We start from the raw sequence: 68,414 nt of genomic DNA, 5'->3' as shown, positions 1-68,414 counted from the left end.
ACTGGAGATGGAAAAGTAGGAGTAGAGTAGGCTGAATGTGAGCGAGGGAGTGAGCATGGACAGTCCTGTGCCCAGATAATGAACAAACTGTCCATGGGAAGCATGACTTCACTATAAGAGTTCCCAGGCATGCCATGGAGATACTTTTATACATCATTAGACCATGAAAGTACATATGGATAGAGATTCCTCTAACTCTCCAATTATTGGATCTCAGTGTAAGACCATGCGTAGTGAGTGCATCTTCATATTAGACATTCTATGCTTTTCGGTAGTTTATTGAGTGGAAAAGTCAGTCCTGTATTTATGCAATAAAAGCCAATATCATGTCCAGTATGGAACAGGCAACCACAGCATGATGTCAAAGGGCATAGTAGATGACATACGATGGGCTACATGTTCAAAGCACAACAAAGCCGTCAGGCACCTCTTGGCTTAGAACAGCTTCATATATATATTGACTTATGTGTTTTAAATCCTGCCAAAAATGACATTCTTTTCATTCCGCTGTGACACTGACAAAGATCTGACAGTTCTTCAAGCAGCTGCTCTGAATGGAACTACCCTTGAACCCAAGTATTGATTTTCCGAATTGTTATAATTTATTTATAAAGCTCTAACAAATTCTATAGTAATGCTAAACATAGTAAATGGTGGCAAAAATAAAAAAAATCCCGAGCACAGAAAGGGTCAGACTGCAGCTATTTGCGGCTGCGATATTCACACTCGGTTTTCAGGAAAACATTTAGAATGTCGGTTATTTAATAACACGTTAAGGAAAATCTGTTGATTAGTGTGCTTGAGGACTAGGTTTGATATTACTGTGGAATAGTAAATGTTTATTTGGGTAATAATTCTGGGTAGCACACAGATTGATAGTGCTGCACTATAGATGTCTGTAGAGGGACAGATCTCGTTGCACTCCTCCGTTTTAGAACCCAACTGACCCAACCTAGTTGGCCAAAACCCACTGTGCTTCCACTATGGAGAGGAGAGCATGGCTGTTAGCCTTCATAGTACAGTGGCCAAGCTGCAGGTATACTCCATTAGCCAGTTTTCCACCCATAAGCAGACCAGTTGACCTAAACATAGAGCACTGGGTGGAGCAGTTGACAACTTGGGTAAACTTTTAATGACTTATGTGTATAGCAATCTTCTACTAAATGGACAAATGACTAAGGGCACACTATTTATAAAGAAAATCACCATGTTTGAAGACCTAATAACTCATTTAGAGAAGACCGCTTGGATTTTCCTATTATTCCTTCAATCATGGAATTATTCTCCAGCAGAGGTGGTAACTTGGTCAGGCTGTTGTGTAATACAATAGACTCTGCCAGTCTTTGGGAATTTCCACGCTAGTAATTTAGCCTTCCGCAACCTTGTATCCGGATCACCTAGTTTAAAACCTGTCGTACACCAGAAGCCCTATCATCCTTAACCAAGGCCTAACTAAGCATTATGGGATTTGTAGTCCACAGCAGCTGGAGTGCTGAAGGTTGCCTCTCCCTAAACAGATCCCTTTGATGTCTGTGGATGTCCCGCATTTCAGAGAAGGAAGGGCACTAGACTTGTAATCCCCTTTACAGATCAATGAGTCATTCAGCTGCCATCCAATATAGTATATGTGCACCTCTTTCAGAAGACAAAAGTATTCTTTCACTTCAAGGGACTCCTGGTTGTTGGTCGCGTTCTCAGTGCTCCCTATGGTTTACAAGCTGTCACCATAAAGACAAAAGGTAAACGAATTTAACTTAATACGTAATTTAGATTTTCACTGTTTAGCAATAAGGGTGATGATGTTAAAAGAGATTATAAAAGAGATGTGAAAGTGCAAGAGTAGTAACTAGATTTAATAATGAATACGATAATCACTGTAAGAATCCAGGGAATGCCAGTACATACACATATATTATTATCATTATTATTATTATTATTATTATTATTTTGTTTCCGTGATATTCATGTTAAAAAGTATCGGGGCGATTCTGCCAACAACACACAAATCTCTGTGCAGTTCTGCAACCGATGTCGATTGTTTTACAAGATGAATGTATCCAGGGTTTTTATTGATAAGGATTCCATGGAAGTCACCTTCACTGCGGTGAACCGGCCAGGAGCCTACAGAAACCCAATCATACGTTTGAAGAGAGAACTGCGTGGTTCAGATGAACCTGATAGACAACTTTCCTTCTGAGTTCCAACCAAGGTCTAAACAAAAACTCAAGTCTCCATGAACTTAACCAAGGAAATCATTTTAGGTTTACTCAACTGACTTCAAACGCTTTATAAGTGTGTATTTGAACATACAGTATATTAAAACATGGATTTTTTTTTAATCAACAGATTTTTTTTATAATCTGAAGGCTACACAAGAGGGTACAGCATAGCTGTGGGAATGAGGACAATCCTGAAGTCTTTCTTGATTCTGATGATACTTACAGAAGCCATGTGCCAAAGCAAACGTGACAAAAAAATGAAAAAAAGGGTGCCTGGTCGTAACAGAAAAAGCCAGCATCCTATTAAAGACGGCTATGTCGTGATTGGACAAGTGCCCTCTTTTCCCCTATCCTCTGTTGGACATCCATTGTTTCAGACAGGAGATCCAACATCAGTACCACAGCATAACCAAAGATCTCCTGAAGACATGAAGCTTCATTTTGTGAAGAATACGTTGGTGACTTGTAATGATGGAACAACAGCAGGGTAACGTGTCATTTCTATCAAATACGTACTGGATAGCGACGCCATGCATGTACAACCACTGTGTTTTCCATTTGTAGGTATTATTTGAGAGAAGCCAAAGGGAGCAAACGATGGATCATCTTTTTGGAAGGTATTACAACTCATCTTAGAGAAACAGTAACGTCTAAATATATAACGTAAATATAAAGTGGCATATACTTGAATAAGATCAAGTGTATCCTGTCATACAAAAATACATAAAAATACATTAAAAAAAATAAAACAATATTAGAAACTTACAATTTTAAACTAACCAGTGCATATGCATTGACTAGCCATTGTCTATAATCACTTATAGAGCGCAAACAGATTATGGAGCTCTGTTCTTTTTATATTAACGTTAGCCAATTTATTTGTTTGTGTGTACCTAAGCCAACATTTGGAATGAAGTCCCGTTGGTGTCCCCTTGTGTAATGAAAAACATGAGATTTGGTTAACTGTATGGTGCTTTTATTAATTCCTATTGTATCTGATTGTTACCAGGAGGGTGGTGCTGCTACAGCAAAGAAACCTGTGATTTTAGATATAAGAATGCCAGACGTTTAATGAGTTCCTCTGAATGGCCACCGACCAGGAAAGGTAGGTTGTCTACCTGTAAAGTGGTGGTGGGGAGTGGACACTCTTACGTCAATTGTAGAACTACAGCATCGGTGTAAAATTACTGACATCGTCATCAAAACATAGATCATCTTTTATGATTATTATTTATTGATTTATAGAACCAGAGCGCGGTGAACAAGTAGAGCATGATATAATATTAATATTAGCGGTATGGAGGGCCCTGCTCAAACGAGTCTGTAATCTTCAACATGCAATTAAGAGCCATATTTATCAAATTATCAGCAATGACAATAATGGCCAGATGAGGACACTTTTGTTTTAGGGATGTGATAAGGGGCAGAGCTATACCCTGACTATATATTTGTCATATTAATAGCTGTATAAGGCATTTAACCCCTTAATGAAAAAATGCATTGTTTTCAATGGGTTTAGGGACCGCCCATTGTCCTCAAGGGGTTAAAATAAAAAGGTGTCCACAATTGAATTTAGAAACATATTGCTTGTTGTTCAAATTACTTTACTGCCTGTAGAACCCTGTGATACACTCATACTCAGCAAACATTCAGTAGATATACAATACCATCAGGTATCTTATTGAGTGTTAGGTAATAATATAAAAGCTTGTAAAGGGCATTTATTGTGTCTGAGCTTAACGGAAAAAGTCGGACTTTTTTCACAATCATGCTAAACCTTATAGGACTGGATCATCTAGTCCGTGATGCATATGATAAATTATACATCTGGCGCGCACATGAGCTGCGAAATTCTCTGTAGCAGATTATGGGTCGCGGAGGGCAGTCCTGGTTCTGATTAAAAGACATCTGCTTCCTGCATCTCGTTACTGGAAAACCATTTAGAAGGACAGTAACCGTGTAGGACGCTTAGCGATGCGAGAGTAACCAGAATCTCTCAAATTCATACAGCTAAGCTGCGTTGAAATGATGGCTGTGTGCGTTTTTTATGTGTCTAGTTCAAATCGTATGATATTAGGTAAAAATAACTCATGCTTTATAAATCTACCTGACTCACTGATACAGATAGCACAGTAACCCCTAAGCATACTTCCCAAATGTCCTGGGTTCTACAGAGCAGTCCCGCTGAGCTGCCACACTGTCCCTTAATTCAAGGTTGTAGTCATTTTCCATAAACTGAGAACACTGATGGTTGTTGCCATATGAGTAGAAGAGGTTCCTTAACAGTGTTTGTGGAAATAAATAGATGAGAGATGTAAAGCAGAATATTTTAACTAAGCCTGATGAATTTCTGACCTCCAGCAGTATCGCCTTCATCAGGAAAAACCGAGTAGAAATGATGATTAGGACTAGGATTCAGTAATTACCGGAGTGTTTAGCTGTTCCGAGGTCTCCAAGTATGTTGTGCTGCAACCGTTCAATACGCAGTTTAAGATAACATTTTATTTTCATTTTATAATATTTTCTTTTTTTTTTTGTAGGTTCAGGAGTTTTGTCCCCAAAGCAGCATGAAAATCCTCATTGGTGGAATCTGAATGCCGTGTAAGTGTCCAAATGACCTTTAAGCCCTGTAAATGAAAGCATTTATTAAATGTTTTAGAAAATATTTATAAAATGGCAGAATAGTTTCTTCTTCTAATATACATATATCACCATCCACGATTAAGTGTGTTGTCTTAAAATCTTCTATTCAAGGAAATATGATGTATGCACAAATAAACAGCGATTAAATAGTGAAGTATTCTAGAATCTCACAGCAAAATTAAATAACAGTTTTTTTTCTAGGTTTGTGCCATATTGTTCCAGTGATGTATGGAGTGGAAATGTGTCCAAATCTCACAATGGTATGTATATTTTTTGGGGGGGAATAAATTAATTAATATATATCTATATATCTTTATATCTATCTATATATGGATAGATATATATAATTATGTATATATGATTGCAAATTAATTTTAAATGATTGTTATTACAGATTATGCATTCATGGGATCAATAATCATTCAGGAGGTGATTCGGGATTTGGTGCCAAAGGGCATTAAACATGCAAAAGTCATCATTCTGGCTGGATCCAGGTATTTTTTCAGTACTCAAAAAATGTTTTTTTCCTGATCATTGGGTACAGTAGCAAATGCTATGGGGCTTGTGTACTAAACGCAGCTACACTCAATCTAAAGCAGATCTGTCGCTTTCTCAAACACATGTAATAGAACAGTTGAAACTAGGAAATACATGTACAGAATATGATTATTCCAACTTATCGGTATATTAAGGGACGATTATTCCTTACTCCATTAAATGCTCGACACCAAAAAGTGAATATTCTCTTGTGGAAGGTACTTTAAAGATAGCCTCAAGTCTCTCATATATACGAGGGACAGTCCCTCTTGGTGACTCAAATCTATCTCTTCTTCTTTCCTCCTTCTTTCCTCCACTGATGATGTTCTTTTCCAGGAGCTCAGAATGCGTGGAAGGTATGAGTGTCTCGTAAACCTCTGCAGCCCTAAACGTCTCAGTAATGTTTATAGAAACAACAGAGACTGTGCTTATTAATCAGAAAGTCTCAATAAAACGCAGAATTCTTCATCTAAAGCCTTACTCAATTCAATAAATAGGTCACATGAAAAAAAGTCTTGTAAAGCCCCACCAATTAAAATAATTGACCTTCTTATATATAATAAAAAATAAAGAAATATAAGGCAAAAAAAACCCTTTCCTATTCATATCCTATTAAATGAGTGGTCACCAGAAGCATAACATATTCTATATGATGAATAATGTAGATACTATTATTTCGTTAAGAGCATTCCCTATTCTCCATTGTGTACAATAGGTGATTTAAACGGGAAATGCAATAATCTTCCTAATCCCGTACGCCTTTCTCCTTGTTTCGATTTATCCTCTGCTACGATGGAGAGAGATATTGGTCACCAAGGGCTGAAATATAATATAATAAATAGTTCTAATGACACGACTCACCATCTAGTATTTTCCGTTAATACCTAGTGCTGGAGGTACCGGCGTCCTGGTGAACGTCGACAGAGTGGCGACTCTGATGGAGGAGCTGACCGCAGACACTGTCCAAGTTCGAGGTCTTGTTGATTCTGGATGGTTCATAGAGCCGAAGAAAAGACAGCAATCTGATTGCTTGGATGGCACAGCTTGTGCGGTTACTGACGCCATCAAGAATGGATTGAGGTCAATCATCACTTTGATGAAGAATGATGTCATTTTACAATGTTTGGGAGAATAATTAATATATGCATCTACTCTATGTGCAGGTTTACTCTGAATATACAGTTTATTTATTGATTTGAAATGTGTGTGTTCCCAGTTGTTGTTCATTGTGTTTTTAATAATGAGTCAGTTCTATTCTAGTTTTATTCTTGCTTGAATCTTTGGTGTTCTCCCTTGCAGGCTGTGGAATGGGATTCTTCCTGAGAAGTGCAAACAGCAATATACGAGTGAGGATGAGTGGCAGTGTTTTTATGGTCCCAAGCTATATACTTCCATGAAATGTAAGTTAAACTAGTACTCATCACGTTGTGTTTAACGCTTCAGACATGGATCAGTATCCTACAATACCCCAGTTCCAGTGGACATCAACTCTTATGGTTACTCCCTCCATTACTACAATGCCGGGTAGTCTCGGTAAAATAAATAAAAAAAGATGAGGCCGGCTTAGCCAAGAATGGATGTTCGAATAGCCGTCCAATGGTGAATCCCCGCTTGGGAGAGTCCTAAGTTTTAGCTCACTTGTCCCATAAAAAAGAAACATTTCTACATATGCATCTGATTTTGAGACAATGGCAGCCATGAAATGTCAACCAGAATTTCCAAAGGGAAACAACAACCCCAGACAGATGTTTTATTCTTCATGGGCCTCATCAGTAAACTGGGATTAATATCCCTCCATGCACTGCGAGCAAGGAGGTTCATACCTGGACTCGCATTTTGGGCTTTTCTTGTGCAAATGCTTCACTCACACATATCTGTCATTTTAATTCATTTTGCTACATACCTTGGCAAGGCTTTATCTGGCTGCGTTGTGGACTTTTGCTTCCAGCTTCCATCACACTAATGGTCAATAGTTACGGTCAATGTGGAACTGAAGAGCTTCTATGAGGACTTCTAAAGACCAGTAGCCAAAATCTGATTTATTACTTAGATCATATCAAGAGATATGCCAATGTCAAAAGTGTAGTGCTGTCTGTTTCCACACGCGTTTTAATATTATAATAACAAGTTACTTTATTGAAGACTTTGGCCTTTAGTTAACGGGATCCATGTAGAATAAATCTCTAGGTGGACTGCAGGGAAAGCCCATGGCCAGCTATTCACAATCGAGTATCAGGCAGACCTTGCGTGGTTGTTCACACTGACCGTGGAATGATTTATAGCCGTGCTTCTTAAGATAGATTTTACAGCTATCTGTGCGGTTTCTAGATAATACAGAATGATGCTAAGCATTGCGTTTATCTCTCCCCTCACTATGTGCTGGGATCTTGACATTATGTCCTAATCTGCTGATGTTATGCTTGGTTCTGCCTAGTTTGGCATGTTTATTGACGGTTTCTGGGGGAGAAAGGACATTTTAGGGTAAAGGTGAATTACATTTAACAGATCTTACTGACCTACATCACCATTGCCCTGGAGCCCCTTGCATTAAACAACGGAGGGGTGAAGAGTTCCTGAGCCACCTTGGGACACTGGATTCTTCTGGTCTGGTTTTGTAAGCCCCACCAATTTATTATCAGGGTTGGAATGCTTTATGTGTCCTTTATATTGTAGCTAATTATGTTATCGTTGTGAAGAGGATTATGCTTTTTATGCCGAAGCCCAAAGCTTTGGCTGCATTTTCAGTAGTGATGTTTTGCAACTCCTTTCTTTGTGGTCCGGCTCCCCGTTGACATGTCAATCTCTAATAATGGGAAACATTTCTTCTCAATTGTTTTGCCATATTTCAATTAAAGTTCAGTTTAAGTTTTGTTGCATCCTCTATCTATATGTAACAGCTTCTAATCCCAAGCTTTGTAATTGGGCCCTGATCTTTGATTGTTGTCTACTTGCTTTGTCTTGCAGCTCCTATCTTTGTGGTTCAGTGGCTTTATGATGAAGAGCAGCTAAGAATAGAAAACATTCAGCCTGAATTCCAATCCATGAATGTGAATCAGTGGAACAACATACAGAACATCGGACAAGAGCTTAAGAAATCACTACATAATATCCCGTAAGAGATAAGCCTATTTTTAGATCAAAGCTTTAAGTATTTCATTGTCTGGCATTTAGCACAACTGTCCCAAGTCTCGTGTCTTCTGTGTGCTGTGCAAGGACTGACAAAATGAGATGTATATTTATATCAAAAATAACATATTTCCTAAACGTCTTCCTTTTTTTGGTACATCCTGATAATATTTTATAAATCTGTACCAATTTTCCAAAAATATATGAAAATAGTTTGAAGACCATGCTGTTTTTCATATGTATGAATCTATATTTTTAAACAAATACATTTATATTCACAAATTACTGTTATTTTTTAATATATTTTGGTAACCTTTTGTGGTGTGATACATGTGGGTTTTATCGACCTAACTCAGGGTTTGGTGAATAAGGCTCCTTCAAAAAATCCTATTTAATGGTAGGGAAGTTAGGCTGGGCCTGAGAAGAGCCTGGATACGTCTGTCTCAACGAGATGGAGAGCTGCGCCAACTGTAACCAGACATGACTTAAGAGCTTACTGTGCTACGGAGGTCCCGGTATCTCCAATGCTGGGCTAGCTTGGTTCCGCTTGGTCTGTTTCATGATATGGACTGATTGCCCTCCTTTGCACCTATTGAAACTTTCACTGTCTGTAGGAAGTCCACCATTGCGCCATGCAATGCACCTACCCAGATCTCATTGCGGCCCTAAAAAAGTTGTCATTGACTTACTACCCCTAGTGGGAGTGGTGGATCAAAAGCAGTTTGACAACTAGACCTTGCCTCTAGATTATTCCAATTAAACCTACTTTAAAACTATTGATATTTAGGAAAATTTGCAGATAAGCTGATTTATTTTTTTACTTTGAGCATGCTATCCGATATACGGGTTTCTTGTGAAAGTGTTATTGGCCAGACCAGACCCTCAATAATCATTCATTGTTGTTGTGTGTTCCTCAGGGCAGTGTTTGCTCCAGCGTGTTTCTCCCATACACTTATTACCAAAAGGTAAGGGCAAAAAGAACAATGCAACTTTGGTATTTCTACGTGTTGTACATGACATAGATGACATCAGAATATAATCATTTAGGTGAGCGGGGCAATTTTCAGCACTTACCAGACCCCAGCCACTAACTAGTTAGTATAACGAGCCAGAACACATTGGGCTATAAGGTTCATTATGAGTTTCAGTTATATGTGTTTTAATAATCAATTATTTAACTAGATTTCTGTTAATGGTGTCACAAGGTGATGTTCCCAGCTGTCCAAAGTACCCCATTAGGCCAAGGACAGGGCAAGTACTCCCATGGTCTATCCTATTATCCATTGCAGCTGCAGTTTGCGCTAGTAAGCAGCTGTTTATGCTATAGAAAATCTATGTGTGCCGCTATATACATGCACCCGACATCCAGATATTAATAGGTTTCACTGAAGTACTGTGTTTGAAATTGTCCTTGAAGAAGAATAATGTATAGATAATATGTGTTTACCTATACTTGAGATATCTGAAAACATTTATCATCCAAGAAAAGAATGTTTTTCAGTTTTTGTTACACCGTATGACCTAATAGCTTTTGTTATACCGTATGACCTAATAGCTTTTGTTATACCGTATGACCTAATAGCTTTTGTTATACCGTATGACCTAATAGCTTTTGTTATACTGTATGACCTAATAGTGAACAGAAGATCAGTAAGCCCAAGTATGCGTTTGCACCACTTCTTCCTCGTCTATGTCTAAGGACGATTTTGCATTTTGTATTTGCAGTAATTGGCTGGAGTTCCAGGTGCAGAGTGTTTCTCTAGCTAGAGCTTTGCACTGTTGGGAAAAAAGTCTTCAAGAAAAGAAAGGTCAAAAAGCAGGAACACGGGCATGTTCCTTTCATCTGATCGATACATGTGAGTGGCCTCACTGCAACCCAACGTGCCCGGCTATTCACAACCGAGTATCGGGCAAAGAAATCGACATGTTGCAGATGGTGCTCAGACTTGGGATAGACAACCAGGGGAAAGGACAGTCCAAAGGAGAGCTGAGTCGGCTGATGGCAATGTTGAGGAACGGTGGCTAGAGAATGACATGAAAAACACTTTATATTTCCTTAAAAGTGCTCTTCATAAGTAAAGCATCTTGAATTTAATATTGACCCGTGGCAGGTGGTATGGTTTAGGTTATAACTAGTTCATTATTTCTAAATCAGGAGATGGCAAATAGATGTGTTATTCTCACAGCTAATATTATTTGACTAGCATTAAAAAATGACAGTACCATGAGGAGCTAGAGGAACAGCTGCGACTGACACCATCATTGGACGATAAGCACCATCATTTTTGGATCGTTTGTCTAGATAAAGATGATATTAAGTAATAGTAGTTATGTAACGCTGGAGAGCTACACCCCCGATTTAAAGAGAACAGCTTACCAAACACAAAACATTATCCTTGAAATTATATATACATGTGTGCGTGTGTTGATATGAAAACAACATGTGAAATGATGTTCTTCTGTTCTTCAGGATCTTAAACCATGTATTATTTGAAATATCGCACAGAGATTCAGAATGCCAGCATACACGCGAGTCGGTTTATGTCACCTTTGATTCTTAAACACAATGTGTACTCTTTTTCCATTTTGGCAACACGGTGGATATCTTGACAAAAGTCCACACGTATGTCCGTAACACGTGTTATATTAGTATCATAGCTACCCTTTAGATCTTTACAGCGCTGGGAAGCTTTTGCTTGCTAATGTTTGTGAATCTGTTGACATGCTACTGTCGCAAAAAGTTGTGTTGATTGTATATGTTATTCTGAAAGTGTTTTTTTTAAACAAAATATATAATGTAAATGAAGTATCAGTATGGATATAACCCATATGGCTTGTCACATGTTTATTAACCTAATGGAAGGAAAGAATATGTATAATAAGTGTATAATATACAGCTAGACAATGTTTCCACTGAGGATGTTGTGGTTGTCGTGCTTTTCCGCATTATAGGACATTTTAATTTGCAAAGAATAAAATATAATAAAAAAGGTAAACTACATTAGTGTGGCTTAAAATTATAGTACTGACATCATTCCAAAGCAGTTGCCAGCTGGCAGCCTGATAATGCACATGTTCGATATTTACTGTACATACGAGACTTTTTATTTCTCCTGTCTTTCCCTATTTTGGTTGACACTTAAAAATATATATTGTATGGCTGGATTAATATCTTGTCTGATGAGCTGACCACCGCTCTGATTGTTTAAGGAAGCGGAAGAAAGCTCCTTAACAGTAGATACAAAGATGTGGATTTTAAGATCACTGTAGGTTTCCAAAATGGAAAATTACATTTCCATATGATCCAAGATCCTTAGGAATTAAAAGCAAAAACAACAACAAAATGTGTAATGCATTCATTTGAAACACTTTTTGATGGATCCAGGGTGAGTCCGAAGGATTTTTCGTCTCTTTGAGGTGACATTGGTCTCAGTTGTTTTTTTTTCCTTCTTCTGGATCAACTACTATGAGTTTGTGGAATAGTTGAACATATTGGACTATATATATTTTTAACAATGTAACTAAAACTGAGTTAAATAGGACAATTAATTGGACATATGTGACCGAAGAGTAGATGATCAACAGACTAACCAATCAGTCCTGCACTTTGCCTATCACACATCCACAAGGGGTTAACAGCTACAGTATATCTCTACACCAGGCTGGGTAACCAGTTGGACTGGCATTTCCAGATCAGATGTCTTTATTTACCGAGTAACAGATCATTTAGGGTCTAATGATATACACAGCTAATTAACTGTTTAATTCAAAGCATGCAAAATCTTCAAACTCTAGATCAAGAGCATAAGTAGAGTCGCTCGCTGAACATGTTACCGTGTTTTTACAAAGAGATCACAATCTTTTCCCAAATCTTTCCCACCGATTTGCAGCACTATTTAAAATTTTCTCCCCGGGGAAAATGAGTTCGAATTTTTGCTGAACCAAGAAAGACTGGACGTCTGTTCTATTTTAATGTGCAAACATTACGGCTGATTCAGCGCAGCGCAAAAACAAAACTAACATAAATGAAAATGGAAACTCACTTGGTTTGGTGTGGGCATTTACCTGTTTTTGTATAAATGATGTATAAAAGGGTTAAGTTAAGAATATGCTATTTTTCTGTAGTTTTTGGACATGATAGCAAATATATTTTGTACTCATACTCTCTATATTTGGAACATTGGATCATTTCAAGCGTTAACAAGAAAGCTTTGATGTATAGAATGCGGAGTCACGTAACATGGTAGTCACACGGACTGCTGGCATTCCCACAGCCTCTATGACAAACCACATGAGTCCCTGGCATGGCGGTTTTTTTACCATGTTCCACTAAAACATGGTTGGAGCTCTGCTGATGCAGCTGTGATTGGGTCCAAGGTAGGGTGTCCATATCAGCCATGTTTTCTAGGTCACATACATTTCACATGTTGCTGAGCAGCACATGGAAGATGCACCCCTTGCTGTCTCTGGTATGTCGAAACTCACAGAAAGAAATCAGTTATAAAGTTATACATCACAAATGTCAGCAACATGGGAACGATATATGGGGGGGGGAGCTGCCCCGGATGCACAAAGCAGGGGGTGCCAGAGCCAGACTGGCCTACCAGGATTCTGGATTTCCCGGTAGGCCACCTCATCTGGGCCCGTCTTCATGGGTGTATAAGGGCAGTGTATGTGTATATGTGTGTGTGGGCAGGCATGTGTAAGGACAGTGTATGTGTGTGTGCAGGAGTGTGTAAAGGCAGTGTATGTGTGTGAGTAGGCGTGTGTAAGGGTAGTATACTGTATGTCTGCAGGGTGTGTGTATGGGCTGTGTATGTGTATCTGTGTCTGTGTCAGCTTGAGGCTGTAGACTTACAACCAGATCGACAGGCACAGGGTGGATCGGGGGTGGTACATGGGGGGATGAGACGCAAAATTTTATTTTGCCCCGGGGGACCGTAACTCTGGTTATGCCACTCTATATATGCTCATATACATGTGGTCGACCTACTCCCAGGCCATACTCCAGTCTGCACGTGAACGTCTGAGCTTTGCATGAAGGCTGGTGTCTTATCTGACACAGTGGGTCAGATTCTGGCGTGTACATGCCATGTTCTGTAGCACTGTACATGCTAATGTCGGTGCAGGACACAAAGTGAACACATAAGGAAGTAAGGGGAATGAAAAGGGGGTTTGAATGGGTGAAAGTAGAGGGGCCACAAAGAGACAAATAAAAGAAAAAAATCTAAGGGGACAAAGGAAGACAGCAAATCATACTAAAAAACATGTGAAAAACTCAAGGGGCAAACAAACAGCAAAAAACACACGGAGAGGTAATACATACTGCTCAACATAGACAAGAAATCCTACCATAAGGCATATGTTTAACCCACTGAATGCCAGGTAGGTGAGAAAAGTACTGTCTTCCCCACCCCCAAGGTGCATTCAACAGTACTTTTATATATTTTCCATCATTTAACAAGAAAATAATTGACCTGAAGTGCAATGAACTTAAATACGGAACGCAGGCCAAGGTCTTTGGAATCATTAAAAGATTTACAATTGTGAATTTGTTTCTCTTGCTTTTCCCTTGACAATGAAACCGGCACACAGTATGTTATCGCTGAAGGGCAGGGAAGGAGCGTCTGCTTAACACAAGCAAACATCTTGCAAATAAACAGATAAACCTTTTACCTCGTGTGTAATTAACCCCAACTCCCTCTAGATTGTAAGCAGGGCCCTCCTAACCTGTTGTTCTGCAAGTCTATGTTATAAACGACTTGTTATGTCCTGTCTACCCATTGTACAACGCTACAGAATATGACGGCGCTATATAAAACAATAAATAATAAAGAGTTACTAGAGAAGAATGCTGAAAGCTTGAAGGTAACCACGTGTTACTGTACCCTGTGCGTCAGATTGGGATATAAATTTGCACTTTTGTAACACTATATCCAAAATGTATATAACAGAGCCACTAAACATGTAACCGAGAAGGGGCTAACGGCTAAACCGACTTTTAGCCAAAAGTTCAGGATACGTAATGCGCTTGAGTGCTGGGGTTTACAAGTGACGGTTTCCTTACAGGTTCTGGCGGCCTTTCTACTGGTGAGCTGTGAAGAAAGACGAGAACTGTAGGACAGCCAATTATCCATTATGCTAGTTATGCCACGTTTTGCCACAGATTGCCTCCTTATGGTTACATTTCTTACTTTTAAACTAAATATCTCCAAAACAATTAGACAGATTGATAAAAGGGATACACTACAAGTACTATTTATGGTAACAGATGTGCAGAAGACATTCTCTCTTTACAACATGGTCAATTAAAATGACGTGCTCCTGCTTCACTGTCCCTGTCTTTACGCACCCTGCAAGTTACAGAGCCACCAAATCATACTACTACTAAGGATTGTACAGTATGTTCCGGATTGTGTGCGGTTATATATCTGACAGATGAACCAAACTGTACATGCATGCACACACACATACATGCACGCACACACACACATGCACGCGCACACACACACATGCACGCACACATGCACGCACACACACACATGCAGGCACACACACACATGCACGCACACACACACATACTATACATGAATGGATGACACTTAGTGGAGAACAGGAGTATCACTGTAACATGTATGCAGTTCCTCGCATTGAGAATCTCTCCTGGACTATTTCCCTCATGCACAGGAAAGTTTTGGTTCTTGACCGTATGGCTTGGAGGCGCTGAGGGACATTCTTTCCCTGTAAAGGTACAAATAATCTGCAATTCCACACAGCAGATTCACTATAAGGTTCGGCTCTTCATGCCCTGTCGCTTCTCACCTGAGATAGCCTCACCCTTTTTTTGTATGCACTTTTTCTCCCTCTCGTGTAAAACAGGTGGCCACCGCCTTTCCATGAGAGCCGGAGACCAAAGACACTAGGTAGACAGAAGACACTACGGGCCCCCTTCGAATGCGGTGCGGTTCTAGAAGAAGGAGATTGTGGGGCTGGCTTCTCCCTTTGACCCAGAACTCCTACACATATCCATCGTCCTTCTCTATGTGTTATAGTACATATGTGCGTGTGTGTTACAAAAGTCTCTGTTGGTGTAATGGTCAGGCGTCCCAATACTTTTGTCCATATAGTGTACTAGGCTTATAAGTTTAGTTTTCTTTAGTAAATCTGACTATTAGCGACCGTCTAAAATGTTCCACTTCTGAAATATTAATGGAATGTATGATTTTCAAGAGATATACATATTTGTGAGTGGCTGTTATTCATATTATCACTGCATTCACTTAACGTTGACGTTGCAGTGTTTTAGCAGAGAAGAGGTTAAAAGCGCCCGGCAGAACTCTATTCTCTAGCTGATATGAGTAAGAATGGAACTTTCTGGATTAGGACACAAGGCGGCTCTGTGAAATGCTGGCTCATGGAGTGACGCAGGGGTTAATCAGCAACACCATTAAGTAAACACGTTGGCGGAACAGAATTTAAAGGGACGGCACAAGAAATATTGGCACTGTAAGCGTGCAAGCCGTAGAGCAGGGGCGTCCAACCTGCGGCCCTCCAGCTGCTGCAGGACCACATCTACCGTAAAGCTCTTTCAGCTAAGGGGCTGGCTGAGGAGGATGGGAGATGTAGTCCTGCAGCAGCTGGAGGGCCACAGGTTGGACGCCCCTGCCGTAGAGGTTTGTCAGGTCTAGTTTTGTTCACCCTTTGAATGTAAATTGTGAGCATTATATACATAAAAGAGAAATTGAAACAGCTTTTAATACAAATATTCTAAGAGTAGAACTTTTGAACCATATAGATTCCATGCGTAACGAATATATATGTCAGGAGAGGTGCCGGTCCCATGCGTTGGAACCTATTGTCTCGAGAAGTCTCTGGGCAGGGTAGGTCATTCAGTGACAGCGCAGCGTGCAGTTTTCAGGAAGAACCGGACGAGCTGCTCCGTCCGCTGCAATAAAAGAACAGGAAGTTCGCTGCAGTGCGGGGTCAGAGGAGTTAAACAGCTGCCACGGCAACGGAACAGTTAAATATACCGTTCCCACACTGAGCAGCGTGGCAAGCGGAGCTTGGTTTCCATCCCAGGCCCCAGCTGTGCTGATCACAGTCCTGATCACTGCTGCCCGGGTGTAAGGGGCAGATCAGGAAAGGGTGCTGAGATAATCACACAGAGGACCCCGGGCCGCATAGCGCAGATCACAGACCCCCTCATCTGGGATGTGTGCATTCTTACAGCAACATAATCTAGGGGGTTGCAAGGATTGCACAAATCTCTGGGGGTCCCAGGCTGTGCAGCACAGATCACTAGCTTCTGGGGGTCCCAGGCTGTATAGCACAGATCACATGCTCTGGGGGTCCCATTCTGTGCAGCACAGATCACTAGCGCTTGGGGGTCCCAGGCTGTACAGCACAGATCACCAGCTCTTGGGGGTCCCATTCTGTACAGCACAGATCACCAGCTCCTGGGGGTCCCATTCTGTGCAGCACAGATCACTAGCTCCTGGGGGTCCCAGGCTGTACAGCACAGATCACTAGCTCTTGGGGGTCCCATTCTGTGCAGCACAGATCACTAGCTCCTGGGGGTCCCAGGCTGTACAGCACAGATCACTAGCTCCTGGGGGTCCCATTCTGTGCAGCACAGATCACTAGCTCCTGGGGGTCCCATTCTGTGCAGCACAGATCACTAGCTCCTGGGGGTCCCAGGCTGTACAGCACAGATTACTAGCTCCTGGGGGTCCCAGGCTGTACAGCACAGATCACTAGCTCCTGGGGGTCCCAAACTGTACAGCACAGATCCCAAGCCCTTGAGGCTCCAAGCTGTACAGCGCAGATCTCTGACAGGAGGGGGAGGGGCAGGCTGGGGAATACACATCACTGTCTGCTCGGGACTCAGAACTCTCTCTAGAGATCGCTAAGTTTAGAGAGTCTGAGGGTGAGTGAGACAGACCAGAGACTCCAGGACAGCGCCTCACCCCCCCCCGGGATTCCATGCATCTGGAATGCACATGAAGCTGCCGTGAGTGTGCTCCAGCTGTACTCCTCTGCCCTGCACACACTGGCATTTCCTCTGAGCTCACAGAAAATATGACGCAGCCTCCCTCGGAAGAGGAAGTTTCTCTCTAAATAACGGTCATCAGAGAAGAAGCCGGGAAAAGGGACTCCTTCATCCAGCAATGTGGGAGTTTTGAGGCCAGCGAGGGGTGGAAGGGAGCGCAGCCGGTCCCACCTTCTCCTGCCCTGCAGGCTGAGCAGAGCATGGGCCGATCCCTCTGCCCCTGATGCAGGATGACAGTGTACTCGGTGAATCTCAAAGTCTTCTGGCTCCTAGTTACGGTCCTCTTCGCGGGCATCTGGTGCTTGTTCGTGGCTCTGAGGAGAGACGGCAGTGCCGAGGATGGAGGAGGCTGCCAGGGGAACGGACTCAGTCACTTGCAACTCCTGCTGAAGTTGTGCTCGGTGCTGCTCCTCCTTTATGTTGCCTTCAGGTGCTGCGGCTCCTCCTTACACCGACAAAAAGGGAGCCTCAGCCTCAGCTGTCAGCAGCAGCCGCAGCAGCTCCGGAGGAACCTGCTGGAGACTTTCTATGAACATCACATCAAGCTGTCCCCGCACGTCCTGGGTCACAGCAAGGCGCACGTCAGCCAGATCGTGGCCGGGCTCATCAAAGTGGGCAAAGCCAAGCAGCAAGATACCGGCGTCACCTTCCGAGGGGATTACGTGCAGGTTGGCAGCGCCTACGAACAGCACAAAATCAACAGCCCAGACTGTTTTGACATCTTGGTGCCACTTAAGATGCCACAAAGCCTCAAGATGGAGCCACTCTTTGCCTCGGCCGGGAAGGAACCGGTGCCCGTCTTGCAGGGTAGCATGATGTGCCGGGTGGCTGCGCCCAAAAAGTCCGAGTGGGAGAAGACTTACAAACAGTTTAGTGATTGTTTCTGCACGGAGAGCGGCCACAGCCACCGCTTGTCTTCTGCGCTAGTCCTCAAGTGGTTCCACTGGAAGATTCAGAGGTGTCTCAATGTCATTCGGTACCAGTTTGAAGACAGGTGCCATATCACACTAAGCGTGTGCGATGACAAACTCATCCTTAAGATATTGCCCCGGTCGGACTACGTCTGCTGCCACATCTCCATGTCTGTGCGGCTTATCCCAGCCTTTCACTTGGGCGACTCTGTGTTCCTCACGGCCCAACCGTGGGGCAGCATTGTCCACCCAGATGCCGTAAACCTGGATACTTATTGGGGCGTTAATTTTTCCAAACACGAGCAAAAGTTTATGAATTGGTTTAAGGACCAGGCCCCCGCCAACGCATGTCACCTGAAGTGCCTCCAAATCATGAAGGCCTTGAGGGATCTAAATAGTAAGACCTTTCAGGGTTTCTTCTCCTCTCAGTGGAGATCTGTACTTTCATCCTATAACTTGAAGACTGCGCTTTTCTACCTGATGATAAAAGCCCCCATTGAGAAATGGGACGACTCCTTGCTTATGGACCGGATGCTGGATTACTTTATGTTCTTGAAGGAGTGTTTGCAGAATCGGAACCTGATGCATTTTTTCCTGGGAAATAAAAATCCCCCCAATATTATAACTCTGCCCAAAATGTTCAAAGAAGCCCCGCCGGTCAACTTGCTGGAGGGATACCCGTTGGAATTGTTGGACCAAGTGTGTTTCCAGCTGTTCAACATGTGGATCCAAATGCCACGAATTATAAGGATGAGTTCCAATTTAAAAAGCCTGGTCAGCGAGCCCTCCACATGCAAACATGCGCATGTATAGTCGTCGGCCAAAGAAAAGAACAGGGTCGGGGCTTAAAAAGTTTTAGAAGAATTTGTTGGATAAAAAGTTCAGAAGATCAGAAGAAATGTTATGTTGATATCACAAAACGCTACGTCCATCAACCCGAAATGTGGTTAATATATATTTAAACAGGCAGTGGCTATAATAATAATGATTCATTCCATGTATGTGAAATAGTATATGCATATACTGCAATAGCTAATGTGTATATGTATTTATATATAGATTTATATATATACACACATAAGCTATCACAGGACATGCATATATTATATATATATATATTATTATATATATATATATATGTCTTGCGGTGGTTCTAGCAAAGAGACTTGTGTCGAAAGAGCTAGTATGTAATATTACGCAAGGGCTATATGTGCTTCCTTTTCTAAATTACCACCAATGCCTAAAATAAATAAGACTTCCGCATGCATGAAAAGATACATGTATGTGCATGAGGGTTATTGGTATATTGTGGGGTTTCTGTACAGCTTCTTTAAAACCTGCTGACAGGCCATAGTTCTCAGCTCATAGTTTCGCGTTTATCTGTAATGAACCAATTATCACTAAATCTTGGCGATGTGTGCAATAATGAGTGTAAACGATCACAAAGCATGAAGGGATTGTGCTAACGTGGATCAGGTCTAAAATAACTAGGTGTGCCTTAAAGGGGCAGTGGCGTGTCCTGGCCTAGGCCAACTAGACCTAGGGTGATTGGTCCAGGTGCCACATAACAGGGAGCCTATTGGGCAATCGGGCCACCGTTCAATGGGCCAATAAAAACGGAGATCACCGATCTTCCCAATTGGCCGGTTAACGCGGTAGAGGACTGCGTCACATCGGCCATAATTATAAAAAGAGTCCTACTATTGACTTTTAATATATAGATATATATATATATATATATATATAAATGCAGAAAACACATTTCTGCTGGTGTTTTCTTTGAACTAGCAATAAGAACCATCGTTCATTTAACCGATCATACTAGTAATGTGCAATCTATTTTTCTAATAATAATGATGCTATTGAGGCTTTTATTGTTGCATTATTCCATAAGCACTTATCTTCGAACGGGAAAATAATTGCACATTCTCCGCATGCTCTATTTAAGCAGATCAATTCATCGATGGATACGCGGCTCCGTAATAGCGGAGTTTATGATTATAAACGGTGCTAGGTCAGGTCAGCCCAAAATTGGCAAGGCCAAACTGCTTGTCCGACAGCGGGTTTCCCACTTTGATCACAATTGTGCCATTTTCAGAAAGAAAAAAAAAAATCTGATTGCCAGCATATTAGACTAATCCTCATGGGAAGTCTAGGACCAAACTGCAAAGCAAATGTTTATATAAATAAAAAAAAGTATTTTTTTAGTATTTATAATTTACAGAATAACTTTACATGAATTGGTATGGCACGGAAAAAAAAAATCCGCAATATTTAATTATGCTGCCTGATTATTAGGATAATTGTTTTAATAGTATAGATTTTAATTAAATCTATGGGCTTTCTCCTATATGTTAAAATATATTTTTTTAAACATACAGAATATGGAAAAAAAAGTCAGTTTGCATTCTGTGTAGGACAAATGCTAAGCACAATTATGTAATTATTTTTAAGCCGTATTTTAGGTTGTGGTCCATTTTAATTAGTTAATATTTTTATTTCTACATTGTTAGGGTACAAATTTTATTTTTCACAGATTATTTAGAACCTTTATTTAAAATAATATATTTTTTTTATATTTTTAGCATCCTGTGCAATTTGGCTGTTAAATAAAGGCAACATAAGAAATAATTATAAGGAATAAAATAAAGGAGACTGAAAGGATTTTACTTGATATAAAAAAAGCACTTTAAAAAAAGATGTCAACGTAAAGCATAACATTTTTATAACTTTGGATAAAAAGGATATTTTTAATAGAAATCTAGTTGCCGAGCTAATATTTGATATCACATTATATATATTTTTTTTTATTGTGAAAGGAAACACACAACTTGTACAAAACTGTAAAAGATTACCTCATTATTTAACGGAATCTATCATGGAAAAAAATGTATGTTTTAAATGTATAGACGTATTTCAGTATTTTTAGAAAATGGGGGGAAAGAAATCAGGCAGGAGGAGGTTTGTGATTGGACAGTTGGCTTTTACAGGTCATACTGGGTCCAGGAGCTCGCGCTTGCTGCCTGATGAAACATTATGCGTTAAGGGGGTTAATGAGTACATCTTATTTTAGGTGTATTTTCCTTGTCTGATGGGCCTTACAATTTTAGATATACCTTTTTTAACTCTTTAATGCTTCAATGTCCTACGGACTGTAAAAACACAAGACAGAGCTTATAATATAGAAGTTCAGATAAGATGGGGCTTATTCACTAAATGTAGCATCTGCATGAGAGTTGTCATTCAACTCCCTTATTTCTCGATTCATTATGAAGGGCCAGCAGCAGCAGGTGAGGAACACTTGTATACATGATACAGGGCCACAAAGCTCTTCTACAGCAGAAGCTCACTGGGGTTGCCTCTTCTTAATGTATAGTGAAGTCAGGGAGGTGAAGTCTCATTTAAATTCTCTCTTTAATGAATTGGCCCCATGGTTCTACACTGAAACATTTATAAGGATTAAAAAAATGAAAATTCTTCCTTAAATTTCCAATTGGATACAATTTGATTTACAAAATAAAATCTGCAAATTCTGGCTCATGGAAAACTAGATCCAACGTATGAAAAAATATAGATATTTTATTTTGTTATTATTTTTTGGAATATTTGCTTAGAAACAGAATGAGAATTTAATTTGTAACATAAATGTTTATTTTATGATAGATTCCCTTTAAATACCTATATTTTAAATGTAATTGTAAATATACCTGTATATAAAGTTCCTTACACAAGCTTTAATAATTGAGCAGTTTGTACTGATGCTAAATATATAATTTGTAGAATAAGCATGATTAACTCGTTTCAGGACCAAACCGTAGATTGATTGCTATATTGAGACATATCTTAATATAAAAGGACTGGATTATATCATTTGCTGTTATTATACACAGAAGCATTTTCTAATACCTCATATTTTTATCGTTTTATCTCACACTCCTTAATCACTAATATATACTTTATACGAAGTAACAAAAATATATATTTCTGCTATGTATCTTTGTAAAAATACATATTTGTATAATTTTGGTCATCCACAGATATCCAGGTGTAGGATGTAGGGGTTCCAGCCAGAGTATTGCTTTTGCAGAGGTGGAATTATGCATACAGCCACATCTGATAGCCGCGCGGTATCACTATACCCGAAACCCGTATGGGCACAACATGCGCTGCTAGGGTGGTTTTGGAATACAGTATGAGGACCATGTTATAAACACCATGTTGACCTTGAACATCTAAATTGAAAGAAATGAGACCAAAGAGTAACACGGATTTGCTTACATTGTATATATTTTTTTCCTAAATATAAACCTTGTTTTTGTATATTTCATTTCAAATGCATGTTACATTTCTGAGTATGAAACAGGGTCTGTACCTTTTCACACCTAAAATAAACTCCTCATGATGAAGTTTTCTGGCTAGTATCTTCTGTTTATTTAAAAATACTGAAGAGGTCAAGAGAAATCAGTCCACATATACGGCAAATACTATGAATACTATTGGAAAACCCCCTTTTTAACATTGCCCGCTGCTACGTCTAAGAACCAGGGTTTTGGAGAGTCCTAAAAGCGATGACAGCCCTGCTCAAACGAGCATAGAGCATTTCAATGCGTATAAAGACATGTTTGCATACCTGGGAACTTCTGGGCTCCGGCTACCCGGAGCCTTCCCTTGCGGGACGCGGCCAGGACTGCCCACTGATGTCAGGGGGCGGTCCCGTGTTGTCGGTGGGAGGTTCCCACTGACATCAGTGGGAGGTCCCCTGACATCAGTGGGATGTCCTGCTGACATTGGGGGCGTTCCCGCTGACGGCAGTGGGAAACACCCCTATTTAAAGGGAAAATGGGCAGGGAGCGGGAAATGTCAAGACCCCGCGACCCGGAGGATCTGGGTCTTGACCCAGAGAAGCGGTGCTTCACCCAGCAATCTCTGGGTCAAACCCGGAGAGTTCCCAGGTATGCACATTTGTGTAATAGTAAAAAAACAATCCCTGTTTTACGAGCTCATTTCTTATACAGTGCTTCTTGGCTAGGAGAAAAAAACTTGGCCCTCCTAACTAAATGACAACGGTATCAAGTTCCAAAGGGCAGCTTCCCACAGCTTCTGCGATATCATGAAACGCAGCTGCGTGGAACTCCCCCCCCCCCAATCGCTTCATTGCCAGAGGAGAGAGGGAGTCCCAGCACTTAGATGGTTCAGGGAAAAAGAAATCTGCAAGTTTTTTTTACTTTTTTTTTTTAGGTTTAGCATGCGATGGCTGCCCCTGGGCTGGTTCTGCCCTGCCGACTAGCGGATGCAGGAGCCCTATGGGGCCGGGTAACGCGATGTTGTGTGACACTGCTGTAGTTATAATGAAGATCTCAAGTCAGGGTACAGATGTGAGGTGTGATGAGGTGTGATGGAGCGAGTGTGATTGAGTGTAAATGAGTTTTGGAGAGAGTGTATATGTGTACGTGTGCTTTAGACTGATTTTGTGTGTGTTAGTGTGTATATGCGTGTTACAGTCAGTGTGTATGTATGCGCTAGTATGTAAATTTGAGTGTGTGTATGTGTTATAGTGAGTGTGTGTGCTAACGACTATGTTAGGGGGCAAGGGGCTACTCATTTACACTGGCTAACAATGATCCTAACAATGATCTTAGCAACGCCACTTAAGTTTTATTTCTGTACACAATTTTCTTTTTCTTTGTCAAGTTTAAACAAAAGTAAGTCATTTATTCATTTCCGCCTTTCTCTTCCGAGGCTTAAAGAAAAAGGAAGTGATTCTCCGTTAAACGTACACAATGGCGGCAAATCTATACATTTATTTTCTATATATAGAAGAAAACGAGAAAAGGGCATGTTTAAGATTACAGGACAATAATATATATATATATATATTTTAGTGATTTTGCATTTTTATTTAATAAGCTGGCATGGGGATCACTGCTTTCATTAGCTTTTTTTTAAAAATAAAGAAGGTCGGACAGAGAGACACCTTGGCCAACAACTGGATGCGCCGGTACGTTGTTAGAGGGTTTCTCATGAGCGTGCTTCTAACGAGGACACGGCACAAGATACCTCTGGGCTTGCTTGGGCATGTTTAATGACATCGTACGGCTGAGAGATGCAATTAATTCATTAAACTCCCGCCGAGAGTATCATTATTTCAGCATGGCGCTAGAACCCTTGGCATTTCTTCTGGTTTGGACCCAGTCTCGTACGAGGCTGTAATTTACACGGTTTGATATAATACAATCTGCAGGGCTTCTGTTTGGTTGGCGCAGCTTGTTCGCCATGTGCCGGGAGTTTAATATTTGCATACGCAAAGTATTTTTTGTGTTCTGTAATCAGGAAACACATTTCATTGCTGCACTTTTTACTTGTAGCTTCTACGTCTCGTAAACCTGTTTAACCGTGTCTACAAGTAACATTACCTCTCTGGCTTTATATTTGCTCTGGCTGCGTTTTGGATGGGGGGCTGACAAGAGGAGTGGGAAGCTGCAGCTGTGGAGCTACAGTTTTTCCATAAAATAAGTACCACTTTCCTTTTATCGGCTTTGATCAAGGCATATGAACGGACTTTCTATTAAAGGTCATGGACCAGCTGGGAAGAACACAGATTCTTCCTAAATGGCTCACTGAGCTTTAGAAGTGCCTTTGCTGGCAACCTAATAAAGTGGAACCCTGAAGTCAGGTGACATCAGCGTGTATGCAAAAAAGAAATAAATACGAATAACGATATACAGAAAAGCCATGTACATTTTCACTGCATTCATTTTTTATAGCTGGAGTCCCCCAGCTTTCCAACACCCACCAAAGTATTCTCATGTAAAACACCCTTTAGCTGCTAAGAGCCTCCATGGTCCCATCAATTAGGTTGTTTAGCTGGCTTGTGTGCTGAAAAGTAATGAGCTACAGTTAAGTGCAATCCTAAACCCAGCCACTAGGGGGCAGGCTTGCTCAGAATGCATGAAATTGTGCAATTCCAGCAGGCAGCTGCTGGGAGGGGGGGTACAAAAATCCAAGAATAATGAAAAAAAACAGTTTGGTCTGCTAAGCGATTTTCCCTCCAACAGCAATCGCTGATGCAGTGATTAATAAAAATAAATTGATAACCGCACTTTAATAAGGGCATAAAATTGAAATTTATGTTCATTAATTTGAAGGACTCGGCAGCAAGAGAAGAAAAATAGCCAACGGAAGAAAAAAGTAAGGACTTTTATATATAGGGAATTAACTGGATGACCATTGTAGCAGAATGAATAAATATAATTTATACATGTGAATAAGACGGGCAAATAAGAACGACTTGTAAATAGTTGGTTTTCACCGTATGTATCCGTAATAGCCGTAATTTAGAGAGATATACGGAGAGGAGGTGGACAGGCCTGATCATAGTAATCCGCGGGAAGGTGGTCATTCAGTAATGAGATATTTAGAATGAGCAAGCCAAGGCAGCTGCTTTCTGCGCCAACTGGGCAATTATATGAAGCGCCACTACTTAATCAATGAATTCCGCAGGAATAAAGAGTTTAATTTGTGCCTCCATGTGCTGCTCAAGTGCTAAAAACTAAATAAATCGGACTAGTTTTATCTGGATCTACTACTGCTTTCCAAAAATCCTGTCATGGGTTTGTGGGATTATTTCTCCCCATTCAAGGAAAACTGTTCTTTTTTTATTTTTACATAACAAAAATGTACTGCTATAGAAGTTATTTTACACTCCTCTACATTAAAACATTTACTTAATGCTGCCTAGTTAGATAACATTATCCTTCAAGCTGCAGAAAGAATTCTTCAGCCTCCTTTGATTGGGACCCAGCGGAGACGAGAGAATGTGTAGAGATGATGTCAGACATGCGCGATTGGCTGTCACATGCATCCATAGAGGTTAAGGGAATTTAAACATGTATATGACGGGCATGTGGCTATCCATACTGATTAATGTTTGACCTTTTTCATCAGGAAAATCAGGCAGACAAGATGGACCGACTGGTTTATATCTGCCGTCAAATTCTATGTTTCTAAGTTGTCCAGTGTTTTCAATGTGCAAAGCTACATATCCTTTGGAAAAAATTGTCTGGCGAGTGGACACTCCATTTAATTAATAATGCAATATAACCGAAAAGCATGTTTGAGGGGTTTTTTTTTAGACAGGTTGGGGGGTATAGAAAGTGTGGATGATAAGCAGTGTTATTCAGAACACTGTCCACTAGATGTCGCTGTGTATGTCTCGACGCCGTACACCTGTCCCATTTATCGATAATCTCTATTTATCATTTATTTTGACATTTTACTGATCACAGAAAGCTGATGCTTATCATTGGGGATAGTGACTTTATTTATTATGTTGTTGATTCCAGTTAGTCATCCTTTTTGTTTTATAAAACTAAATAAATAAATAAATGTATGTATATATTAATGCATATTTTTTTTAGGGATTTAACAAATTAAGTAGTAGTTCTAGATTAACATGACTGGGTGCTGCGAGGGTATAAAGCTGTAAAGCATTCTTTTTACCGGCACAAAAACCCAACAGTTTGGTTGCGCATGTCCTTAACCTGTCGATTCCGAATTCTAAATCACCTCCATTGCCTGTAATATGATAATAATTTCCAATCATTTCGGAAAAAAGAATATTGTTTCACAATCAGTAGCCGATAACCATACTAATCTTGCTTGTAATTATTATTATTATTTTTTTCTCTTGATCATCTATCCCAACGCTTGATGCATCAGAAAAAAAAAAATACAATGTTGCCGGCTTGTTTTGCGTTCATTTCTGACTTGTATCCGAGAGACTTTGATAAATCCTCTTGGGAGTTTAATAAAGAGAGAAAGAAAAAAAAAATAATGCATGCGGACTGTAAGTGGCGACATTGAGTCTGTAGTGGAGCGATAGGCACATTTCTAAATAGATGAAACACAGCAGGAAAAGAAGGCACTTTAATGAAAGCACCAGGGTGTAGAAGTAACGGGAAGGAGGGGACACATTGGAAGAAGCCGGCTCGTACCGACCCCAAAATATGTACAGTACATCTGATGTAACATGCCACAACCAACAAGTAGGGACAGTCTGTCTGCTGAGAGACGGTGTCACCATGAAAGAGGGGGAGGACTGACAAGCTCAGTGCTGATCATCTAAACAAGTCACGTTCCGTTCCTTGTGGTTTTTTTTTTTTTGTTGAGGGCAAAGAGGGGAGAGAGAGACGCCATGCTCCAGCAAAACTGGGAACAGGTCGCAGTTTGAGTGAAGATGGCGTATATACAGGTAGGTGTCGTCCTCTCTTATCGCATTTCGTTGAGAATTCGAGGAAACGGCTTTTATCTCTTCCTAGAACTCGCACGTCCTCGCTTAGCGATAAAGTCATTGGGAGCAGATTAACGAAGGGTTTAGAACAAGGCGTGAAAAAGAATTGCAGGGAAAAAAAGAGAGCAATAGATTGCCAGGTACAAAGTGATTGCGTTCGGTAAGCGAAACGAGTCGGGCTAGAAATTTCATTTTGATTGATTAAAAATAACTGTTTGTAGAACTTTATGGCGTACGCGCAGCTGAAATGTCACGAAAAAAAGTTCTAGGGGGTGTGAAAAAAAATCAGCAAGACTGAACTGGGGCATCCAACACAACGAATAGATGCTACAAGTCTGATTAGTGCAGAGAATACAGTAACATCCATGTAATGACAAGCCTATTAGATCTATCATTGGCTGTGTCCATTTAAAAAAAAATTAACCCTTCAAGCACAGCCATGGAGAGCTCACGGGGTTAACGCGTGTCACGGGGGATGTGCAAATGATCACGTATAATAATTTTGGGACAAAGTCCTAAGTTTTATTTGGATGTGACATTTGGTATTACTATAGAGGATACACCGAGCTCACGCAGCAGACAGAAGAGATCCTGTTTTGTGTCTGAGTGAAGAGCTTCTGGGTGGAGTTGAGAGTTTAATTGGACGTGATGTATCATGAAAAACACAGCAGATATCAGATCAACAGTTGTTTTCTCAGTTACAGGGTATAGATTTAATTCAACAATAAGTTATAACTATATATATATATATATATGAGCAGTATTTACCCTTTGTGAACCAAGCCACACTCTCTGCCAAGGAAGAATCATTGCAGAATATTATTGATCGCTTGTTTAACATACGAGTAATATTTGATATATGTAATGCATTTGTTTATTCAAAATCCCCACCATGTAACAGGTTTGCAATATTAGCTAGGAATTAATATTGGATATTCATGAATATATTGCATATTGCTGATTAACTAGGAATTAATATTGGATATTCATGAATATATTGCATATCGCTGCTTAACTAGGAATAAATATTGGATATTCAATAATATTTTGGATATCGCTATTTAACTAGGAATAAATATTGCATATTCATTAATATGTTGGGTGTAGCTGATTAACTAGGAATAAATATTGGATATTCATTAATATGTTGGGTATCACTGTTTAACTAGGAATAAATATTGGGTATTCATTCATCTATTGGACATTGCTGCCTATTATTAAAGCGTTTCGCCTGTAAATGTTGCACAGTAAACCTATTAACACAGAAATAGCATTTTTAATGTTTTAATAGCATTGCATTTGATCAATAATGTTTAGTAATACCGAAGCGCTAAAAAAAACCCACACACATATACAACAGCAAAACCTGGATATTTATTCCTTGATGTAATCTCCGAACAAAAACACATAGTTAGCCATTGCCAAGCAACAATCTAACAGTAATCAAATGTAATATAATCTGTTACTTAGCCTCCGATGTCAGAGCTCGGGGAAAGGGGTTTGACTGATTACCAGTGATTATAAGTATTGCTGCATCCATTTAGACCGAGGATGTCTCTGATACCAGCAATATACCCTTATGATTAATGGTGTTCTTTGAAAAGTTACCGGGTACAATGTATCCAGGAATTATTGTGAGAAGCCGATTGATTCGGAATGAGTAAGATATTTGACTTTATGATAGACGTCAAAATGCACAGCCTCGTTTATCAGAGCGGCGGAATGATAATATTTTGACAGGTCGCCACTCAGATCCTGTAACCGATCATCCTATTTGTACAGCGCTCTTTGAAATCTGTCTTTGTAAGGAGAATAAAAAGGGGTGTGGGTGTCGGGTAATAATATACCACTCAAAGCGCATTATAACTGACAGTAAAAATATACATCTGTTATACTGTCTGATCATTCTTCAATCATGCGCACGAGCCTCCATTTATAAAAGGAAGCGCTTGCCTAGATGTTGTGATGAGAGGGGCAGTGCTTGGTTTAATTAAGTATGGAACCAGATAATATAATTACGGCATGGGATTTATTTAGTTTGTTGGGGATGAGGCCGTGCCTTTCATTTTATTCAGAGTTTGTGGTTCTTTCATTTTTAGTCTAATTTTGCTCTTACAAAAAGGGTTGTGGTGGATTAAGGCATAGGTGGTAAAGAGCCACATTTATTATTTTTATCATAAATAATAATAATATTATATGTATTAACATGTTTTCTCATCTCATTAAATATTATTGTTAGCAAAATAGATTTAGAAAATAGTGTATATTATGCATTATTTAGTATAGTATACTAAGTATATACATGTGTGTGTCTAGATAGCGATACAATTGGGTCACAAGTTGGGTCACAGATGCAACCGGAAGCTGAGACATGATCAAAACTTTAAATGCATAGCTATGCGCTATTAAAATGCAATATGCAATTCAATGACTGGATTTGTAGGGTCTGCGACTCGGTGCAGCTGGATCTGCTGTTTTACATAGCAAAAGAGATGGAACGCCGGCTTTAATGTGGTTTGGATTTCCATAAGTACTCTTAGCTTTCTTCGGCATAATGGTGATGGAACCACTAAGAGAATATAAAGTAGCCAATACTATATATCAAGTGTACTCTAAAATAATTACAGATATGTAAGTTACTTATAGCCAATGGTTTAATGTAAGGAGAATGCCCGAATATCGACTTTTCAACTATACTCGCGATATACCCTCCTCTAGGACATTAGGGCATTATTTGTTAACAATGTAATAAATTGTATTGTGTATATACAGATATATATATATATATAATATATGTTTATATAATGCAGGTAGTATCGGTGGTCATGAATGGCTGCCATTCAGCCTGTCCCACCAAACCAAACTAAAGGTTCTAAAACTTCCTATTGAATAATATTACTCAATGATACAGATCCCTCTCTCCCGCAATCCCTCTTTACTACTATTACGCATCTCTGTTTCTAGGCGCTCGGTTGTTAGTTTATAGTTACTGTTGCAGAGTTCCTCAATTAAGAATATTATCAAACTGTAATCATAATAATGGATACACAGGAGCAGCATTAATATTTGTATGCGACTGTTGTCTAAAGTAAGCGTTTTGGTTCCATAGGTCGGGAAGGAAAGGACTTTTAAATAACCTTGTCTATGCAGAGGAGAACCCTCAGGTTTTTTATAAGCAGTGGCTCAATGAGGAGGTTTATCTAATATGATTAGTTTCATAAGCACAAGCTGGAGCCATGATTTATGTGATCAGAGAGAGCGCACGGAGGAGCGGCTCATTTTTACTTGTTGCAAATGCTGAGGGCACACAGGAGACTTCATCTCTGCCGTCTGATTTTCTGTCTCCCAGGAGAGGTGAAAGGGTCTGCATCCGTGCCATTCTGTGCAGATGTTTCTATGGTTACAACTTCAGCTAATTTTGAAGCTAAGATCTGTCCTCTAATGCTCAGGCTGCAGAGTACAAAGATCACCCGGCTCCCTCCCGCATGTATCGGATAGTTTGCTGGAAAGCCTTAGCAGTCAACTGAAGGTCAGGGGCCATATTGGTGATTTCCCAAGGATGCCGTTAACAAGTCTTCTCAGGCACTTTCAATGTATTTGGAGATGCATTTTCCCCTTGTTTTTTGCTTTAATGTCACCGCCTGCACAGTTCAATAAAACAAACCACGTTTTCACTTTACAGAGAATATGAGATGCTTTCCTTACAGCTGATTATCCTTTGCTAGGCATCACTCTCAGCACAGACACCACCCTCTCTCTTTCTCTCTATAAAGAAGAGGAAAGAAGCACTGAGAAACTTCAGAGCTATCCATCTTATGTGATAAAACATTAGCAACCCATCTCCCAGCATCACATGCCTCCCAAGTGTCCTTCTTTGCATGGGCCAGTCCCAATTTTGCAACTGTATCCTGCTATCCCACTGAGCTTTACCTCTGTCCTGCTTTTCGGAACAGAGGTAGACCTCTGCGGGGCAGCACTGGAGCTCTGCGGGACAGCACTGGAGCTCTGCGGGACAGCAGTGCAGCTCTGCGGGACAGCAGTGGAGCTCTGCGGGACAGCAGTGTCCCACGGTCCTAATTTCATTCTCAAGCGTCTGGGACACCAAATAATGCATTCTGCACATGCGCAGAATTGGGTGCAGAATAGCACTGCCAGTTTGAGTGTCACTCTACCTCCAAAGCACTACTGTCCATAAGTCGGGAGTATAAGTAGAGAAGTATGACATAATGAGAAGCCAAACATGCCTCATTTCATATTTGACTCTCAGTTGGTGGTTGGGGTAGCGGGAATAAGAAGAAATAATTGTGGTACGTAAAATGGATCAAAAATACCTGACAGGTAAAAGTCTGTCCATGGCCAGTCAATGACCTTTTCGGTTTATCCAAAGCAAAACGTCTCATTCATAAACAACGGCGTAAAATCTAAAAATAATTTAGGAGACAAACAGAAAATATTAGGAGCTAGCAAGGGATAGATGTATGACTTTTTCTCCCTATATAATATTCATCATTGCAAAGCATGAGTTATTGGGACGTTAAAGAGGCAGAAATATAGATAAAGAACACAAGACTGATCCATACTCGTCCATAATAACTCACTAAACTGGTTATGTTGTTTTTCTTCCTTTTCACTTGCTTCATTGTGCATATCAAAAAGGACAGTTGGAACCAATAAACGAGGTGAGTTAATTTTTATTTTTCGTTGAATTGTACAGATATTTATGTGGACTGTTGAAATAGAACTCTCTTACATTATTTGATTGGTTATAAATCAGATTTGGTTTCTGTAGGATTATTTTATAGAACTCTTTGGGTTGGCACAAGGTCTTTTTTGGACAAAAAGCTAGATCATGCCTATACTTTGTCCAATCCAAGCCTTGACAAATATTCATACACGTCTGCCCTATCAGTGCTCCTTACGTCAACACTGTGTAAGAAATGATGTGTTTAATCACAACCTGTGCTTTTCCAGCTGAACTCAATGATTGCTCTAATTATTCAACAAAACTCTAATATGGTGTCATTTTATCTACGCTAGCAAATTATGCAAACTTGGAAAGGAGGTACTTTGTAGAGCGCAGGGTGGATATCACTGCTACAATATGATGTCATATACCAGTGAGGACTGGGTATGTGGAGAGGGCAGCTGGGGGTGCTATCCTGGGGCAGGCCTAGAGAAGCACCCCAGATAAATATGCCACTGTCTGGAAAGGATTGGGGGCTATCTGAAAATGGTGCCCTATCAACCCCATATTTATTTGACCTGTGGCTGGCTGAGGGTCATTGTAGGTGCTTTTCAGCAGCAACCCCTTAGTAAGAGATTGACATAAACCAAAGACCCGCTACACTACACCAGTAGTGATGGATTACAGTTTCATATTTTGTGATTGTGAGTGTAAGTTACCAGCATGCCTGACATTAAATCGCTGTATCTTGCTACTTCTGGCTTCAGAGTTTCCTGTCCAAAATCTCTGATCTGCTGCTGTGCCGATGGACGTGCAGAAATTGCTGTCAGAAGTGTTACGAATGCAGCTGTTGCCAGTCGAGTGAAGATGAAGTGGAGATCCTGGGGCCTTTCCCTGCTCAGACACCGCCTTGGCTGTTAGTACAGCAGTTTGTTTTCTTAGCAAAAAGAGTAAATATAAAAAGATGATTATTTGTCAAAAAATTTAAGTGGATGAAACAATAATAACAATAATAGTAACAATAACAATATGTTAGAACAGCTGTTCTCGAGGTGTAGTCCGTAATCCATAAGTGGTCACCAGGACCATCCAAGGTCAGAAAAAATATTTACCGATATATGTAATGTGTGTGTTTGTACTCGTGGAAACGACCATGCACTTCCTTAAGTGGCATTGAGGCTAATGTTTTAGGCTTTCTGCCAAATTTTAACTATAATTGTGTCTGTTTTTGGAATTGTCAACAGTTGTAGTCCTTGTGGGTCCAAAAACTTTTAATGGGGGTTCCCTGGAGACATCAGCATAAACATTCAGTTGGTCACAATGGCTCCAAACTGAACACGTTACCACCAACGCTACACTTTTGCCCCACTAAATATCATCCTTATAATGTTGCCTAAGATTTATGTTGACAGGCAGTATCCCCAGGGGATGTGATAAATCGGTAAAACAAAAGCTCAAAAGAACATTGCTATATCAAGATGTTGCTGTAAATGTCACTATGCCTACAGGGTTAACAATCGCAGCGATGACAAGGAAGGGGATTCAGATAATGCAGCCAGTGAGCCACCCCCAACTCCACAGGATACATCTCCTGACAGACGGCGATCATCTTCAGACACGTCCAGGTCTACTTACAGTCTCACGAGGCGTATTTCAAGTAAGGCTGCATTGAAATAAAAAATATAAGACATAGACATTGTTTGTACATCTTGTGTATCTTCTTACTAAGCACCCCTTTTGTTATGTACAGAGAATAGTCAATACATTACGCTTTTTGAGAAAACCTTTTATAGGCAGAGGTTCTCATGGCACATATAACATCCAATAGTGGCCAGATTTGTGTCATACAATCTGTATTACAATTTCACTGTCTTGTTGCATTTTAGATATATTTGGAAAATGTAGCAATTGGAGATACGAATCTGGATTTTCTAGCAATGGGCTTGAACATTTGCCATTCTTTTCATAAATTGTAGCACAGTCAAAATGTTCTTTCGGTATATTTTTAATAATATAAATTATGCTAGAAATCCATAGCTATGTGTTTACTTCTTCTAATAATGAACACATTCATGGTTATGTCCCAGGTTTAGAGTCAAGAAGACCCAGTTCCCCATTAATTGACATAAAACCAATTGAGTTTGGTGCATTGGGAGCCAAGAAAGAAATTGTACAACCGACAGTACTGAGAAAAACCTACACCCCCGAGGACTATTTTAGGAAATTTGAACCGCGTCTTTATTCTCTTGATTCTAGTAATGATGATGTAGACTCATTAACTGATGACGAAATTCTAACCAAGTACCAGTTGGGAATGCTGCATTTTAGTACTCAATATGATCTATTGCACAACCATCTAACTGTCAGGGTAATTGAGGCCAGAGACTTGCCGCCTCCCATATCTTATGATGGTTCAAGACAAGATATGGCTCATTCAAATCCATACGTGAAGATCTGTCTCTTGCCTGATCAGAAGAACTCTAAGCAAACCGGTGTCAAGCGTAAAACTCAGAACCCAGTATTTGAGGAAAGGTACACTTTTGAAATACCATTTTTAGAAGCCCAAAGAAGGACTCTGCTTTTAACCATGGTTGATTTTGACAAGTTTTCACGGCATTGCGTTATTGGGAAGGTCTCAATGTCATTAAACGAAGTGGATCTTGTGAAAGGAGGACACTGGTGGAAGTCCATCATACCAAGCTCACAGGTAAGATATGTGCTCAGTGGTGGGACTCAAAACTACGTACTGTGGTTGGTGTATTGTATAAAGGCATACATGTGCCAACAGTATACTTCTCCAAGTTGGCAAGTACAACGAATCTCTTGTAAAATATAAAATACACTGGTTCTTTGCCCTAGTCTACATCCTGGTGCAGCTGGGTCCATCTTTTCTAGTTATGAACTTTGTAACTTAATGAGTAATGCTTAGTTATGGGCCTTGATAATTTCCCCTATTGTTCATTCATGAGCTTAAAATATGTATGGAGATTTGTATGAACCAACATTTATTATATCTACTTTTTCCCCTTCTTAAATATGAGGGCATGTGAAGTTATGTTTTCCAACAGCCATTGCCTCCATGGCGTCCTTCTGTGCCATGAATAGATGAGGTCTTGGTGTCCATGATAGAAAACACAGCTGAGAAAGCATGGACAGGCAGTCAGTCTCAATAATGCCTCTACTCATAAGGCACCCCTTTACAACCTTTTCCCGGGTCTCTGGTGAAGTCTTATCCGCAAAAGCACAGCAGCAGTAAATATTGTAAATACTACAGACTTGGCCAATAGGCATTGCAACATCTTAAAAAAAAAATTGATGTCATCATTAAAAGTTAATATTTTTAGACAAGATTGAATGAATGCAATTTATTTCTACACATTATACACTGAAACAAAGACTTGGTATTTAAAATAGGTTAGGGGCCAAACATTTTAGCATTTTTGTATATTTTTTTAAATTTTTTGTAAATTGTGCCTTTACATGAAGAAATGCTGCAATCTGTGCTTCACTCTTCAAGGACATCACAATGAATAAGTGCCCTGTACAAAGCAGAACTATTTTCTTTTTATTAATATAGCTTATTGTGAGTATTAAAAATATTACAGCATATAATGGGCTGAATGCAATGAAAAATAAACCTTTAACACAAGTAATTGAATAGAAAGCATTCAATAGATTGCAATAGAAAAAAATATAAATATATACATATCTTGGCCCAGATATCATTATTTTTTTATCTCATACTTTTTCCAATGGGAGAATTGCTATCCAATTATTAGTGGTGGCATTTAGTCAAGCCCAGTGATGGGCATTGTAGTCTGTCTGTATTCTGCTGTGTGCGCCGGACCACAAATAAACTACGACATGTAGTTTAAAGCTCTGGAATCTTAAATGCACAACAGACCTAACCTCCATAGACAGTCTGTATCCAGCCTGGATAGGACACACTGGTTGGCCAATGGTTCTCAGCACTGGGGCCTATTCACTAAAGGGAGGGTTGTCAGTTGAGTTTGCGGGTTGTGTTTCAGCTCCTTGACAATTCACTCTTTATTAATATTAAATGTCTTCTTCATTAACACTCTTGACTGAAAAACATAAATTCTAATATATCAACATTCTTGATTCCAGAAGAGATGGCCTAAACCATCATTATGGCTTGAAGTCACACAATGAACTTGTAATTCCATCTCGTTCATACCCTTCATCTATTTTAACTTTTATGTGTCCACACTAGTTACGGATTATCGCTTTAAATTACTCCCCTACACCACTGTCCCTTTCTATTAATGCTGTGTGCATTTAAGACTCGCCACTCCTTAGTCTGCCATTTCATCTGAAAAAGAGATTTCTGTGGTCCCAAAAACATATGTAACCTTTCGTCTTCTTCTATGTTGGTCCAATAAAAGGTATCCACTTCCACTAAAGACTTCCACTTTGAGTTGATAACAACACTTCTGCAGTATTGTCCAGTATAGTATCCAGGACAACTAATGCATGGTTACAATTCTCTTTAAAGCCAGCTGTTTCCTTACGATTAGATTCAATTAGTAGTCCAGGTCAACACTGCAGTCTTTCATCAAACGCATTTATATTTATTCAGAACATCTACATGATGCCAGTGACCAGGCCTGGACTGGCTATCGGGCACACCGGGCATTTGCCCGGTGGGCTGGGCGGCCCAGGGACGGATTGACGTAGGGGCTGATGGAGCTGCAGCTCCAGGCCCCTACCTTAAAATAGGCCCAGTCAGGACCGGACTGACTAGGCCTATGCGGCCTCTACGACCATCCTTAATGCAGGGCAAAAGGGGCACCTGCCCCTTAAGCCCGCAGCAACTGTGACTGGGCCAGCCTCTCTAGGGGGCAGGGCAGCCCCCACCAGGGCCGGCCTTAGGGGTATGCGGCTGCCCGAGGCTTAAATGAAAACATCGTTTTTGTTTGTTTGTTTGTTTTTTAACTTTATTTAACATCCTCCGTGTTAAATAATATTAAAAAAAAATGATTACAGTGACAAAAGCTGAAATATAACTAATAGACAACAAGAAATGGTATATTAAATTTGTCAGAATTTGGTTTAACAAAAAATACACAAATAAATAAATAAATAAAAATGGGCTGCTCAGTCTTAAATGCCCGGGCCTATTTTTTGTCCCAGTCGGGGCCTGAATGATGATGTTAGGACTAGAGTTCTTGTATAACATTCGGCGGAGCGTCTGTCTAGAAATATAACACTTCCAGAAATTGGAAAAACAAAATAGCTTTTTTTTTTTAAAGGGGGCAGTTGCTATCCGGAATTATTTAGGAATAAGTGAAGGAAGCCAAGTTTGATCGATTGTCCCTGTTTCAGTGACATTCATGCAGTGCTTCAGTTAATTACTAGCATACATTATCAGCAGCTGCCTCCTGACATCGGACAAACCCATGCGCACATGCTTGGAAAATGCCCCTTTTTAGGACCCTCTTGCTCCCTCGATGCCCCTCTTTTCTAAGAGCTCAGGATATATATATATATATATATATACCGTATTTATCGGCGTATAACACGCACTGGTGTATAACACGCACCCCCATTTTTGAACAAAAAAACTGAACAAAAAAAACTTCATCAGAATCACTGCTATCTGAGAAACCACACACACACAGTAAGACACACACAGTAAGACACACACACAGTAAGACACACACACAGTAAGACACACACACACTCAGACACACACACCCTAACCCCCCTTCTCAGGATCTCCCCTCTCTCTCCCTAACCCCATCCCGGTCACTTACCTTCAACTCCTGTGTTGGAAGCGTGAGGCGTTTGTCTCGGGTGCCGGCGCTTCACTGCTGAGCGCCGGCACCCGAGACAAACGCCTCACGCTTCCAACACAAGAGTTGAAGCGCTGAGGCAGGCGGCGGCAGGCGGCGGAGGCAGGCGGCGGAGGCTGAGGCAGGCGGCGGAGGCGGCGGAGGCTGCGGCAGGCGGCGGAGGCTGCGGCAGGCGGCTGAGGCTGAGGCAGGCGGCTGAGGCTGAGGCAGGCGGCGGAGGCTGCGGCAGGCGGCTGAGGCTGAGGAGTCCTGGATTTCTGTCAGTCAGGGGGGCCCGAGAGTTGCCGAGCGGTCGTCTTCAGCAACCGCTCGGCACCCCTTGGGCCCCCCCTGACTGGCAGAACTCCAGGGCCCGGTCGCAGTTGCGACCCCGGTAGTTCCGCCACTGGCTCTAGGATTTATCGGCGTATAACACGCAGGTAGGATTTCAGCTTCAAATTTTAGTTAAAAAAGTGCGTGTTATACGCCGATAAATACGGTATATATATATATATATAATAAAACACATTCATTCTCAAATGTTATCCTTTAATAATTTAAGTATAATTTGTATCAGTATTTTGTTCTTTTTGTCTGGAAATTAAGGCAAAAAAAAATCATATTGTAAACTGTTAACTAGCAGAAAAAAAAACCAAAAACCTTGGCATACAAGGCTAGGATACAACAGTATGTCACGTTTACTGTAGCTTATGATATCTGTTCATTCTTGTTAATAAATATATCATGAATTTCTTTTTATCTATGAACCAAATGTATTTTTTATTCATTTTTAATCCTTAAGTTTTACGTCTGTATTTATTAGGTATAAAGCGTCTGGTAAGTAGTTTATTATAGTATTAAAACTGCTGCAGTAAGTAATAATATGTATAAAACGTTATTACATAAAATAATGCCATAAAGTGTATTCAAATATTAAACAAGACATAAAACAGCCTTACAATAGCGATTCTTGGTATTTTCAACCTTGAAACATCAGTTTTTAACTTTAGATTATTAGACAGACAAGTATTAACCCTTTAGTGTATATAGGCATTTGTAGGACAGCCAATAGTATATAAGTAGGGTACTCAATACGCGTCAAAGTGGATTTGTCGCTATCCCAGTATACTACATTTTACAATTTTGTGTATTAAATATAACCACGTAATGGCATTTACAGACCAATATAAATATAATTTGTGCCATCTTATGTGTATTCCATGGGAGCAGCCATCTTAACTTCCCATTATCAATTTTATTTTATTTTTTAATCAATTGATTAATTAATTACCGTAATTAAAGTTCTTCATGAGAGGAAGAAGAAGGTGTTCTTCGTTAGGTCGGTGGTGTTACCCACAAAAGGTGTATTATTATATTAGGCAGATTCTACTTGCTAATACTTAGAAAATGTAAATGTCACAATGATAGAGGAGGCTTTATTTGAGCTGGCGCGCTCGAAAAGTTCAGGTAGAATATTTAAAATGTTAGGCAGCTGTTTAAATTTGAAATTAACCTTAGCAAATCTGTGTTATTGGAGAATTGGGATTTCGGGTCCGGCAGTAAAACCGAGATAGAATGTTTCACTTTAAAGAGAAACCGTCCTCTCCTACTGTTCCCCCTCAACCACCGACTAGATTGTAAGCTAGCAAGAGCAGGTCCTTCTTTTCCTTTTGTACCAGTTTATTATTGTGTGTGATGTTAAATTATTTTATTTTCAATTATTTTAATTAATTTATGTTATGTAACAGCGCTATGGAATCTACTGGCGCTATGTAAATGTAATGCAACCGTCACCTTCACACCTTCACACACTTTAGCATAATGTTATTCATCAAAACTACCCACAGCTTGTGCTTTTTATTGGAAACTGTCTAATTGTTTTGAAGGCATGTTGTTTAAAATTAAAGGTGTTTTGGGAAAAAACCTAGACATCTGTTCAGATATTTTGGGCTATTTTACAAAAACTAACCTGGAAACAATATTTGAATCAGTGGTCTCCAACAGGTAGCTTTGAAGCTACAGGAAGCTTTTCATTGCCACTCCGATAGGGAGACCGTCCGACTCCATGTCTGGCGGAGAGAAGGGCTGTGTCCATCTTATCGAATATAGCCAGGAAACAAAACAATACTTTTAAACATATTCCCCATCCATATATTTGTGAACTTTTTTTTTGGATTAGCTAATTTTTTAATTCATCAATATTGATGGTGATAAATAATTCTTGTTAAAGAAAGGTTTGGCCCATGTTTACAATCGATGTGTTTTTAATTGTAAGATTATTTGATTATTAGGGCTCCTATTTTTTTCTTCTTCTAAACTATCCGACGTGAAGAAGTAAAGAAGGTGCTCCACAGTGATAGAAACACAGTGATTACCAGGTCCCTAGACTTCCTCTTATGGGGCTCCACTCCCTCACATGGGGATATGCAGCCCCTTCCTCCCCCCTTGGCTAAAACCAAAGGAAAGGGACTTCAAAACAGAAGTCCTCAAATATACTAGATACTGGTCTCTGTACCCTGTTCCTGGATGGCTCACTTCATCTTGGAACATCAAATATTTCAAAGAGGCTTGGAGAGTGAAATCATTTGAAATAAACAGGGGATTCATTCTGTTCCATACATGAATTTGTGAAGGTTTTAAATAACATGCTCTTTAGAGTTTTTTTTGTTACCAGTTCTTTTATGTGCTTGTTTATGCAAATGGTCAAGTTTGGGTATGATCGTTTTTTATGGAATCCAACATACTTTCTGCGTACATTCATGCATTTCCACCCAGTGGAACAACTGTATGCGGGGTTAAAAATCCATATTGAGTTACTGGATACAGAATCTAATAAAGATCCACTTTCCATGCCCTTCCTTACATTTGTTGTTATTTTAAGCAAAACATTTTAACCGCCACGTGATTTGTGTTTTTGTGTAGGGAATGATTTATAATTATCTCCTAGAACCTTGGTGTGTGTTTTTCCATCAGTTCTTTTGTGACTACGGAATAGGCTTATCCCATTGACACAGGCAGCCGTTCAGATTCTCCTGAAATATTGGTATATTTGAGCTGTTCTCTTTGCCCGTTCAAGGAGCTTGTTGTGTTCATGTTCGTTATGCTCATCAACCCAAGTTGCATTCAGGGATCGGTAAAGTGTCAGTGGGAATCCATGGTGCATGTGGGACATTTAGTCAAATTTCCATTGTTGTCTATCCCGGCTGTTTTTCTTGATCCTTTGGACTATTTAATGACTATTTGTAGTATTGTTGCGGAGGTTGGAAAAGCAACACAAAACACAATAGAATTTTGAAATATATTTTCAGCCCTGCAGTTCCATTCATTGATGAATTTCTAAACTATGTGCCTCTAGCACCACGATGGCAAATCACTGGGAAAGTAGATACCTGGAATAGAGTTTCAGTAGAATAGTACTGGCAAAAATAGTAAACAAAATTCAAGAAAACCTGGGATGTGCATAAAGCTATCATAAGGAAATAATAAGTACAAAAATTATTAAATAGTCCAAAAAAGGGCAAACTAGATGGGCCAGCTGCTTCTTTTCTGCCATCACCATCTATATCTCTGTGTTCTTTAGGGCACCTATGACCTATCAACACGATAAGAAGTGGCCTACTGAATTTGATAATGTGTTTACTGCCTGCAAAATATAGCAGTATACTTTCCATGTATACTTTCCATTTATAACACAACCTAAAAATATATATATATATATATATATATATTTCTATACATCTTAAACAGTCAGCGATGTCTCATCTGTCTCCTCTCGATGATTAAATGTTGGCATAATTTACTTGGCTACAAATAAAAACATTTTGCATTCCTTGATAGCCTCCAGATGTTTGGTTATATTTTACACAAATGTGCCGGTTTAATTGCTCTGTGTTGTGTAGGTGTAGTACTGATCTCGCTGTGATGTGTTGCTGTTCTTGGATGAAATACTCAGAGCCCCTTCATCAGCGCATGTCAAATTTCTATCAGACTAAGCATGAGTCATCCACGCGATTCATCGGGAAGGAGACCTGCGTGCGCAATTTCTTACATCCTCGGGAGAAAAATGATTTTTGGCATGGCGCTCCCAATTTAACAAAAGTATTTTTAACTTAAAGTTCACGTGCATCATTTACGCATTATTTTATGTTTGCAGTCGGACACATGTCATTGCATATCTATGTATGCTTTGAGGAGCAGAGTAATCTTGCTGTAGGTTTTTGTATATATATCTATATATATATATATATATCTATATATATATACAGTTTGTATATATGCATCGTGTATATATATATTCAAGAAAAGTGTTCCAGTATTTGTAATCTCTAGTAATCAAATAAAGCTTCGTATTCCTCAATCACTTATAAACCACACAAAATATATTTTAATATGAGTTTATACTCTACAACGCTGTGATCATATGTATAAGACTAGGTGCTTTAGCTACCAGTATGTTATGGCCATCTCATTGATTTATATAATACTCTGTATATCTGACCATCTTGCATAAACATTTGTAATTTAAATGGGAAATACCGTCCATTTACTAAACTCAGTACTAGCTATATGTCCATACTCAGAATTGGTATACAGAGCCAGTTTGGGGACTGGCTTAAAAAAAGCACAACAAAAATCATTATGGTGGGATCGATATTTTCTCACAATATCAATACCGACACCACAAAAGTGCATTGATCCTGGCCGTTAATGTCTGGATTCAAATCTCCAAGGGCAAGAACTGTCTCTGTGTAGCAGGTCGTTTTACCTGTTCGAAATTAATGTTAGGGTAAAGGTTTGACCTTAATCAAGAGAGATCAGAGGAGGCTAAATAAGAAAAATGTTATATATGTATATGGTTGTGTGGAAAAGAATGTACACTCTCTCTGAATTCTATGGTTGTACATATCAGGATATAATAACAATCATCTGTTCCATAGCAGGTCTACAAATTAGGTAAATACAACCTCAGATGAACAACACATGACATATTACACTGTGTCATGATACAAAACAAGCCCAAATCATCACCCCTCCACCAACGAGCTGTTTGTGCTGATATGCTGTGTGTGGTTTTTGCCAAATGTGGCGCCGTGCATTATGGCCAAACATCTGCACTTTGATCTCGCCTGTCCAAAACAATTGGTTCTCTAAAATCATAATTACTGATGTGTTTCTTCCTTGGCATTGTGTTAGCACACACCTGTGTGTCTGTGAGTCTGTGGATGTATTGGTAAGTAGGGGGGCAGAGAGGCATATCTAGGGAGCAGAGTGGTATATATGGGAGCATAAAGCATATCAGGGATGCATAAAGCATATCAGGGGTGCATAAAGCATACCTAGGGGGGGATACAGTATATCTGGGGAGCAGAGGGACACATCAATAATACGGTGCATTATGAATTAAGGGGGGGGGCTTAAAATGGCTATTGGTTTTCTGTTTGTAAATAACATATCCTGACTAAATGCAAAATAGACAAATATGTCCTACTAAACCAAGCAAAGACTTGGCAGTAAGTCATTAGCACACATGGGAACCTTTCAGGTTTGTCCTTTCGGAGGCAGCCTTTGTCCTCCTGGTAGGGAAATGCGCAAACCCAAGCTCAGTCATGTCTACCACCTGTCCCTTTCCTGCCTCGTGTCTAGCTGACTCCATCTGCCCAACCTCTCAAATAGAGCAGGAGAGCCCTGGGAACCAGACATGGTTCCAGATATATAGTTATTAGAGACTTTGCATAGATAGATATATAGAGCAAGCGTGACGGATTTGCTAGACAGATGACATCTGTTATAAATTGAGACTCTTGTTCATTGCTGTTGAAATAGGTTTTGAGAAGTAAACATGAATCATTTCTGATATATTTTCCCAATTTAGAACGAAGTCGAGCTGGGCGAGTTACTTCTGTCTCTTAATTATCTGCCAAGTGCTGGAAGATTGAACGTTGATATAATCCGAGCAAAACAACTTCTTCAGACAGATATGAGCCAGGGATCTGGTAAGTCTTATATTTTCTGAATTCAGAGTTGGATTACAAGTTGTTTTGAAAGGCTTCTGTAGAGCTGATAGCATTTTTGAGAATTCAAGTGGATTGATGTAAGATTGATTTCAAGTTTCTGATATAAGGGATGTGTATCACATTGGGTGATATAGGCATATGTTCATAAGTACTATAGGTGCTCTTATATCGGGGGGTGAAGCAGTGCCCCTTGGTACCAATCTGCTCATGCATGTCTTGTTCAGCATTGGTTGAGACATCTGTCCGGCAGAATTGTGCCATTGGGAATGTCCTAAACAAATGAGTTCTATAAATAATATGGTTCCACAACCTATTGAACAAGTTCACATTACTAATTTAGAAAATAGATATTTTTTATATGAACAGTAGATATGTTCATTCATATCACAGATACCTCTACCCTTCATCATTTGGCCACACTGATGGTGCTGGAATATGATAGCCTATTGCCGCCTTTTTCAATCCCAGCCCTCCCCTCTCAGCATGTTACATCACCTCAAAAAAAACATCAAAATATCAAACAATGTTATTTTTAAGGAAGACCAATAAGTTTGATTTCACTCCTAGACTTCTATAGACTGGTAGTGAAAAGTACACTGTCAACAAGTTTAGCCAGTGGGGACTCGTGTTATCCCCTGATCACAGATCCGGCATCTCTTATTTAACAATTGCTTCTCTCATTTTTTTTTTACTTTTTTATGAAATTGCAAGTGCTGAGTAACTGTGGTTTAAACACCGACAACGGTCCATCTACTTCAAACCATACCACACTTCTGTTGACATTTATTGCCAAACTTTGTGTTTTCTTCAGTTGTGGGTCCAATAATAATTTCACTTCAGGTCACAGCGTTACTTAATAAACAAAACATATCGACTACATGTATATATGTATGTTTGTTATTTCAGATCCCTTTGTGAAAATTCAACTGGTACATGGGTTAAAATTGGTGAAAACCAAGAAGACATCTTGTATGAGAGGGACCATCGATCCATTCTACAATGAGTCGTTCAGCTTTAAAGTCCCACAGGAAGAGCTGGAGAATGTCAGCTTGGTGTTTACTGGTAAGCTTTGTGACCATTTTGTATTTTAACCATAGTTGACATTGGGTCTTATTAATTATAGTCAAAAGGGGAAGCTTTTCCACTAGTTTCTGTGACATGGCTTTATTGATTGATCCAAATGTAGCACTGTTCACTAGAAATGTTTTCCTTTTATAAATAGAGACCACCAAAGTGATTGGTTAAAAGGGAGCTTCAACTGGGGCGGTGGGGTTTACAAGACAATAGGGAGAGCAGCGGCAACAACCTGAGTCCATGAGGCTGGGGGGAAAAAGAAGATATAATGTAAAAAAAATACGTAATGCTGACTTAAGCAAGCTAAACATATCTTGCTTAATAATTAATTTATATAACTAGCAGTCTGACTTAAAGAGCTGGTGATCAATTGTATTATTTGGAACCCATCAGAGATTTGTCCAGAGCTTTACATTAATGGATGAAAATGATCTTTTGTCACACACTGGTTGTTAAATAACTATAATAAAGCAACTATCAAGCGTTTATAATTTTCTTATGGGTCCACTTTAAAATATAAGGCATTAGTTACAATAAAAAATGCAGACTTATGAATCTTTTAGTGGTACTAGCATTCCTAATTGTAAAAGGTACAGTTTAATGCCCCGACAAGAATGAATGCATATTAAAGTACCTATTTTGGAATGCATTATTTTAACTAAAAGATTAATAAACTTTCCTTGGTAAAATGCTGCAGCTCCGGAGCTCCACAGTATCTCCCCCTATATTATATACATTCTGTGCCTATTTCAATCAGCCAATCACTGGCAGGAAAGCTCTTTCGTTGAACCCAATGGCATTTTCTGTGCATGAATGTGGGGGGTCTTATTAACCCCCTGGAACTCTCACCCAAGCCAGCTATAGAGTATCCTGTGCATGGCCGCTGCTGTGAACATGATACATTCAATGAAACACATCTCCTGTATGGAAATAGCTGGGGGCAGGAAAGAGAACAAATCCATAGTGGGGATTCTGATAAATCCCTTTACGCACTTGAATGCAAAAAAATAAATAAAGGCTCTGCTTTTAAGTGGATAGGATGCCATGAGGGTACCTCTAAAGGACCTCCTAGAATGCTTGTAAGTAAATCGAATGTTGATTCACTCCAGATAATCTTGCAACTGGATCCCCACGTAAGGCATTTGCTCCCCCAGCCTGGCGTTATTGTAAAAAGCATACAGCATGGATTGCCACAAGTGAGTTTAGAATGCCTGTGGCTACTGAGAAATCTCTTGGGAAGCTCAGCTGTCAATATCTTCTGTGCTCTGTAATTAAGTTCACCTGTAGGGAACAATGTAGGTTTTTTTTATACAAAGATCCTGCAACAACAGAATTGATCTGGCACACAAATACTTGATACTTGGATCAGCCACGGGAACATAATGTCTCATTTAGGCACCATGAAATAGAACTCCTGTTCTGAATGTATTGCATACATTAAATTTTTTTACCATTGATGATGATGACCCATATCCACCACAATCTTTCTGATGCCTACTTTAATTCAGGTTACCCCTGAAGCTACCTCACACTGCGTGCCCTCTTTCTGAATGCCAGGACATGGCGTTATATTGTGGCAGAGTTCTATAGACCCTGCCAGCTAGGCACAGACCTCTATAGCATTATATATATAACAAATGCTCCCTACGTTTGATCATCAGAGATTGGCCCTTGGGTCCTATCAATCATTCGGTTCGCCCAATTCATTTCTGGAAATGATCCTGAAATGTGTCCTGCAAGCTGTGGAAAACATTAAAAACGAAAGCACGTCCATTTGCTAGTGATGGATGTTATGACTACAATGTACCTCTCAGGCTTTGATATGTCATTGAGTTCAGTCTTGGGTTAAACAAGGCGATGCAGTTACAGCTGATGACCCATTAAAAGCTACAGGCAGAAAGAACACATTGCAAAAGCTGTTCATCCCACATTTCAGAAAAGCAGATGTCCCAGAGAACTGCATTCAGCATATTAATGTGTTTGCAAACATTTTACCATTAAAGTGCAGGTGAACAGGAGTGTCAGAGTTGCCCTTTTAGCGTTGAAATATCTGTAGTATAAGAGCTGTAATTAGGAGCTTATTAATATTCCACACCATGTTCATTTGTGTGACTAAGCATATTAGTGCATGTTCAAGCAGAGTAAAATCCCTTTTTCCACACATATTACACTTAACGATCTGATCTCAGGGATACATTTAAGCCTAGGCCAACAGTCCAACAAGCCAGAGGGACAGCAGGCTTATCTTTACTTGACAAACTTATCACAACTGGACATATACAGTTGTGTGAATAAAGTAACCCTCTTCAAATGCTATGGTCTTACATATCAGGACATAAAAGCAATCATCAAAATGAGGTAAATGCAACCTCAGATGAACAACAACACCGTGTCATGAGTTATTCATGATATTCATTATTATTTGAGAAATAAAGCCAATATGGAGAAGCCCTGATAATCTGCCCATTCACCCAGAGACTCTCACCCAAGACTCATGTTCACATATATTATTATAAATATTATAAAGCAGCCAGCAAAACTATGAGTACTTTCTAAGAGCATAAATTATCGTTAAAGGTAATTGGAAAAAGGGAAGTATCCGATGGCAAACCTGTATCTTCCATAGAAAACAAAAATACAGATCTTCTTCTAAATAGTAGATTCCCATAATGATCGGAGAACAACAAAACACCAAATAGAATAATAGCAATTACTATCGTTATTCTTGTTGTCCTTAGGATTCATAGCTGTAGTTTCTATGTAGTGAAATTGTATCTTTCTGTTGAGAATCATAATTATCTACATGACTGACACCGTGATGGTGAGAGATGAAACTAGCAATCTACAATCAACTCGATTTTGTTCTGTCCAGGCACAGCATCCACCAAAAAATTCTTTTAACAATATTATGGTTTTTTTCCTATTTTTCTGTTAAGATTCTAACCTTTGAAGACACATTGTGGACTTTATTTTCTTCTGCCTGTTACGTGAAGATCTTTTCCCCACATACTGTTTTATTTTCATTTTTCCAAGATGAAAAAAATCAGAGGAAAGCACCTATCTGTGCCGATTCAAAGCCGTGTGTTCTTTAATGCAGTAAAAGCTAACAATTGAACCCTCTCACCAACCAATAGCTTACAAAAGGATTCCAGGAAACACAAGGCTGATACTGTGAATGAAGTACCCGGCTCCTCAGTTGTTAGCAGGGGGTAGCAAGAGTCCTTTTATTTGTAAGGATTTTATTGTGCCTAACCCAAGGCGATTATAATGTTGTGTTCTGTACCTTATGCCTTAATACGGTGCTCTCTTCAGAATGAGAAATTCGTTCTGGCCCTTGCTGTTAGCTTTCATAAATTCTGATTAAATATTTAACAGCTACCAGAGGCTTTGTGTAGCTGAATGTTTTATTTAAAGGTATAATATGTCCCTTTCAACACTCTCGCTCCTTAGTGACGCTTGTCCTTGACTTTCAGTCATTATTGACTCTTTGAAGAATCCATCCAAATTCTGTTCTTTTTGGTATTGCCTCAAAATTCTAACCTTTCAGTGACCATTAATTAAATAAGATGTGATTTATCCAGTGAAGACATTATTTAATGGGAAACAAACACCAACAAATAAAAGCTGTCCATAACCATGTAAATATTGTATGTTTGACCTGTTAACACAATTTGATGATTGGAGATGGATCTAGGTTGTTAGGAGAACCAAGCGTAACATTTAGAGGGATATTTTTGACACAAGTGTAGAGAGATTCATTGTATGCAGTCTGCACCAGCTATCTGCATACATACGCATGCGTTGGTATAGGAGCACAAGCTCGTTTTATGTTGATGTCACAAGCAGTAAACACAGGCTGTGCGGTACTCTTTGCATAAACCTTGCGCTTGTACATTGCCAAGGTACTTGACATGCTGCCTCACCCATTTAGCTTTCTATACGTTACAAAAGCCACCACTTTATACTTACTCTTAAGGCGGTGGACCTGGAAGTGGATACAGTAGGTGTATCCTGGGCTTGCTTCCCTTTATATAATAGATTTTGGCCACTGATACCAGTCTTGCATGGCTCCAGCTAGACTGTTCCTACAAGGTCGTTCATAAACTTAGTTAGATCCGTTTACCTCTGAGCTTGTCTCTTGTTTCCACCCATTGATCTCCAGGGCTGTTTTTTGACATTGCTCAGGTTGTTCTATGAAATCGATTTATGGAGCTACCTCTAGTTCCTCTGCACCACCGCCCAGGACAGGGCTAAGGGTTTCAGTCTCTAAGGATGCTCAGAAAGTCCTGCAGGGACCCCTTGAGGTTACGTCTTGTTGGAAGTGACTGGAGTGAAGAACTCCTGGGTGCCGTTTGCTCTACTGGTCGGACAGCAGGTACCCTGAACTTTGCCCACTGAGCATAGCTAGGCTTTTATCTAGACAAGGGTTCCATATAATTAAACTGTTGGGGTTTAGCAGTCCTATGTGTTTTTTAACATAACTACATGATGTAGGATACAGGGAGGCTAGGGGAATATATGCAATATAACAAAAAGAGGTATTTCTAATTTAAAAAAAAAAGCTTTGCAGGCACATCTAACATTAATTATTTACAATAATTAATCATGTTGGATTCAGGGTCAAAACGAGAACACCATTCAGTGTTACCCATTACATTATAAATGAATGAGGGATTCCAGCTCAGTTCTAGTGAAAAATGACATTTTGTTTACATTTTATAATTTCTCATTGGTAAAAAAAAAATCTTAATTTAATCTAAAAAAAATGGGCAATGACAGGCCTTTACATCATTACATTATTTTATATCTCCAGCAAATAAAACTAAGGTCCAAGCTTGGCAAGTGATTATCTGGAAAACTGCTTTGTGTCATGCTAATGTATGGAGACACAAGCTATTAATTAAACGTAATTATTAGATGTACTAAAAATCCTTGCTGCCAAGGTAAACAAAAAACGCCCAAAACATGAGCGTTTCAAAATTTTTACACCAGTCTCAGAGTGTCAGAGCGAGTGCACATACTCTTTGAACTTTACAGACGTCAACATGTTTCAGTGAAGTAGATGTATCTTCATTTTTCTTTACAGGGAAAAAAATTGCCACACATCCTGAAACTTCACATTTGGCGCTTTTCTCTGTGGTATCAAAGCAGATATCCCTGATTGAATACATGTGACACTTTAGAACCCAGAGAATTAATGGCTTCCATTTGTATGGTTTGTTCTATTGCTGAGTCGCTTACAACATCGTCATCGGGATGCCAGGGGAGCGGAGCTTGACAGATAGGGTGTCACCGGAGACCGAAATCCGAAAAGCAGGACAGGGGTAGATTTTGGCGGGACAGCGAGATAGCATAGCAAAATCGCGACTGTCGCACAAAAAGTACCAGGTTTAGCGCACGTGTATTGTTTATGACTTAAATCATTAAAATAGCAACCACTAAAGAAAACTGCTTCAATGATTTTTGGGGGAAAGAATAATCTGGTGTTCATTATGTAGCAAATTAAAGTTATTTGGGTTCTATAAATACAAACTCAAATCCATCTACTATTCCTGGTATAACTACGACTGTATGTTTACCTCCAGGCCTCATCACAGATCACATTGTTAACGTAAAAAAAGACATGTGGATCAGAGTGATGAAACACACGGCTAGTGCGTTTGGTTATTTTTAGCCGTCTGTTCGGCTGCATATTACAAGGTTAGCAGCCCGATGACAGCACACCCGGTTTAAAGGGACTTATTGGGTGTCTCGTGGATGTGACGACCTGGTATCTCTCGGTAACCGTTAAAGCTATTTCCCTTTAGCGAATTCACTTGTCTTGTTCTATATTGATAAGCACAAGTGTCTCAGACACAGATTATTCTAGACAGCCGTGGTTAAAACATACTTCCTGTAGATAGTGCTCTAAAAATATAAAATCTATGGGAAAGGTAATTTTATAGATCACATGCGCTAGCTAGACAGCTGTTATTTTGTAAATTGACTACCCCCCCAATGGGCATTTTGTTTAGCCAGCGTCTGACGTAATTTATTATTATTTTTATTTGTAAAGGTCCACCATTTTCCACAGCAGAGGGGAATTATTCACTAAAAGCGCTACGGAATTTGATGGCGCTATATAAAACAATAAATAATAATAATAATAAAACGTGAGCTAGCATGAACTGGCAACGTTTAACCTGGGCTAATATGGTAAGGTACACTTAGGACCTTGTTGTACTTGCGCATTGACACATTCTTCAGTAAAGAAGGGGGTTAAATACATTCTGGGTAGAAATACCTTTTTGGAATAGCAGTAGTTATCTTATGTTTTGTTGGTCTGTTTAAAAATTCAGATGGATCTTTCGCGAAAGTTCCATAGTTGGTTGTCTATCAGTGTCTAAAAAAGAAAGATGGTCACGGAAACCACTTTAGACACTTGTGCTATCTGACTTTGCTTCAGCTCATGTTCCTCTCTTTTTTAAGAGCTTATCTCAAGCCTCGAGATGCCACAGCAGCTCCGCTGGAGACCCATCAATGGGCAAACATTTTCCTAGATACATTTTTGAGCATATCTTGATATTCAGGTGTCAAATTGAAAATATATAACTTCTCCTAGGAGTGGTTCCATGAATTGTGTAAAATAGAGGAACCATGAGTGTTATTGCCTTCCTCCTCCATGTACAACCTCCTGCCTGGCTCCACAAAACCAAAATTCATAATTCCGGCTGAATCATTAAGTCTCAGTTATAGACTAATTTCAAATAGAATCCTGCCTCTGAGCCGAAACAAAAATTATGTTTACTGCAAGACCTGAATACGCTATTATACAGGTTTTTTTTTTTTAACAAACTAAGGCCAAGCATCTAGCGCAGGCATTTGGCATTCTTTATGATATAATTGCTTCTCATACGGTGTTCAGCTAGGTTAAAATACCATCTTTTCTCATATACATCCCTAATGATTACCTAGCTCCTAAGATAATTTCGAATTCAATTACTATGACTCTTAGGCACTTATAATGCAAAGTGACAAATCGGGCCGCAGAAACTGTATGTCAGGCACCACAGAATTAAGTCTTGTTAAGCGGAAAGAACTCACAAGCCCTGCGCCGAGCTATCAAGCCATCATTTCATGATATGTTCTTGGGTGCAATTAGAGTACTGGAGAGGAAAGTGACATTTGGTACAGTAAAATCACCTTATGTTTAAAGTTTGAAAATCCGATCGCATTCTAATAGTCAGATTTTAGAACAAGACATAATTGGCATAACAGTCCCTGTTAGGAAATTCAAATATTACATTTCTGTCTGTGGCCTGTTCTGTGTTAATAGTTATGATATCACTACCATTATATATCAAACAAGATGTACCAGAACAAATTTAGCCAAATTTAGTTAATTACACTAGAAAGTCAAGTCTAATAAATGTTGCATTTTAATATGTTTCTTGTGGAATAAACATCACCCACAGTGTCTAGGGGCAGCACAAAGGCCGTGATTTAAGGAGATGCCTGGTTGGGAACAAGTTTTTTTTTAACAAATAGTTTGGCCGGTAGATAGGACCAACATCACTCAGGACAGGAATAACAAGAGCACAGGTTTCTTAGGCCGCCAAATATGTCCTCATCTAGAGGTTTGTTTTTGGAAAATGGGCAAAAACCTTGTCCCCAGTTCTGATTTTCTAGCGATGTATAAATCCTAGGAGAGTGCTTTTGGGGGTCACTGCCCTAGGCCTCAACCCAGCCATGCTACTGGAGGTCAGTTCCCTCTTTTGCCCGTCGTCTTCATGCAGAGTCACATCTCAGCTCTCCACACCAGATTCATTTTATATTTAAGATTATTTAATAACAAAAGGTTTTAGTACAAATGGGCAGTAAGAGCAGAGCCTTACTATGATTGACAGACCTGGGAACTTTCTAAATGAGCTTACCCTGAGACTCGTACAATATTAACTCTTTAATAGGACCATTGTGAAGATTCTAGTGACTCATCAAATGTGCTTACCAAATTGCTCTAACACTGCTCCTCATGGAAATCTCGACTTGTCGTCATTTAAAGATACGCTTAATTGATTCACTTAATCAATCAAGTCTTATATACGATCACAGTATATAGAATAGGAAGGAGTCAGCTCCAGACTATGTGACCATGAGCATATGCTCCTTCACCTGGAGACCCTGATATTGGGGCGAAATCTGCGAGACTCACGGTTAAACCCTGAGACTACCCACATATGGTGATTTAACCATGAGGCTTCCGCCCCTTTTCTATCTGCCGCCCTAGCTAGGCAATAACCCATTGTGGGCAATGTTGCTACACTTTCTTTTATTTGCTCTGCTTATTTTTGTTGATTGTCCTTTTTTTGTTCTTTCTACTTTTTGTTCTTCTTTTCCATTGTGTTATTTTTCCTATTCTTTCTATGATTGATGTGTTTCATTTGTTATTTCTTTTAAATAATAAATGATGGTATAATAGTTCATTATTTAACAGTATTTCTTATTTTACGTTCTTTCCTTTGATGTGCGATATATACAATAGCACGTTAGTAATACCGGTTTGAATTCTATCCATTAACGGCATATTAAATAGTAATCCTGGTGAGGGCAGCAAAGTTCCTATTTTTTATACTTTACTTTTCAGACTTAAAGGGAATCTATAACTGAAGTGCAGTACAAAATGTCAACTTTAAAACTGAACTTTAGGTGTGTTGTTTTCTGTTCTCATGGAAAGATATAATCTATATATTCCCAAAATAAAATACTTCTTAATGCTTAGTTGTACATCTTAGTTGTACACAACAACATTATTTTACGGTGTATAACAACAGGGAATTTAGCACAATTAGCTAAAAAATGTACAGACTGTTCTGTCGGTTACCAGTTACATTCTCACGTACAGCGTCCTCCTCTTTCCATTATGGCTTCATACATCGCTTAATGCTCCTGAACATTTTAAATTCATCATTTCAATTCTCTCATCACCTTCAATTTTTTTTTTTAGTGTAACATTTTTCATCCATTTATGAACACCAAGTCCAAACATGACTTTGATTAGGCTCATGGAACATTTTCCATGATAATAAAGAACCTCATGACTGGTGATCGTAGGAGACTCTGTATGAAGGTTGAACATTGCAACGCATTGGTATCTACATACATTACAAAAAGCTAGCCCCAGTGACTTGTTCCCTTCAAGAAGAGTGTGGAGTATATAAGGCCCACCGGAATAAGGGGGCAGTCCTGGCCCTGCCCCGCAAGCGTAGGCTTCGGGTAGCCGGAGCCCACAAGTTCCCAGGTGTGATGATAAGAAGAAAGAAAAAAAACTAGGGTTCTCGATAAGAATAGGAGGGTTTTCTCTGATAAATAAAAACACACGTACCTTTCATTTAGAATAGTATATGTTCTGGTGATTGCGTAATAAAATCAACATATATTATTTGTCTCCTAGCTTACGGACACAACATGAAGAGCAGCAATGATTTCATTGGACGAATAGTGATTGGTCAGTATTCATCAGGCTCCCCTGAAACAAACCACTGGCGACGCATGATGAATACTCATCGGACGGCAGTGGAGCAGTGGCACAGCCTGAGGTCTCGGGCCGAGTGCGACAGAGTGTCCCCGGCTTCACTGGAGGTGACGTGAGAGCAACAACGTGTGGTGTCACAACAGACGCACAAAAGGAACCAACGTGGGACAACCATTTAGGCTGCTTGTGATTAAGTGGCAGCATATGCCTATGTGCCTCACTGTATTTTCACGATGCAACATGTTTGTTAAATGTCCATCAGGCCAGTTGGGTTTTGAAAACGTGTGACACATGGATTCATATTATTTGCTTTCTGGCCTGGCGCACCCATCCACCAACTAATTCCACCCCTCATAAAATAAGCCAGTGTTTCTGTGACGCGCTGTTACATTTATTAAAACGGACTTAAAGGAAGACTCCGAATAAATGTGTCTTAAATGAAAGAATATCTTGTGGCGTTCATAAATATACATACAAAATGTTGTTACTTTTATCCAGTAACAAAATGTGCTTCTTTGTCCACAATGTCCTCTACTTCCTGCTTTTTTTAGAACAACTTCCTGTTCGGGAAGCGAGGAATGAAAACCAAAAATAGCATTTTTACCAGGCTCCTGTAAAATATTCATTGCGACGACAAAGTTATTAAATTACATGAACATATGGAAAGGTTTTGGATATATTTGTGAATGATTACATATTCTTTCATATACGAGAAGTGAGTAAATTACTTGCTGAAGTTAGTAGCCATCAGCTGGTCCATAGTATGGTCAAATAAGAATAAGCTTTTAAATTCCCTGCATTTCACCGAAACTATAAATATTCTGCTATGAAAGAGGTGTCGGTACCTGTGTTCTACTTTGTGAATGTGCTAAAAACACCTATGGATTATATTAAATGAATAATTATAGATTATGTGGCAAATTTATGAAATGCGGCTTTGTCGTTGTACAAATTAAATACCTGTTAATATGTGTGTGTGTGAGTATGTTTGTGTAAGTCTGTACATATACTTATATATATTTGTATATTTGTTTTTACAGTAAAAAAACGCAAATCCATATTTATAGATATTGATATAAAAATATATGAATATATCCAGATACGTATATATATATATATATAAATTAAATGTATTCTATTATAATAAGGGGTATAAGTTATACATTCCTGCTGAATGCAGTTGAGATTTCTATGAAACACGTTGTTCAAGAGAGAAAAACACAATACTAAAGGATGTTATTTTCAAATGAAAAAGTCATTAGTGCATTGGGGCTATTGCTATTAAGGGACAATAGCCGTCATATCGTACTTATCGGTATTTGAATGCAGTTGGGTCTTTGAATAATGGACGCTTTATGTACCCAAATATGCTGAGAGCCTTCTACCGCCGCACAATACTTCTGCATATTTCAATGGAAGCCACTGCCAATGGCTTCTGTACATTTCAGAAGGTAATGTGTACTCTAAGAATGTATATTTATTAATAAATATATATTTATTTGTGCCATCAATATTCTGTTTGCTTCATTTTGTACATAAATGTGTGGAATCGAAGTTTATTAGAGCAAAGTGTGTGACCTCTCTGTACAAATACCTGATATGTGTTTAAGGTACCTTGATTGGGTGAAAAAAATAGGTTTTGTCTTATTTATTTCTCATTAGCACCCATTAAAGTAGTTAAATAAATGGCAAGGAAAATATATGCCAATTAAGTGAAAATGAATACCTCTGGTAAAGTGAGCGATCGGGGAAGTAACTAATCCAAGTGGACACCAACCTGGTGTTGTGCTGTGCCCGGAAGCTACACGCAGTGGTAAGGAACATGATGGTGGTGGGTGAAAACTGTTAAAAAAACTATACCTTTTCAATCAGATATGTGGGTAGGCTGTGAAAAGAAGTCTACACAATGAATCAGGGATAAATGTAATTTAATAATAAAATAATACCTTGTTGTCCAGCACTCCCCCCCATACATAGTAGGTATGGGTGCATAAACCACTCCCTATCAACTGTTGTTGATAATCTCAATAAAAAGATTGGGATTTTAAAAAAATATTAGAAATATTTCTAAGGTGCTCCTTGAAGAGGTGTTGGCGCCAGAATGTCATATAGTGGACATATGTTGAAGTCACCAGACTCACAACAGGAGAAGTTACCATACAAACAACAATGGACACATATTTTGCCGTAATTACCATGTCTGTGCACATCTATAATGGGTTCTTTAACCAACATGGTTTGGCCACAAAGAATCCCCATAAAACATCTATTGATGACACTACTAAGTTTGTGAAAAATGTCTACCCCGAGTTTTTCATGTTGACATCATTCACAAAGAAACTACACTAAAATCAATTACGATGGAAAGACTTGGAGGTAGTATGAATGGGAATATCAAGTTGTATTAATAATAATATCAAGTTGCTAATAATAAATATTATGGCCATAAAATGCCATAAAACGCCCACTCCAAGAACTCACAGTAGTTCTTGGAGTGGGCATTTTTTTAGTTTCCTTGCCTACTAATTAGGTAATTAAATAAATAATAATGGTAATTATCAACAGCAGATGCAGTATTTGATCTGAATAATTAGCCTACAAAATGGCCTGGTCCAAACGCTATCACGTCCACATTTCTACTGCAACCAAAAGTACCACGTGCCGTTATTTAAATATAATGCAACTTAAATCAACGAGAAAAAAAGAAGCTTCTTTGTCTGTTTAAGTCACTTTTTAGTAGTTTTTTTTTTTTATTGCTGATTTTTCTTTCAAAAGGGTGAGAATGAGGTTTTGGGTAAACCGCCAGAGCTGCTGGACATTGTTATTAGCTAAATCCATACTCCCCATGAGAGATGATTACACATTTCATCCATTTGGACTCTCACACCCTCCTTTAGCTGACGGAGAGAGAGAAATGGTCGAAGCAAAAAATCTTTTCATCAAAGTAGGTGACATTTTAAAAAAAAAGAGAGTGGTTTAAGTGCTGTTCTGTGTATGAACCTAATTTAGAGACATTGATACTTTCATTGCTGTTGGAGTAGCCAGATTTCACTGAAAAACAGATGTTACTTTTAAGCTATTGCATAAAAATCTTTATAGATGCGTTCAAATGTCTATTCCTCTTTGGTAGCACAGACAACAGCAGTGTTATTTTTTAGAAAAGATACAAGCAACGGAGGATTGTATATTTTACCGTTTATCATGTAAAATACCAGACTGGTTAAAAACACACATTATTATGTACAGTAGATAATTGGTGTATACCAAATGTACCGTGCTAAACAACGCTTTGGCACTTTAGCGGTTCAATCGGAATTTGCCGTAATCTTATCTTGATTAATACTTGCTGCTAAAGATCCATTTTTTTATTCTTATATCTGGAATTATTTTGGGTGCTTCATTAAATATGTATTGAAACGTAGAAATTATTTGGTTGATTTATTAAACGTCTGATATATCGCCTTACGCATGGCTGTTTCTTATGAATCTTTTATTTTTGGCAGCCTATGTTGTATCACACGGCTATAGGCTAAAATTACCATCGGATGAAATATGAATGCAGCAAAAATACGAGATTAACAAATGGTTTCCAAGTAATGGTGATGGAATCTTAAGAATACCCAATGCCATATCTAATGATAATTGTTTTAAAGAAGAATTTATTACAAATTATTCCTAAGCATAATTATAATTATATACACCATTGGTATATACAACATTCTTTTTATAACAGAAGTTATAACGGAAATATAGTCCGCCTAGGGTGCTAGAGGAAAATAGAAATCTAGGGCTCAAGAGGGAGCTGCCATTTTGCTATCACATTAGGTAAAAAGAGTCCTTCTCGCAAGCTGGGATCTAACCCTGACGCCGAGCTCTATTTACAATAGGAATTCATCTCTTTCTGTCCTGTAGAAAAAAATAATCCCTGATGGTTTTTCTGGTTAACATGAAACTCATGTGTTACATTCAAATTCTTTTCACAAGTGGCGCGGGTTAAAAGGTCACAGCTTTCAGCTACGCCATCAGCCCAACAGGGATATGATCTGTTACTGTTCAGAAGCTGGTAAAACACTGGGAAAAACTTGGTCAGCCTATCCCGGCAGCCACTGACAGCTAGTTAATGGGGGGAGTGGACTCCAAGAACTCGGAATCTGTTTTAGAAAACACGACATCGACAGCAAAGACATCCAAGTCTGACTCAAGGAGGGCTTGACATCCTAACGGTCTTAAAAACTAAAAATGAGAAACTGTCTACCAGCTTCAATCCAATGGGACGTGTGTACAATTCTCGCATTGGTCTTATATACAGCTCAAGCCTTTCCCCAGACGGAGATTAAACTCAGCCAAGGTGAGTGCACTTTACTGAGTCATGTAACACATCAATGTTAGTCTTATATTAGAACATGTTATTTTTTATGTTACTTTTTTTCACAAATAATTGATTGATCAACTATTTAATTGCAAATTTTACAGTCCAGGTGACAATACAGCAAATAACGTGATACTTTTAGTGATTTGGTGGCACAGTATTTCCAAATATTGAGGACATTATTTGTCTATTTAATCTTGGCAGGTAAAGGTAGATTTTACTAAAATGTTCCATGTATTAGCATGGTCTGCCCAGGAACAAATACGGTACATTACCACTTTATTATTATTGTTAACTTTTATTTATATAGCGGCAACAATTTATGCAGCGCTTCTTACAATACATACATTGAAGGGGTATGACAAGACTAGAACTGACAGGCTATGACAAACCGATACATTAGGTGGAGAGAGCCCGGCTCGCAAGCTTACAATTTATCACTTGAATCTTGGGTAGGGTATGCATTTTATCAAAGTGGGCGTCTGTATCCAGTGCTATGCTGAAACCTATATTGGTCCTATATTCAATTACACTATTATTGTAGGTATACGTCTCTCCAAGAACATGATATATTTCGAAACATATTACTGTGATTATTCACATTATTAGATTTCAATTGGAAGATAACTTCTTGAGCAGGAAGCTGCTATATGACACTGCAGGAAGTGCAGGGTGCAAATGAAAATTGCTTCCCCCAGCTAACACTGGCAAATAACGTCAGCTTCATTTTTTGTTGCTGTGCTATCACTTTAACTCTTTCCTTCATAAAACCATTCATGTATCACTTGACTGTGTTTATCAAGTCTGCAGCATCCCCCCCCAGGAATAAATGTTCGCCATTCACTTTTTTTTGACATCTGGATGAACGCTTTGCACACAAAAAAAAAAAAATATCAAACTTTTTTTTACAAACCTAAACAATTCAATACTACAAATAAACTATTTACATTAACAAACCTGTATGCAAATGTTAACAAATTCATTAAAAAAAAGTTTGCTGATGGACTAGGCTGTATAAATTGGTTACAATATATGGAAGCATCATCTATGACTATCTGTGTGTTTAATGCTGGGTTTAATGGTAAAAGTAATTAAAATTTGTACATTAAAGGGGAACCGTCACACTCCATATTACTGCTAATTCTTGTTCTTATACCTATATAACTATAGGATTCAGCAAAAAATGTAGAATGTGACAGGCTCCTTTAATGTGCAAACATTCTAAAACAGGTGAACATTCAGATTAAAACCAAATGATGGGACAGATCTCACTGCAAGATTGCACAGGACCATCAAGCATTACGCCCATATTGCTAGAGCAGAAATGGAATGGTGAGATGTTGGTGATAAAGGTAAAAGTGCTTTAAAAATGGCAAAGCGGCTAATTTTCTTATTAAGGCAGCTTCCTTAAAGATAAAAAAATCGGTAATAGATGAGGAATAATTATATTTTGAGTGACATCATAATTCTGTTTCCTTCTCCCCTCACCTAGCATTCACAGACTTCCGTCAGCCCTTCGCCTGCCCTCTGTTTTGGACAGAATACAACGGGAACTGCTACAGGTTCTTCCCAATGAATAAAACCTGGGCCGAAGCAGACTTTTACTGTGCAGAGTTTTCACTTGGCAGGACAACTGGGAAATTAGTGTCTATCCACAGGTATGGAATACGGTTAGGCTGCTAGAGAGAATGAAACGTGTCCAACATTTATTGTCTTCTATTTTAGGCCTGTGAGCTGCGGGGGGGGGGGGTTGGTCAAAATTAGAGCAGACACCATGGAAAAATCTAATATTGTTTCTATAACAGCAGGACTGCAGAATAGTCTGTATAAAAACGGGGGGCATATATCCCCCACAAGGCATTAGTGACAAGAAAATTTCCTATGTAGATATGGGCCGCAAGGCTTGAGGAAAGTTAACTGGGGAGAAATAAACTTCATGGTACTGTTGAGTGTCCAGATTTCCCCAGAAATAATTATCAATACACGTAAAGGTTTTGATTCACAAATCTTTCCTGGAACACTTAATTCACACACAACACAAAAGCTAGTTCCGATAGGTTATTGCCATAGAAACTGAAAAAAGCTTATTAAAAGTGCTTTTTGATGTGATTAAAGCATTTAAGTAAAAAATCAAATACCAGATCCGCAAAGATTCTTTTTTTTTTGCTTAACAATCTAGAGATGAATGATTAACCAATTTTTTTTTTCCCGTTTAGCTGGGATGAAAATGTTTTTGTGTATGACCTAGTAAACAGTCAGGTTCCAGGAGTACCTACAGATATCTGGATAGGATTAAGTGACAGGAGACAGGTAAGGAGCACACATTCATTTACTGTTGTAGAGCAGAATTATCTTCTGTATTATTATACAATCCAGCCATCATACGCACTTCAATACATAAGATAGCTCTGTCGCTTTTAAATTATTGTTTGGTTCCTTTTGAAATTGCATGGGACAATTCCACAGTCCCATCCACCAGTTCTCTTTGTTACACATGGCATACTCACAGCCAATCAGCTCTAGCTTTGGCTCAGTGAGAGTTCCGGGGAGGACTAACAAGACCCCCCATATTCATACACCGCAACCATTAACATTGATTTTAATGAGCGCTGCTGATTGGCTGCTTCACACGTAGAAGGGGGCTTTGTGCTGCAGCTCTGGAGTTGTAACTACACCTATTTTATTTATTTTTTGAACAGGTTAAAGAATTCATATTATTAAAGTAGTTTGTGGGTACTGAAGTGTCCCTTTAACTGATTTAGAATCAAAAGCCATTTTACTATCGTAAAGACACATTTGTTCAGTTAAATAATATTGATTTATGTAAGACAATCAGCGTCAAAATATTTTTTTATATATTTAAATGTGTGAGTATTTATCAAATAAAATCTAGGAGGACAGTGAAAATTAACAATAGCATTAAAATCAACAATATACAGTTTGGCAATAATATTAACACAAATTAAGACATACTGGTAAAGAAGGAGAAACAGAGGATGCTCCTGCTCTTGTGAGTTATAATCGGAAAAGTGGAACCTCCATGGGAAATGAACATTGGCGAACTCCATTCTTATTCATGTGACAATATGTGGATATTGATCACTTTTATTTTCAAATCTGACTGATTAGCCAATGACAAAATCAATATGTTGCTTCCTCTGTCTGCCAAGGGTGATTGATTGGCAAGCAGCTGGTTAAATTATGCTATGACTGAACCATAAAATAAAGATAGATTTGCAAATTCTTACGTTTTTCTCCATTTTGTTTTAAAGCCGTCCAACAGTTGGATATGTGATCATTCATGAATGGCTCAGACATAGACTTATGTTCTACCAATGGTAATGTTAGGAGGTCCTACAACCAAGCATCAGAATGTATGGTCACACCTTTTGCTGGACCTAAATAGGCTAATATATTGGTGAAAGAAAGTCCTTTAACTTCATTCAAATAAGATTGGCCTCATTTACAATTATTGCCTAGAAACTGGACTGCGATTAAACCCGATTAAAAATGGCAGATCCACCAAGTATATACTAGTGAATGCACTTACTCTTTTACCTAATCGACACCTTGAAGGTCAGCAGCTTAGAAACCTTGAAATACACCTGTTCATTAACAACAGGAGGGTTACAGGCTGCCAAGTCCAAGTCTATTCTATTCTGTTTTTCAATGTGGTTTCTTCTTCTCATTGGAAGGAAGGAGAATTTGAATGGACAGACGGGACGCACAATGATTACACCTACTGGGATGGAAGTCAGCCTGATGATGGAACCAATAGCACCCCAGAGGACGAGGACTGTGTTCAGATATGGTACAGATATTATAGCGGTAAGTACATCAAGTAGAAGACATTTGCCTCTATTTGATATGTGTAAATAATATACATGTGGACTTTTTAATAAAACTTTGAGATACTAGTAATATTCCTTTTAGATGGAAATCCCCTTTTTCATGTATCTCTCTCTTGGACGCCGCTATTGAGCATAGCAGGATCATTCAGCAGCTTGGGCTTGTTAATGTAAGAGTGCATGAATAAGACAGACAAGCAGACAGAAGTAAGCTGCATGTTTTTCATTATTTCCCCTAGCACATTATGTACTGAAAAAGTGAGATCAAAGCAATACATGGACCTCCTATAGCTACTTTATCTAATGGGCGATCAGGGTATGTATCCTTACCCATCATTATGGATGGACGTATCCTGGACCCTCATAGTCATGTATTTATATAGCTGTTGTACTGTCCACCAGCCAAAAATGAGGTGCTGCACATAAACTTGGTCCCACCATGCCTTGCATCCTGATAATCTTCTGCGATATTTTTATCAAAGAGAATATAATTAATAATACATTGGATGGGAGACCCTGGAACCACCGTTTATCTGCGATGCTAGGAACGCAAGCGTTGCCATGTAATTTTATTTTTAAAGCACTCCCTGGTGCCAATCTTCTATCTATATTACTTATCAATACTTTAGCACAGAACGTGCCATTATTAATAACAGATTAATCTATTGAAAGTCAATGATATGGAACATTTTTCTGTGATATGTATATAGTGGAAATAATTCAGAGAGTTCAGAGAAATTAAATGAGTAATATTGCAAGAAACGGAAATTATGTTTTAATGAAGCTATGACCTCATACTGTATGTCTTTCCTATAACCTCATTTGAAAATACACCCTCTAGTCATGCATGCAGCTGTCTGCCAGATGCCCTATAGCATTTCGAGCACAGCTAATATATCAGCTTATCTATACAGATGTGAACATACAGACTATGTCATATATCTTACTACATTCATATCTTCCCTAATGAAGTCATGGGGGTTTAAAGAGTTCATAGAGGACTGAGGCGTATAAGTTTATGTTACCCATATAAATACATCATGAGCTCTGAGGCATGAACATAAGAAAGGTTTCTCTAACCTCTCCGATTATTTAATTACTTTTGGAAGTTCAGCGCTTTAGACAGTCGCCTTGCTTCCCAATATGGTAGGGTCAACCCTGGCTGTTTGGTTATTGGGTTCCTTCTTGTTGGAGTTCCAGTTGCTTTTCTGTTTCATTATCATTAATTTTGTAATGAGATATATGATATTGAGGAAGGCCATATAACATTTTACCATGGTGATAAGTAGACTGCTAAGATGTTAGACCTATATTTCCCCTCCTGGACCTACATTAAATGACCAGCTTGGATAATGATGTATTTTATGTGTTACACTGGAGGGACTCATAGAATCATACCAGAATCGTCCGGATTGCGGAAGGGGGGTCCTGACACTTTCCACTCCCCACCCATTTCCCTCTTAAATGGGCGTGTTTCATCATGACATAATCGGGAACACCCACTGATGTCAGCGGGACCGCACACTGACGTCATTGGGCAGTCCTGGGCGCGTCCCACAAGTGTAGGCTACAGGTAGCCGGAGCCCACAAGTTCCTAGGTATGCATAGAATTGTAGCGATAAATACCATGCAGGGGCAGAAGAAAACCCGTTCTTGACAGAAGACCCTAATTTCCACCAAAATAATAGTGTCTTTCCCTAGAAACTCAATCCTGCCACCCCTTCCAAAAGTTCTCTTTAAAAAATAAATCCTTGCCTTTAGTGCATATTTTTCAGTATCTGTCTCAAATGTATTTACATGGAGTATATTGTTAAATATATGGCACCACTAAGCACTCAATGAAAGGGTTACTTAATGAAATGGCACCGAATTGGGCAGCCGTCTACTTTGTTTTGCTTCTGTTGTCAGATCCATCTGCTTTGTTTGGCAACTGAATGTATTATTCTGGTTTTCTACCTTATTTTTAAGGCTTACTATTGTACAGTGTGACATTATGTCTCTCTGCCAATGCAATCTGTAACCGAGGGTGGATGTTTGTCATTTTTCTATTAGCATATTCCATCTAAAGGTTAGTTATTTGCATTCCATCCACAGCTTCTGAAACACCAGACATTCAGAAACATAGAACAGATCTGCGGATTATTGTCATAATAATATCTCACCGCTTGAACGGCTATTCCCTTTCTTGTTTTCTATAGAAATCAAGATTCACTTTCAAGAAAGATGCAGCCCTAAAAAAAAAAAAAAAAAAAAATTTTGTTGGGTCACAACTCCCATGACTCTCAGCCAGCCACGAGTTGTAATTCTACGACTGTGAAAGGCATTTACAGTGTCGATTTACTCATCTGTAGTAGCAAGTTGGGTAAAATGACGTAAACCTATTTTTACAAGCTTGTGACTCATACCTTTCGAAATGGCCAACATGGTGATATTTATTTCTACATGTAACAAATTAAAACAAGACTGAGGGTTTATGTACGTTAGTTTGTGAATTTCAGTGTACTTAAAGCATAATATAAGTCCAGACTGCCCTGCTATGAGGCACCCCCCACGGGCGGCATCTCCTGTGATCAAGTAACAAGTAAGAGGACAAGTACGTCCCGAGCAGACCCCAGGGGTTTTGTTGTCGATCTCTCTGTTTAGGTTTGTTAACTTATGGTTGAAGTCCTCATGTCATTGTGTTCATTGAAGACTTTGGCCTTGAAGGTCCAGTAACACGTCCATTTGGTTATTGTGTGGTTTCTTGGGAGGAGAGGTCAGACTGCATAAGGCTCTGTCATGGTCGGGGCCAAAGGTAGCCCATGCATGACGATCGCTGGGCATGACAAGTTGCACGTTACGTTTTTATGCTTCCATAAGATGGCTCTGTGCATTTTCACCGACAGCCGCACACAGCAGCACACAATGCATATTGGGTGAGTACGGGCGGTGTCGGCAAGCTGATGGTCAGTCCATGCCTGGTCATGGCGCACGATACACATTGGATTGAACGTCAGTGGTTTTTATGATGGTTTTATAATTTGATAACAAACAAGAAACTAGTTATATAAAAATGTCTCTCTTTTCTTTCTATCTAGCCTTGCGTTCCTGGAATGACAATAGCTGCAGTCGTGAATTCCCTTTTGTCTGCAAGATCCCTTCACAGCCAAACATGTGATCGATTCACTGCTCGTCTACAGAACACATAACAGAGGATCACCGGAGAGAATCGTACAATCTCAAAATCTACTTTGAATATGCTAACAGATCATGGTGCTTTTTTATTAACACGATTAATAATAATATTCATGTGTATGTATCTAAATGAATGAATCTGGTCAAAAATATCTATATTGTTTTGTTTCCCAGTGCAGTCTACGTGACTTCAATTATTCTGATAGATTATTGAATCCAGCCCAATGTCTTAAAAATCAGGAGTATCCAGTCTGAAATGAAAATGATTCCATCAGCTTCCTATAGGAACCTTGAGACAGCCAAACACAAATTAAGAATAATGGGAAAATATCTCAGAGAATACCCCAAAACAATTGGATGCCTTTACTCCTAATTAAATGTCAATCAAAGCACGGTCATTTGAAACAAAAAAGGTTTTCATATTCAGAAATGCAAATAAAAATGATGCAGGAGATCCTGACAGCTCCCCCTGTGCACAAATATACCTGGCCATAATAAACAGTATACCGAATTACAGAATTTAAGAAGAAAACAGAAAGATGCGGTTCAGACAAAAGTGATAGAATTTATTAATGTTGCTTTCAACAAGATTCCATTTTCTCAGCAAGTTATTAATTGTTCTTTATAGGACATATCCTAAAGTCAGGTCATTTTTCATTAAATATAACCCTAAAAAAGGTGCGCAGATCAATTATATATTCCCGCAGCATGTGTTTCAAGTTAAAAAAAATAATATTTCATAGGTATATGTTTACACTAAATGCATTCCATACTACTGTCTTCATTCAATACTTTTTACCATTCTTATTGGAAAATCATTACAAATAAACCAGCAACATGCCTGGACTTTAACCCATGCATAACCAGCCTTCTAATTCCTATGACTTGATTTTAGCATACAGTGTGATCCATAGTGTGTATGTATGTGTGTGTATGTATATACATATATACACTTTTACAATGTTTTATCACAGCAGTTGTTTTCATGCTATAAAATACATTAATAATTACTTATACAATGCAAGTTTGTAGTAGTAGATCGTAATAAGAAAAACAGATATAACTGTATTAGCCCAAGAATATGGAGTCTGTAGTCAAAGCTGATACTAGACGGTAAGCTCTGGGGTCCTCAGAAGTATCTGTTTACAGATGAGCCTAAAGAAGAGACCTCTTGGGTCTCGAAAATGTATGTAATGTTACATTTATTTCTATGTCGCCCCAATAAAAGGTATCAACTTCAACTAAAGACTCCTAGTAAAATCTCAAGATAAGGTGGGCGTTCAGATAATGACAGTAATGTAAACATTAGTAAAATCACAGCATAATGTCTTGCTAGGTGTTCACAGAATTTTAATGTTTATTTATGTAGTCAGAATATTTTTTTTGCCATATGTTGTATATTTACATAATACACAGTAATAAATATTACACAAGTTCAATGTGTTGTGTATTTTCTGTGTTGTATAAAGAGGGGCCTTTAATATACATAACGCGTTCCCCTTCTTCCATCACCGACCTACAGCTATACGGATTGCAATAATTAGCCCTGCGCCATGAGATAAGATGAAGGTAGAATAGAGAACCATCTCTATTTCACGCTCTTCATGTAACGTAAACTCAACAGATGGCTGCAGCTATAAGGGAAGAGTTGGAAGCTAAATCATCAAAATTTGTGCGTTAGGAAATAGTTCCTGTCATTGATGAACTGGAAAATCCAGCATCTGCTGTGGTGCTCCACAGAATCATCATAATGGTCAGCAAACAGTACATGTCCCCGGCTGTCTCTAGTCGAGGAAGGTAAATCATCGCTCCCCAAAAAGGTTTATGTACCTACATGCATGCAGCAATCTGCCAGCACACTGCCGCAGGCGAGATAGTGCATAGGGGCTGTGGTGGGGAGTAGGGGACAGGGAGTGTGTTGGGGGCAGGGAAAGTGATGGTGGTAACTGGGGCTTTAGTGGGGGTATAAGGGGATTTGGTGGGGTAACAGGTGCTGTGTCCTAGTGTGGAACAGAGGCAATAGGGACAGCAGAGCATATATATATATATATATATATATATATATAACATAATTAGTACACTAAGAAAATATATACTTACCTCAGAAAAGATGAGGGAGTGGAATGGCTGTCCGCTGGCTGCAGCAGGAAGAGGGGAGGAGCAATCAGAGA

General features: G+C 39.1%; 4 protein-coding genes across 4 annotated transcripts; all 4 read left to right on the top strand.

Moving 5' to 3' along the window:
- Positions 1 to 2,393: 2,393 nt before the first annotated feature.
- On the top strand, positions 2,394 to 10,761 carry LOC128501922 (palmitoleoyl-protein carboxylesterase notum2-like). The gene is made up of 11 exons (XM_053471570.1): positions 2,394 to 2,706; positions 2,784 to 2,836; positions 3,229 to 3,324; positions 4,760 to 4,820; positions 5,064 to 5,122; positions 5,257 to 5,356; positions 6,288 to 6,479; positions 6,699 to 6,799; positions 8,364 to 8,511; positions 9,443 to 9,490; positions 10,251 to 10,761. The coding sequence occupies exons 1-11, from the start codon at positions 2,399 to 2,401 to the stop codon at positions 10,549 to 10,551; spliced, it is 1,467 nt and encodes a 488-aa protein (XP_053327545.1). The 5' UTR covers positions 2,394 to 2,398; the 3' UTR covers positions 10,552 to 10,761.
- A 6,406-nt stretch (positions 10,762 to 17,167) lies between these two features.
- On the top strand, positions 17,168 to 19,399 carry ITPRIPL2 (ITPRIP like 2). The gene has a single exon (XM_053471562.1). It carries the CDS (start codon positions 17,805 to 17,807, stop codon positions 19,296 to 19,298), a length of 1,494 nt encoding a protein of 497 aa, XP_053327537.1. The 5' UTR covers positions 17,168 to 17,804; the 3' UTR covers positions 19,299 to 19,399.
- Positions 19,400 to 27,423: 8,024 nt separating this feature from the next.
- On the top strand, positions 27,424 to 55,298 carry SYT17 (synaptotagmin 17). Its single transcript, XM_053471737.1, has 8 exons — positions 27,424 to 27,735; positions 32,436 to 32,453; positions 33,226 to 33,374; positions 33,967 to 34,115; positions 34,546 to 35,165; positions 44,126 to 44,246; positions 45,174 to 45,329; positions 54,772 to 55,298. The coding sequence occupies exons 1-8, from the start codon at positions 27,721 to 27,723 to the stop codon at positions 54,966 to 54,968; spliced, it is 1,425 nt and encodes a 474-aa protein (XP_053327712.1). The 5' UTR covers positions 27,424 to 27,720; the 3' UTR covers positions 54,969 to 55,298.
- Positions 55,299 to 58,949: 3,651 nt separating this feature from the next.
- Positions 58,950 to 66,962, top strand: CLEC19A (C-type lectin domain containing 19A). The gene is made up of 5 exons (XM_053471046.1): positions 58,950 to 59,200; positions 60,714 to 60,879; positions 61,438 to 61,531; positions 62,917 to 63,049; positions 66,147 to 66,962. The coding sequence occupies exons 1-5, from the start codon at positions 59,092 to 59,094 to the stop codon at positions 66,224 to 66,226; spliced, it is 582 nt and encodes a 193-aa protein (XP_053327021.1). The 5' UTR covers positions 58,950 to 59,091; the 3' UTR covers positions 66,227 to 66,962.
- The last annotated feature ends 1,452 nt before the right edge of the window (positions 66,963 to 68,414 follow it).

The sequence above is a fragment of the Spea bombifrons genome, chromosome 7 (assembly GCF_027358695.1).
Source record: "Spea bombifrons isolate aSpeBom1 chromosome 7, aSpeBom1.2.pri, whole genome shotgun sequence".
Taxonomy (NCBI): Eukaryota; Metazoa; Chordata; class Amphibia; order Anura; family Pelobatidae; genus Spea; species Spea bombifrons.
The sequence above is the reverse complement of the archived record's forward strand: the minus strand, read 5'-3'. Positions and strand labels throughout refer to the sequence as shown.

What these genes read in the sequence shown, in the direction of transcription:
- LOC128501922 (XM_053471570.1), top strand. Translation starts at nt 2,399, where the DNA reads ATGAGGACAATCCTGAAGTCTTTCTTGATTCTGATGATACTTACAGAA. An exon ending in ATGGCCACCGACCAGGAAAG is followed by an intron (nt 3,325 to 4,759) that starts GTAGGTTGTCTA and finishes TTTTTTTTGTAG; the next exon opens with GTTCAGGAGTTTTGTCCCCA. An exon ending in GCTATATACTTCCATGAAAT is followed by an intron (nt 6,800 to 8,363) that starts GTAAGTTAAACT and finishes TTTGTCTTGCAG; the next exon opens with CTCCTATCTTTGTGGTTCAG.
- ITPRIPL2 (XM_053471562.1), top strand. Translation starts at nt 17,805, where the DNA reads ATGACAGTGTACTCGGTGAATCTCAAAGTCTTCTGGCTCCTAGTTACG.
- SYT17 (XM_053471737.1), top strand. An exon ending in GCTCAGACACCGCCTTGGCT is followed by an intron (nt 33,375 to 33,966) that starts GTTAGTACAGCA and finishes CTATGCCTACAG; the next exon opens with GGTTAACAATCGCAGCGATG. An exon ending in TGTCAGCTTGGTGTTTACTG is followed by an intron (nt 45,330 to 54,771) that starts GTAAGCTTTGTG and finishes TTTGTCTCCTAG; the next exon opens with CTTACGGACACAACATGAAG.
- CLEC19A (XM_053471046.1), top strand. Translation starts at nt 59,092, where the DNA reads ATGAGAAACTGTCTACCAGCTTCAATCCAATGGGACGTGTGTACAATT. An exon ending in AAATTAGTGTCTATCCACAG is followed by an intron (nt 60,880 to 61,437) that starts GTATGGAATACG and finishes TTTCCCGTTTAG; the next exon opens with CTGGGATGAAAATGTTTTTG. An exon ending in GATTAAGTGACAGGAGACAG is followed by an intron (nt 61,532 to 62,916) that starts GTAAGGAGCACA and finishes TCTCATTGGAAG; the next exon opens with GAAGGAGAATTTGAATGGAC.